Source organism: Syzygium oleosum, unplaced genomic scaffold (genome assembly GCF_021117445.2).
Source record: "Syzygium oleosum isolate NSW1041296 unplaced genomic scaffold, Sole_v2.1 Sole_v2.57, whole genome shotgun sequence".
Taxonomy (NCBI): Eukaryota; Viridiplantae; Streptophyta; class Magnoliopsida; order Myrtales; family Myrtaceae; genus Syzygium; species Syzygium oleosum.
Window position 1 is genome coordinate 1,151,688 of NW_026607541.1, and position 72,089 is coordinate 1,223,776.

General features: G+C 39.6%; 4 protein-coding genes and 1 pseudogene across 5 annotated transcripts; 4 read left to right on the forward strand and 1 right to left on the reverse strand.

Moving 5' to 3' along the window:
• Window positions 1-710: 710 nt before the first annotated feature.
• LOC130136994 (cytochrome P450 71AU50-like) lies at window positions 711-2,727 on the forward strand. Its single transcript, XM_056307674.1, has 2 exons — window positions 711-1,637; window positions 1,938-2,727. The coding sequence occupies exons 1-2, from the start codon at window positions 756-758 to the stop codon at window positions 2,556-2,558; spliced, it is 1,503 nt and encodes a 500-aa protein (XP_056163649.1). The 5' UTR covers window positions 711-755; the 3' UTR covers window positions 2,559-2,727.
• Window positions 2,728-19,854: 17,127 nt separating this feature from the next.
• Window positions 19,855-36,755, forward strand: LOC115682023 (cytochrome P450 71AU50-like). 2 transcript variants are annotated; one of them, XM_056307644.1, is made up of 3 exons: window positions 19,855-20,790; window positions 21,823-22,449; window positions 36,732-36,755. In XM_056307644.1, the coding sequence occupies exons 1-2, from the start codon at window positions 19,909-19,911 to the stop codon at window positions 22,441-22,443; spliced, it is 1,503 nt and encodes a 500-aa protein (XP_056163619.1). In that variant the 5' UTR covers window positions 19,855-19,908; the 3' UTR covers window positions 22,444-22,449; window positions 36,732-36,755. The 2 variants fall into 2 exon arrangements, with proteins under 2 accessions (XP_056163619.1, XP_030462012.1); XM_030606152.2 differs by lacking the exon at window positions 36,732-36,755 and having other exon boundaries at window positions 21,823-22,623.
• On the forward strand, window positions 27,820-30,546 carry LOC115682022 (cytochrome P450 71AU50-like). Its single transcript, XM_030606151.2, has 2 exons — window positions 27,820-28,722; window positions 29,771-30,546. The coding sequence occupies exons 1-2, from the start codon at window positions 27,844-27,846 to the stop codon at window positions 30,389-30,391; spliced, it is 1,500 nt and encodes a 499-aa protein (XP_030462011.2). The 5' UTR covers window positions 27,820-27,843; the 3' UTR covers window positions 30,392-30,546.
• Window positions 35,330-39,112, forward strand: LOC115669561 (cytochrome P450 71AU50-like; annotated as a pseudogene).
• A 15,991-nt stretch (window positions 39,113-55,103) lies between these two features.
• Window positions 55,104-55,882, reverse strand: LOC130136989 (nuclear transcription factor Y subunit B-3-like). The gene has a single exon (XM_056307660.1). It carries the CDS (start codon window positions 55,821-55,823, stop codon window positions 55,245-55,247), a length of 579 nt encoding a protein of 192 aa, XP_056163635.1. The 5' UTR covers window positions 55,824-55,882; the 3' UTR covers window positions 55,104-55,244.
• Between the last annotated feature and the right edge of the window lie 16,207 nt (window positions 55,883-72,089).

Below are 72,089 nucleotides of genomic sequence, written 5' to 3' on the forward strand. Positions count from 1 at the left end.
CTTTTTTTTACTTCCCTGTTTCTCTTCCAAAATCAAGTTTCGGACACAAATTTTTGCAAAAATGTGCCCGGGAACAAAAAGTTTACCAAACGCATTTCTGTTCCCAAACTATTTCTGGGAACAAAAGAACAGAAATTTTCACTGTTTGGCACGTTACCAAACGGCCCTAAATAAAATATCTAGGGTTGGCTAAGTAATCCATTGCTGAGTTTGAATGCGATAAAATGGGTCCCGTGTTTAAATCATTTTTTACCGATTAAGATGAATATTCATTTCCAGATGCATTCGGAGTGGGAGGTTTGCACGCGTTTTAGGAGATTAAACGCATTTATTTTAGTTATGTAAATTGTAAGTTTCCTAAAAACTATAAACGTAAAACGAAAAGAAATTCCCAACCTCGAAGACTCACTTCCTTGTGTTTCTTCCCCCATTTCAAAATCACTAGCTTCTTCCATCTTTCACGTCTCTCTCGTTTCAGAAAATAAAACATTAAATGCGCTTATTTTAATCATTTGATTGACAAAATCAATCCTCGTCGTGAGAAAAGATGTTATTTTATGGTATTGAAATATTCTTCACTATTATTTAATTAATATATACTGTATGATATTTCTTCTGATTCAAGATGAAGGGCCCACTAAAAAACAATGGGTAACAAATTTTGCACATCTCCCTGTCACATCTTCATCTATATATGCAATGAAATTATCCCCACCCCCATCTTCGCTCCTCTCCCTTTCAAATAACCTCCTCCAATGGCTTGGATATGGATAACACTCACCCTCGCATTGATTGCTCATCTCTTATTGCGAGCTTTGCTATGGAAAACACAGAGCAAGAAGAGATTGCCTCCTGGTCCAAGAGGGTTCCCGATTCTTGGAAACCTCCATCTGTTAGGACAAAACCCTCACCATGATCTTCACAAATTAGCTCAAAAATATGGACCCCTCATGCACTTGCGCCTTGGGCTCGTGCCCGTGATCGTTGTCTCGTCACCCCAAGTGGCCGAGCAATTCCTCAAGACCCATGATCTTGTTTTTGCGAGCCGGCCACCTCATGAGGCCTCGAAGTACATCTCTTACGAGCAAAGGAGCTTGGCGTTCGCGCCGTATGGCCCGTATTGGAGGAATATCAGAAAAATGTGCACTTTGGAGCTCCTTAGCAATGCAAAAATCAATTCCTTCAAGTCCATGAGAAGAGAGGAGGTTGGTTTGCTTGTGAATTTTCTCAAAGACGCGTCTCAAGACTGCACGACCATCGACTTGAGCGCGAATATCTCGTCGCTAAGCGCCGATATGAGTTGTCGGATGGTCTTCGGGAAGAAGTACATGGACAGGGAGTTTGACGAGAGAGGGTTCAAGGCCGTTATTCAAGAAGGGATGGTGTTGGGCGCTACACTGAACATCGGTGACTATGTTCCTTATTTAGCATCATTTGATCTCCAGGGGTTGACGAAACGCATGAAAGCCGTGAGCAAAGTGTTCGATGCCTTCTTTGAGAAGATTATTGACGAGCACGTGAAGTCTAAGAAAGACGAAGGAGAGAGCAAAGATTTTGTGGATGTCATGTTGGGTTTCATGGGATTGAACGAGGGAGAGTACCATATCGACAGGCCCCATATCAAAGCCATAATTCTGGTAATTAATCAATTTTTTTAGCTAGATTAATAATCTCTGTGACCTTATTACTGTTCAATTATCTAAGCATACGTCGGAGTGGAAAATTTATTGGAACAAGGATCCCGCTAGTTGAGGATCTCAGATTAGTAGTTAGGTATCAAATTTGATTCAAAAGATAATCCATAAATTATTAGCAGAGATTTTAGTATATGGACCATCATACTCGAACATATGAAAAGATCTGTAATTTCACATCAATGACCAACTCTATTGTAAATATGCTTGATAAGTGCAATATCGATATGTTTCTCCATGCAGGACATGTTGTCGGGTTCGATGGACACTTCAGCGACAGCAATAGAGTGGGCAATGGCCGAACTTATAAAGCATCCTAGTTCAATGAAAAAGCTCCAAGAAGAACTAGAGAAAGTCGTGGGACTGAATAGAGCAGTGGAGGAATCAGATGTAGAGGGCTTGGACTACTTAGACATGGTCATCAAGGAGACCTTAAGGCTTCACCCGGTGGCTCCACTTTTGCTTCCCCACGAGGCGACCGAGGACTGCATAGTGAACGGCTTCCACATACCCTACAAGTCGAGGGTCATTGTGAATGTGTGGTCCATCGGAAGGGACCCAAAAGTGTGGACCACTCACAATCCAGAAGAGTTTGTGCCTGAAAGATTCTTAGGGTCGAGCGTGGACGTTAAGGGGCGTGATTTTCAGCTCCTGCCATTTGGGGCAGGCCGCCGAGGGTGCCCTGGGATGCAACTCGGGTTGACCGTGGTGCGGTTCGTGCTTGCGCAACTCGTACACTGCTTTGACTGGGACCTTCCTAGCGGCATGTTGCCGAGTGAGCTTGACATGACCGAGGAGTTCGGGCTCACTACTCCTAGAGCCAAGCATATGGTGGTCACACCTAAGTACCGTTTGAGTGAGTAAAAGAGAGTTAACTTTTTAATGGATGATTCAGTTCCCCAAAATAAGTCTTGTGGTGTTAGTTTTAATACCAAATGGATGGCATACTGATTTGTAATGCAGTGTTAGCTTGATTTTCAAGGTCTTATTTTCCTCTGAATGAAATTTGAATAAAGCATTGTGTTGTGTTTGATGTCTCTGAAGAACCAATTTGAATCGAATGTTGAAAGGAAGCAAAAAGGTCAAGATGTTCGGGGGTCCGGAGGACCATTAGTAGATGCCCATGTATGAGACATCCGGGGGAAGGCTGTGACCAACAGGTTGGGCTTCCGGCCACTGCATGAGAACGCCTCTTCACTAGGGGTGTGGGGCGTGCAACGAAAATCACCCGGACCGGACTGGACCGGACCGGCCGATTTTAGGCAGTTCCAGGGAGCGCCGATCCGGTTTCATAAAATTGGAACCGATGATTTTTGGTCTAGTTCCCGATTTCACGGGAAACCGTACCAAAACTTTTTATGGAACCAATGATTTTCGATCCATTTCCCGATTTTCGATCCATTTCCCGAGTCCACAAGAAACCATACCAATAATTTTTTAAAATTTTAATTTTAATTTTCAAAAATTTCAAAAATAATCATTTGAACTTTTAATTATTAAGAATTTTCTCAATGTTGTTATGATGCAAACATTCAGCCAAAAGACGGACAAAAAACTGATTCGGCGCATGGCTTGGCTTTTATGCACAACCCCTCTTACAGTCACTATGTGCCCGTTCGATGTGGGACTATGAATAAAAGCCAAGCCATGCGCCTGCAATGGATGCCTTTCTCGGCCTTTTGGCTAAGATGAGGGGTAGAAATTGTGTTTTTGTTTTTGGTCGAAGAAATTGTTAAGTGTGACATGCTTACACAATTTTTAAAGCTTTTGTGGGTAAAGAGCAAAGGCTTGATTTTGAAGGAGGGAAAACATTCAAATGAAATGTGACTTGGTTCTTCAAATTCGGTGCATCACCATAATCTTTCACTGGTTCCATTGGATTGCCTAGGAACCAGACCGATTGGTCTGGTCTGATCCCATGATCTGTCAGTCCGATTCTCGATTCAAGAAATGGGAACTGGTCCTATGGGTTCGGTTCCTCGGATTGGATCGGGAACCGATTACCTCTACTCTTTCACTATTGTAGGGTGCTGAGCGCCTGACTTGCATGGCTGGACCTTGGACCTGGCTATGCTGGCATCGCTGTCTTTCCATGTTTCGCATCTTAAACTTATTATTAACCTGATTTATACTATCACCAAAAGAGCTGTACATGGAAACAATTATATACATAAGCAAGAAATCTTTTCTATTTTTCAAGAAAGTAATAAGAGAAGGATATCAAAAAGTTTCTAAGGCCTAAGAGTCTTGTGGAGTGTAGGAGACAGTCCCTTTGAAATGCCGCGAAAAAGGCCGTTTGTTGTGAGATGGCATATCTATCTCAGTTAACCATTGGTTTATACCATAGTCCCCTCATGAAATCAAAGCCAGCTTCATCTAAATTGCGCTAAGATTATACCTCTATGTTTTGTAATGTGTTAGTACTAAGAGGAAGATCAAATTCCATCATGATCGAACCTATAGAAAATACTACACATGTATGTGTTGATGCCCCTATAACCTTAGACTCCCCAATTCCGTTCATAAATATAATTCCTAAAGGACCGATTACCTTTATGAGGTTTCTTACCCCAACGAAGATAAAAAGATCTCCACTACTCAATTCCCACTTGTAAATCCATATTCTGACTTGGCTTAGCTTGCTTCTTTTTCTCCCATCAAGTTTACCAGTAAACTCATCCAACAAACTCCTAAGTAATAAAAATAAATGCTAAAGAAAATGAGATGGAATTAATAATAGACTTTTGATTTGTTTTTGGCAATTATATTCTAAATCTGACATGCGATTCCTATTTCATGATATGCAAGAAAAAGATGTTTAACACATGAAGGTACATGGGGTAATTCGGGAATTAATTCACTTTATAACTTAAAACCGAGCATGGACCCCATCGAATAAACCATGATTGGCCATCCACCGAAACTCTCAGCATGCAAATCCGCGACTGACGGCCGATCACAATTTACTTCACAGGCTAGAGAGTAATCACAGAACCTAATCGAGGTCTTGTTCACCCCGTACCATGCTTGGGTTTGATATCGCACTAATATTTTAAATCTGAAACTAAATGATGCGTGTGTAGTGTGGGCGATGCATCTTGAGTGGAGAGGGATAGATTACGATCACCACCAAAAAATAAATTTGTTCTGTGTGTCTTCAGTAATTTTTTTATGTCTGTTCAATGATGACTATCATACCCGTGGTGGTACTCACGTGTCTGAAAGTATCTCGGGTACCTCGTTATTTAAAAAGAACGAGGTCAACAATTAATTTACCAGCATTATGGATTTGATATGGGGCCTGCCAATATGGTACTGGCCATCAACTTGACTTCTTGTTGCCCACGTTCATGCTGTTCTTTAGCAGCCATAATCGACTTCTCTTTGACGACTTGTTCAACCTACGATCGTTTTCTTGCTCTCCATGCAAGTCTTCAACTTGCAGCCACCGCCATTCTCAACAATTCTAGACAATCTTTAACAAATTTTATTTTGACGTCAATTTGGACTCTTCAACTTTTAACTTGTTCTTCAAGATTTTCCAATCTTAATTCTTTGAATTGTCTTCTTCGATCTTAGACAGTAGCTGGAGATAGGGCGATCAATTCCCGATCCGATCCGGTCCCACTTAGGAACCGGGAATCGAACTAGGAAGACTAACTCCCCGTTTCTGGAATTGGGAACTGAACCACCCGATCCAGACCAACCGGTCCAGTCTGATTTACAGGCAGTCCAACGGAACCTGTTGAGAAGCAAAGGCATCTGATCAAACGGCATTAAAGAGCGTTTCAAAGGGTCCTTGGCTTTTTTGAGTTTTGACTCACTGCTTTGACTCGATCAGAGGGCAACGAACAGCTCGATCCTTCCCTGAATAAAATAGAAAAGAGAAAATTATCCTTTAATGCAGTAAGGAGTCAACTCCTGTAAAAAAAAAAATCTTCCTGTCTGTGAAAAGCATATCATCACATGCATTGATGATAGTCTGACGGGGAAATAGCACATAATTTTTATTGGTTCTAGTAATAATTTCGAGTTGGCTTTGCTCAATAATTATGTATGTTTAAATGGTCTGGTCAGGGCGGTTCGTTCGATCTGATTCCCACTCTAGAATCGGGAAATCGGACAAGCACTCTTGAGAACTGCCTAGAACCGGCCGGTCCAGGCAATTCTTGTTGCACACCCCTTGCTTGAGAAGGGTGGATAATTCATGAAAATGGATCACAATTTCCAAATGGAACTAAGAATTGGGAATCCCACATGCATTGATGATAGTCTGACGGGGAAATAGCACATAATTTTTATTGGTTCTAGTAATAATTTCGAGTTGGCTTTGCTCAATAATTATGTATGTTTAAATGGTCTGGTCAGGGCGGTTCGTTCGATCTGATTCCCACTCTAGAATCGGGAAATCGGACAAGCACTCTTGAGAACTGCCTAGAACCGGCCGGTCCAGGCAATTCTTGTTGCACACCCCTTGCTTGAGAAGGGTGGATAATTCATGAAAATGGATCACAATTTCCAAATGGAACTAAGAATTGGGAATCCTCTTGGACCAGGTGGCAATTTCTTCTTTGTGCTCTGTTAATTTCTTCCATAGCAAAGTTCCACGAAGAGATGGATGAGCAAAGCGATGAGGAGTATTATCCATGTCCAAGCCATCGGAGGTGGTTCTTCAGCAAGTGGAGTGGAAGAGGGGCGACGGATTTTTCGTTCGATATGTAGATAAAGATGCGAGCAGAAGATTGACCTGTGGCTAAAGATGGACATAATTTATTGCTACCTAAGGACAAAAATTATTGATATGTAGGGTTGGCCCATTTCCGTAATTGTCAACCTTATCTTGTCACTATCACTTATTTTGGTCGAAATTATCACTAAGATAAGATATTATATAGCAATTGGCCTAATACCCAAAAAAAATCTCAAATTTTAGTTTTTGTCTCAATTTTATCTTTTGTTTCATAAAAAACCTCTAACTTTAGGTCATATTCTAATTCTACCCTAAACTTTTTTTTTTGTCCCATAAAAACCCTCAACTTTAGGTCCAGTCCCAATTCTACCATAAATTTTTTTGTCTTATAAAAAACCTCAACTTTAGATCCAGTAACAATTTTACCCTAAACTTTTTTTTATCTCATAATAAAATCTCAACTTTAGGTCCAATTTCAATTTCACTTTAATTTTTTATCTCATAAAAGATCACAAACTTTTATTTGAGTCTCAAATTCGCTCTCCATTAACCCTCTAGCAAAATCGTCCTTAGGGATTTTGCGCTCATCGATCTCTCGTGCTTGGGAATATTCCATCTCTAGCAGTCGGAGAGCACTTGGGAAGCTCCAACAACTTGTGCTTGAGAGTTTTCCATCTCTTGATTGTTAATGAGAAATTTTGGACGGAGGGTTAATGGGGGTAGATTTAGTAAAAGTTTATGATTTTTTATGAGATTGTAAAAATTTTAGGGTAAAATTGGATTGGACAGTAAAATTGGGACAAAACCTAAAGTTTGGAGTTTTTCATAGGACAAAAAAAAGTTTAAGATAAAATTTGGACATGACCTAAAGTTGAAGGTTTTTTATGGGACAAAAAAAAGTTTATGGTAGAATTGTAACTGTACCTAAAGTTGGAAGTTTTTTACGAGACAAAAGGTAAAACTGGGACAAAAGTTAAAGTTGGAGATTTTTTAGGGTATTAGGTTTATTGAAAGCTATCGTAGTAATTTTTGTATTTCTCACTTTCTCTAATTCCCCATTATCTCCTTTACTTTCCTTTTATTTTCACCAACTACCCATGCATTCCCGTACTTTCTTGTATATATGTGTGTAAATGTATTTTTTTGTGCGATAATTTATTTATTATTGTAGTTTATATTAACAAATAATCACTTAAACAACGTGATTATTAGTTTTATCTTTTAGATTGGGAAATAGCTATAATTTTGACGTTGTATGTTTAAAAAATACCACTCATATTTGAGTGAGGGAAACGATGACAACACATAACTGTACAGTCTTAACTAAGGTAGCGAATGATAACCATTCTGTTCCAGAATGAGTTCTTGAAACAGAAATAGATTTTTCTATTTCTGGTTCCAGGATGAGTTTCTGAGAAAAGAAACCCGTTTGATAACGACCAAAAATTTCTATTTCTGGAACAGAAACCCGTTTGATAACAGCACAAAATTTCTATTTCCTGAAACAAAAACCCGTTTGATAAACAACACAAAATTCTATTTCCAGGAACAAAAATCCATTTTTTTAGAAATGGAATAAAAATAATTAGAAAATCCAAAAAATTCCTAAAAATCTCAAAAAATTTTAAAAAAATCCAAAAAAAATTGAAAAATTCTAGAAAAATTCATCACAATTTCCAAAAAATAAAAAAATTCAGATTTTTGGAAAATAGGAAATTTGTTGAATTTTTTCAAAAAAAATCAAAAAAATCAAAAATTTCAAAACTTCATAGAATGGCTTAAAATACCTGTGGCCACCCACTTTTAGTGAAATTTAAATTTTTTAAGGTGCCCAAAAAAATTCAAAAACTCAAAAATTTCAAAACTTCACAGAATAGCTTAGAATACCTGTGGCCACCCACTTTGAGTGAAATTTTAATTTTTTGAGGTGAAAAAAAAAGCAAAAAATCAAAAATTTCAAAACTTCACAGAATGACTTAGAATATCTTTGGCCACCCATTTTGAGTGAAATTTTAATTTTTTTAGGTGCCAAAAAAAAAATCAAAACATAAAAAAATCAAAAATTTTAAAACTTCACAGAATGACTTAGAATGCCTCTAGCCACCCACTTTGAGTGAAATTTAATTTTTTTAGGTGCCCAAATGGTATTTTTGATTTTTTTGATTTTTTAATTTTTTTTTCAGCACCTAAAGAAAATTAAATTTCAATCAAAGTGGATGGCCACATATATTCTAAGCCATTATGTGAAGTTTTGAAAATTTTGATTTTTTGCTTTTTTTTTCTTTTTTTCTGCACCTAAAAAAGATAAAATTTCATTCAAAGTTGGCGGCCACAGGTATTCTAAGCCATTCTGTGAAGTTTTGAAATTTTTGCTTTTTTGCTTATTTTTATTTTTTTTCGGCACCTAAAAAAATTAAATTTCGCTCAAAGTGGGTGACCACAGGTATTCTAAGCAATTCTGTGAATTTTTAAAATTTTTTATTATTTTATTTTTTTCGGCACCTAAAAAAATTTAAATTTTGCTCAAAGTGGATGACCACAGGTATTCTAAGCTATTCTGTGAAGTTTTAAAATTTTTACTTTTTTTTATTTTTTAGGCAACTAAAAAAAAATAAAATTTCGCTCAAAGTGGGTGGCCACAGGTATTTTAAGCCATTCTGTGAAGTTTTGAAATTTTTTCTTTTTTGCTTATTTTTATTTTTTTTGGCATCTAAAAAAAGTTAAATTTTGCTCAAAGTGGGTGGCCACAGGTATTCTAATCCATTCTGTGAAGTTTTGAATTTTTTTTATTTTTTTCGGCACCTAAAAAAATTTAAATTTCGCTCATAGTGAATGGCCACAGGTATTCTAAGCCATTTTGTGAAGTTCTGAAATTTTTTATTTTTTGCTTTTTTAATTTTTTTCGGCACCTAAAAAAATTAAATTTCGCTCAAATTGGGTGGCCACAGGTATTCTAAGACATTCTGTGAAGTTTTTAAATTTTAGATTTTTTGATTATTTTTTATTTTTTTTGGCATCTAAAAAAAATTAAATTTCGCTCAAAGTGGGTGACCATAGGTATTTTAAGCCATTTTGTGAAATTTTGAAATTTTTGATTTTTTAAATTTTTTTCGGCACCTAAAAAAATTTAAATTTCGCTCAAAGTGGGTAGCCACAGATTCTAAACCATTCTGTGAAGTTTTGAAATTTTTGATTTTTTGCTTTTTTTTCCCACCTCAAAGATCGTGACTTCCAGATGAACATGTGTTTTGAAGAAAGAGTTCTCTCAGAAATGATTCTCATTTTTGGTCTAGAAATAGAAAACCTACTTTTTTTTGTTCTGATTTCTGGTTCAGAATCGGTTCTGGAACAAAAAGTTGTTCCAGAAATAGAAAAATGGAATTGCGTTACCAAACGGGTTTCTGGTCCAAAGCTATTTCTGGGAACAGAAAATCAGTTCTGGACAGAACCAGAATGGTTATTAAGCGCTACCTAAAACTAATTTTCTTAACATATTAGTTAAATATTAAGTGTTTGCAAATGAAATTGAATAATACAATAATTACTAATAATGGTCAAATAAAAATATTTCTTAAATTTAGCAGTTTCTTATTTTGTAACAGAGTTTTGGTGTAGTAATTAGAAAAAAAAAGTTTGCATGTAAAGATTGGGATAGAATATGAAGATGGAAGGGAGAGAAAAAAACAAGGCCGACCAAGCCTAATTTAGCCACTAGAAATGGTCGCAAAGCTTTGGTCGCTAATGACTAAACTTCTACTGTCATCTGAGAAAGTAGAGAAAAAAGTAATTTGATGGATCAAATCAAAGGGATTTTTTGGATAACAAAGAAAGGTTGGTAAGTCAAAAAATTGCTACTTTATATTTTTCACATCTTTAATTAGTTGGGGGCGTTTTCGTTTCCCATCTCATTTTGATTCCAACTATACAGTTTCATATTTCATTTTTAACCGCAGGGGAGGATTTCGCTTGTGATGTTTCAAATTTCAATCTCAAATATGAAAAAAAATGTTCAAATTGAGTGTCGATACATTTTCGTACTCGATTAGCATATTCAATCAGGTACATTCATCATTTTTCTTTTTGATGGATAGGTAAACTCAAATTGCAATTATATAGGTTGGTACAAACCCAATGTGTTTGTCCTTAGTCGGTTGTGCAACCAAACATTTAGCCGCGTGAGCAGGGCACTCTGCCGCGACGCTCATCCACTTCTGATTGCATTCACCTCAAGACCAATTATTCCCCATCTTCATCGCCTGCGCTCTAGCAACAATACCTAGTAATCTAATGATCATAGTGCAATTTCTATTTTTATTCTTTTCACTACATGACATGCTCGAATCTTTCCGCTCTACGAATCTCACCACGGATACACACAAGTCGCCATGTCCATGTGTTTATCCGCTCGACCACTTTTTTGGGGTTTATGTGATTTGGGATCTACCTATTACTAAGATAAATGAGAAGTTTGCTATATAATGTTCTGAATTTTGTTAACGAGTGCCCCATTAAGTGCCTTGTGGCATTTGTTAATCAACTAATTGGAGAAACTTTACAGTTTTCAATACACCGATTATTCTCATGTTATGTACAATCAATGCCTTCGGAAGCGCATTTATAAAACTTAAGTATGCTTAATCGGTGCCATGAGGGCACTCAATAACAAAACCCTTATGTGTTTTTGGTACTCCATTGATATGAGAAAAGAATTATAAATTCCATGTGTACATTGTCTCATCGTTAAGTGATGATAATTTAAGCAATGGCTCTTCCTTTTCCCCCACTTCTTAAGTTTGTCAATGATGCTGTTAGAATCAATGAAGGATTTTCTAACCGCTTGAAGCTTAGCATTTACCAAGGTCAATCAAATCTTAATCTGGAAGTTGATCAATTCCTCCTAGAAAAAGCATATGGCATCTATTAACTCTTTCAAAAGAGCATGCAGCACCATTAAATTTGGGTCCGACGTTGGTTCATTCTGTTAAAAATGACCAGACACGAGTCATCAAAGCTCTCTCCATGCATGGGACATAAGCTGTCTTTAGGCCAGGGACGATGCTCCGCGGAAGCTACGAGGATTTATGGTGAATGTGATCATTTATGGTGAATGCTTGGTACACAATTAATCGTTTGGAATGCTTTTTTAAGAGTCTGGAACTACTCTTATCCTCAAAGGGTTACTTATAGTTCTGGCATTACTCTCAATGGTAAGCTGGCACATGTGATTAGAGGCTCAGATTGTAATTAGCCTTCAGCTGGATATGATCCCTCCTGAAGTATAGAACGTTGATAAGCAGAGAGAGACCGTATGCACATAAAGAGTATATAAATTCCGTAGACAAGCGATGTGAGCTAATTTATCGTCCCCTCTGACGTGCAAGCTGGATTTGGAATGACACGTAGAATTTGATAAACGTAGGGTTGCACACTCGAAATAAACTGGAGAAAGATTTGTCTCCAATACCATGTTAAAATGTCCAACCCAAAAACTTAAACTAATTGGTAGAATTAGAATGTCCAATTAAAAAACTTAAACTAATAGGTGGAGGGATACACATACACATATATAGAACGGGAAAATTCTTCAAAAAGTCATAAAACTATTACATTTTTACCAATTTAGTCCTAAACCTTTAAATTTTGCTAATTGAGTCTTAAACATTTTCACATTTTACCAATTGAGTCTATCGGCAAATTTTGGTCGGAAATCGTTGACGTAGATGCTAGTCGTCCTACATGGCACGATCGGCGCTAACGTGGACAATTTTAATAATATTTTAATATTTTATCGATTTTTTTCTATTTTTTTCTCCTTTTTTTTTTCCATTCTTCTTCCTTTTGCCGATGGTCGGCCACCAGCCCCATAGGCGATGGCCAGGTGGGCTGGCCTAGCCTAGGCAAGGCAAGCGTCGACGAGGGCTCTCGTCGCCAGATTGGCCACCAATCCACTCTTGATCGCAACCTCCATCGCATGACACTGCCTCGCTGCCACCATCAAACCCCCTCTCGGCCAACTCAACACTTCTCCTCCATGCTCGTCAAGCTTGTGGCCCACAGGATCTCGACGAGCTTGACAGCCATGGCTAAGCCTTCAGATCTTGGTGACCTTTGCAACTCAACCTCCAAGCAACTTTTCGTCAAGCCTTCGAAAAAGCTGAGTCGCCCTAGGCTAGGGCAGCCTCACCCAGGCTAGATCTAATGAGGCCGACCCTTGCCCAGGCTAGGGCGGCCTTGCCAGATTTGGTAATGAGAGCCCTTGTCAACTCTAGCCCTTGCCTAGGGGAGGCCAACCCACTTGGCCATCGCCTATGGCCGGCCACTGGTAAAAGAAAGAAGAGGAAAATAAAAGAAAGAAAAATGTGAAAAGAGAAAAAAAAATCGGAAAAGATTATAAAAATTCGAAAAAAATATTAAAATATTATTAAAATTTATCTACGTCAACGCCGGCCGTCCTACGTCCGCATCAGCGATTTCCAACCAAAATTAGCCGGATGGACTCAATTGACAAAATATGAAGAGGTTTTTTATTCAATTAGCAAAAGTGAAAGGTTTAGGACTGAATTGGCAAAAGTGCAATAAGTTTAAGATTTTTTGGACAATTTTCCCTTATAGAACATATTAGTGGAGGGCCACAGAAGTGATGTGTAGTACTTTAACATAGCTAATCCATGATTTTAGAGTTTGGAACACAATTGGAAACTTACCTAGGAGGGGAATAAAAAAAAAAGGCAGCTAGTGCCCCCAAATTTTAGTAAAATTAGAATAGTTCTTGAGATAAAACATTGTCCGATGACCGGTCGAATTCCAAAGTAGTTTGGAGTTATCAGGAAATCGGCAGATTCCTTAATCAAATCAATGAAGCACCAGATTTAAATAAAACCGAATTAATTTTGGATGGGTCCTTTAATAAAGGGAGAAGAAGAGATAACGACGGCGGTCTATTTCTTTCGAAGACAAGCTATAAAAAACACGATAGGCCGGTTAGAAGCGGTCCCATTTTTCCTCTCAAGCTTTTTGACAGAAATAAGTCATCAAAGTTTCCAATGGAAACCACCGGAGTTTGCTCCGGTAGACACCATTTCTACTTAGAAGATGGGAGGTGGGGAGTTCGATTCCCCACCTTCTCATAAGGACTAGAGGTGGGGATATTTAGCTTCAGATGTGGATTTCGACTACCACGCTCTATTAAGAAGTAAGGTAAAAGTCTGAAAATGAATTGAGAGTTAGAGTATAACAAACCCAAAAAGGAAAAAAGTCTCCAATGGAGAAGTGGGAGCCAATAGAGAAAAAAGCCACAATCAATGTCAAAGAAATTATCTCTATTCGGCCCCACTTAAAGGAGTTTTATAGGACTCATAATCTATGTACAAGTTTGATTTATACCGCACTCTCACTTAATACACATTACACGTCCTTTTAATTTCATGTTAAGTAAAATTGACTATTTATTATATGCAACAATTGACGCAGCGTTCAGCGAATAATTCAAGCAAAACCTTGCTTAGAGAGAAAAATCTCGAAATTCAATATTGATGATAATAATATTCTCCCTTCAAAACAAACCCTAAACACCCTTTTATAGGGGTTAAACCTAATTACAATAGGAAACCTAATCATAATAGGAAAGTTACCTAATCTGAATTGGAAACCTAATCATAATAGGAAAGTTACCTAATCTGAATTGGAAACCTAATCATAATAGGAAATCTAATCATAATAGGAAAGTTAATAAGCATCAAATAGCAAAATTACAAAAACGACCCTTAAAATTAACTCATAAAAAATATGAAAATAATAGAAAAAAAAATCATCTAATCGCATCACTGTTTCGCTTTCCGTTTGGACTTCTGTTTGTCCAATCGGTCCAGAAACGCACCACTAATAAATTCTGCATCATTCTCCTCCACTTGAAAAGAACTCGTCCTCGAGTTAAAATCAGGATCTGGATATAACGGCTCTGTGGACTCATGAAACGATGACAAATTAGCAACATTAAAAGTGTTAGATATGCCCATGCTATGTGGAAGGTCTATAACATAAGCATTATTGTTGATCTTCTTGCTGACAGCGTAAGGTCCATACTTCTTTGGCTGTAATTTACTGTAAAATCCAGCTGGTAATCGCACTTTACGAAGAAAAATCATGACTTGATCACCTACCGCAAACACCTGCTTTCGCCTGTGCTTATATGCTCCAGCTTTATACTTCTAATTAGTTTCCTCTAGCTTCTGTTTGACTTTATGATGCACTTCCACAATCTGTTTAGCCATATGATCCGCTGCTACACTTTTATCCGCTTGCTTAGGCAACTGTACCAAATCCAGAGTATGCTGAGGCGCCTTTGTATAAACAATAAAAAAAGATGACCTGCCAATAAAACTATGAACTACATTATTATAAGCAACCTCTGCTTGTGATAAAGCAACATCCCATTGCTTCAGCTTATCGCTACAAATACTTCGAATCAAGTTTCCTAGAGTTCTATTAACCACCTCTGTTTGCCCATCAGTCTGCGGGTGAGCTGTGCTACTGAAATTCAAAGATGAATCAAACAACTTCCACAAAGTCCGCCAAAAATGCCCTAGAAATTTGCTATCCCTATCTGAGGTAATAGACTTGGGCACACCATGCAAACGAACCACTTCCTTAAAGAATAATCTGGCCACACTTACTGCATCAGAAGTCTTCCTACAAGGAATGAAGTGCGCCATCTTGGAAAATCTGTCAACCACAACGAAAACAGAAATCCACGCCTCTTTGTGTCCGTGGTAAACCAAGCACAAAATCCATGGACAGATCTTCCCATATATTGTTAGGAACAGGTAAAGGCATATACAGACCTGTATTCTTAGATTGACCCTTAGCAGTCTGGCAAACATAACACTTTTGTACGTACCTACTGACATCTCTACGCAATTGGCGCTAGTAAAATCGCTCCCGGACTGCAGCAATAGTTTTATCACGACCCAGATATGCAGTTAATCCACCATTATGTAAATCGCGAATTACCTTCTCTCGTAATGATGTCCGAGGAAGGCAAAGCTGATTGCCACGCATCAGATAACCATCCTGCACATAAAATTCTTGTACAGGTTGACCAGCAGCACATGACTCCCAAATTTGTCCAAAGTCATCATCATCTGCATAACAGTCTTTCAGCTACTTGAACCCTAGAATTTCCTGGCTCAATGTAATCAACAAGCCAGCTCTCCCACTCAATGCATATGCTACAACATTATGCACACCTGACTTATGCTGTAATCTAAAAGGAAATTTTTGCAAAAATTGACACCATCGTGCATGCATATCTTTGCTAATCCTCTTCTGACTATTCAGATACTTCAAAGCTTCATGATCAGAATAAATGACAAATTCTTTCTCAATTAAATAATGCTCCCAGGTCTTCAAAGCCCTTACAACATAATAGAATTCTTTATCATAAGTGCTCCACTTCTGCCTTGCGTCGCTAAGCTTCTCACTAAAATAGCAAATTGGTTTGCGCTCTTGAGATAAAACAGCTCTTATACCCACTCCACTAGCATCACAGTCCACTTTAAACAGTTTATCAAAATCAGGTAAAGCAATAACAGGTGCAGTACATAACTTCTCCTTCAAAATAGCAAAACTATTCTCAGCTTCCTCTCCCCATAGAAATTTGCCTTTCTTCATATATTCAGTAATTGGGGCTGCGATAGTACTAAAATTCTTAATAAATCGCCGATAAAAAGTAGCAAACCCATGAAAACTCCTAACGTCAGAAACTGTTTTAGGAGTCGGCCACTCTCTGATTGCTCTTACCTTCGCCTCATTTACCTCTATTCCTTCAGCAGTAATAATAAACCCCAAGAATAACAGTTTATTAGTTAAAAAACTGCACTTCTTAAGATTAATATACAGCTTATTAATCTGTAAGGCTGCCAACACCTCCCTTAAATGCATCAGATGATCCTCCTTAGTCATACTATAAATCAGGATATCATCAAAATAAACTACAACAAATTTGCCAATAAAAGATTTCAGAACCTGATTCATAAGCCTCATGAAAGTGCTTGGAGCATTGGAAAGTTTGAAAGGCATCACCAACCATTCGTACAACCCCTCATTTATTTTGAAAGCTGTCTTCCACTCATCTCCAGGCCAAATCTCAATCTGATGGTATCCATTCTTCAAATCCAGCTTCGAGAACCACTTAGCACAGTGCAACCTATCCAGCATGTCATCCAATCTCGGAATTGGAAACTTGTAACCCACGGTTATTTTATTAATGGCCATGCTATCTACACACATCCGCCAACTCCCATCTTTCTTAGGAGTCAACAAGGCCGGAACAGCACATGGGCTCATGCTATTCTGAATGTGTCCCTTTCGCAACAACTCCTCCACCTTCTCTTTTAGAATCTCGCTCTCTTTTGGACTCATCCTGTAGTGCGGTAAATTTAGTAGACTAGCACCAGGAATTAAGTCTATATGGTGCCGAATATCACGCATAGGCGGCAACCCATCTGAAATCTCTTCAGGCATCAGTTCGCTAAATTCCTTCAATAAAGGCCTGACTGCTTCAGGCTACTCCTCCACTTGTAATTCAGCCTCAGTCTCAATTGTTTGTTTCACGACCAGCACGTGAATCTGTCGAGTCTCCTTAACCTCAGCTTCAAATTTCCTCGTAAGGGTAAGGAAATTATTTTCAGCAGCTTGTTTTCCTTTGTTCTTCAGTGGCAGTAACATATACTTCACTCCATCCTTCACAAGGTTATACTGATTGCTTCTTCCCGAATGCTGAGCATCTACATCAAATTGCCACGGCCTCCCAAATAATACATGACATACATCCATGTCTACTACATCACAATATAGCTCATCATGATACTTACCAATGGAGAATGGAATTTTACATCGCTCAGTTACCTGAATGCTTTTCGCTCCAGATTTAATCCATCCTAACGTATAGGGATTAGGATGCTTCTCCACGGGTATCCCCAGCTTCTTCACTGCCTCCTTCCCAATGATATTCTCCATACTTCCACTATTAATAACCACAGCAAAGATCTTTCCCAGAATGGTGCACCTGGTTCGGAATAACTGATGGCGATGCGAATCATCTTCCTGTTTTGGGGCCAACATCATCCTACGCACCACACAGTTTACTTGCTCCTCTTCTTCATCTTCAAAATCATCGTCCTCACCATCCGGCGCACAGCAATATCCATCTTCCTCCTCTTCTCTCGCTGCTACGTTTACGGTCTTTCTCTGAGGGCATTCATTAGAACGGTGCCCAGGCTGATTACACCTGTAACACTTTATAGCGGATGGTTTAGTATAAGGGTTAGGGTTCGCAGTTTTCTGTGCTTGCGTTCCCTTATCCCTCGGCTCGTTCATAGGGCGCTTTTCTACCACCTTATCTTCCTGATTTCGCCCTGCGTTAAAGCGATTATTGAAACTGCTCTTTTCTACCGAACTGCTCGAACTGCTACCCCGATAATTTTCGTAGCCTCTTATTCCCCTATCTTGTTGCATCAATTCTGCCTTCATCGCCATATTCTTAGCTTCAGTTAAATTTCGCAGAAACTGCACTCCAATTTTATCTCGAATGAAGGGTTTCAAACCATCAAGATATCTAACCACCTGCTGTCCCTCCATCTCTGATAAATTATTCCGCTCCGCCAATCTCATAAATCCGGCCGTATACTCATGCACAATCCGATTGCCCTGCTGGCAATGTTGGTACTGCTGGAACATAATCTGCTCATAGTCGGGTGAAAGGAATTCTTGCTTCAGCAGCCTCCTCATCCTAGTCCAAGTTCGAACTCTCTCTTTCCCCTCTCGTTCTCTCCTATTCTGTAATCTCTCCCACCATGCAGACGCACCCCCCTTTAATCTACAGGCTACTAATCGCACCATTTTCTCACCAGCGGTCTCCATATAATCGAAAAATCTATCTATATCAGCAAGCCAATCTAGAAATTCTTCTATACCCAGACTACCATTAAAATAAGGGATATCGACTTTCAATTTAAAGTCGTTACCTTCACGATCGTCATAGCGTCGTCGTCCATCTCTCCTATCATGCCTTCTCTGAAGTCCTCCCTGACGATTTCTGCCACCATAATCAGCACGTTCCTCATCAAAATTTTCAGTTTCTTCTTCTTCCAAACTCTTTGAAAACAGAGGGTTATTCTGCCTGCGGACAGGAACAGGCCTATCAACAGGATCACCGCGAGCAAGATCTGCACTGGGCCTTCTGTCGTTCCGCCGATTCCGGTTCACATCAATGCCGAGACCTTCGAATCGTTCTTTTAACTCATCAAATCGTTCTTCGAAACGACGAAAACTTTGATCGAATCGTTGATCCAAGCGTTCCATTAAACGCTGCTCCAAACGTTGCAGCGCGTCATCCCCAAGGTTGGGGCTCCAGTCTCTTAAGCATCGTCACGATGACCACCGCCAGTCGCCATAGGCTCTGATACCACCTGACGCAGCGTTCAGCGAATAATTCAAGCAAAGCCTTGCTTAGAGAAAAAAATCACGAAATTCAATATTGATGATAATAATGTTCTCCCTTCAAACAAACCCTAAACACCCTTTTATAGGGGTTAAACCTAATTACAATAGGAAACCTAATCATAATAGGAAAGTTACCTAATCTGAATTGGAAACCTAATCATAATAGGAAATCTAATCATAATAGGAAAGTTAATAAGCATCAAATAGCAAAATTACAAAAAACGACCCTTAAAATTAACTCATAAAAAAATACGAAAATAATAGAAAAAAAAACCATCTAATCGCATCACCGTCTCGCTTTCCGTTTGGACTTCTGTTTGTCCAATCGGTCCAGAAACGCACTACTAATAAATTCCGCATCAACAATCATGTGATAGACTGAAATCTTTTCGGTTTTTCGAGAAAGTTATGAAAGAAAAACATAAAAAGTCAACATGGAAACTGATTTCATAAAAGTTAGTTTCCCTTCATGTCTAATGTAATCTTAAGGACCAACGTCTGCCACTCTTCGGATGAATATTCATTTCATTATGCATGCGGACGGGAGGTTTGTATGCGTTCCAGGGGATTAAACACAATTATTTTAGTCATATACCGCTGAAAGTTTCCTAAAATTTATAAACATAAAATGAAAAGAAACTCCCAACCTCGAAGACTCCATCACTTCCTCGTGTTTCATCGCCCATTTCGCAATCACCAGCCTCTTCCATCCTTCATGTCACTCTGGTTCTAGAAAACATGACAAATCTCGATTATTTTAATCATTTGATTGACACAATCAATGCGCATAGGGAGAAAAGATGTTCTTTTTACGATATCGAAATATCTTCACCATTTCTTAATTAATATGTAGTGTATAATATTTCTTGTGATTCTATATGAAGGGCCCACTAAAAAACAATGAACAATAAATTTCGCCCATTTTTATGCTAGAAACCCCCATCTACCTGTCATATCTTTATCTATATATGCAATGAAATCATCTCCATCTTCACCACCACTTCCTTCCAAATAGCCACCTCAATGGCCTGGATATGGATAACACTTGCCTTTGCATTGATTGCTCATTTCGTATTGCGAGCTTTGCTATGGAAAACACGGAGCAAGAAGAGATTACCTCCTGGTCCAAGAGGGTTTCCGATTCTTGGAAACCTCCCTTGGTTAGGACAAAACCCTCACCATGATCTTCACAAGTTAGCTCAAAATTATGGACCCCTCATGTACTTGCGCCTCGGGTTCGTGCCCACGATCGTCATCTCATCACCCGAAGTGGCCGAGCAATTCCTCAAGACCCATGATCTTGTCTTCGCGAGCAGGCCGCCTAATGAGGCCTCAAAGCACATCTCTTATGAGCAAAGGAGCTTGGCATTTGCACCGTACGGTCCGTATTGGAGGAACATCAGAAAGATGTGCACTTTGGAGCTCCTTAGCAATGCAAAAGTCAATTCGTTCAAGTCCATGAGAAGAGAGGAGGTCGGCTTGTTTGTGAGTTTTCTCAAAGATGCGTCTCACAACCACACGGCCATCGACTTGAGCGCGAAGATCTCGTCACTAAGTGCCGATATGAGTTGTCGGATGGTCTTCGGGAAGAAGTATATGGACAAGGAGTTTGACGAGAGAGGGTTCAAGGCCGTGATTCAAGAAGGGATGGTGTTGGCCGCGATACCAAACATCGGTGACTATGTTCCTTATTTAGCATCATTTGATCTTCAGGGGTTGACGAAGCGCATGAAAGCCGTGAGCAAAGTGTTTGATGCCTTCTTTGAGAAGATTATTGACGAGCACTTGAAGTCTAAGAAAGAGGAAGGAGAGAGCAAAGATTTTGTTGATGTCATGTTGGGTTTCATGGGATCGAACGAGGGAGAGTACCATATCGACCGGCCCCATATCAAAGCCGTAATTCTGGTAATTAATCAATTTTTTTATAGCTAGATTAAAAATAATCTCTGTAACCTTAACTACTGTTCAATTATCTAAGCATACATCGGAGTGGAAAATTTATTAGAACAAGGATCTCGCCAGTTAGGGTTCCGAGATTAGTAGTTAGGGATCAAAATTGATTCAAAAGACAATTTGATAGATTATAAGTAGAAATTTTAGTATATGGACCATCGTATTCAAACATCAAAAAAGATCTGTCATTTCGCTTTATAAATCAATTTTTAGGCGAATTTTAATATTTCAACTTGTATATCCTTGTAAATTCTTTATTAAGCATGTGAATTGGTTTCCTCCTCTCATTTGCAAGTTTTAATGGCATTTTTTTAGCAATGGTTACGACAGATAGTCTTGTTAGCTTCTTCATATATTGCTGTGAACGGACGGTGTTCAAGAATCTTGTAAGTCGCTGTCTTGTCTACCTACCGATCAACCAAGTGCGTCATATACGAGAAGTAGAAGTTAAGGATCACGACGGAGAGAAATTATTGACTCTTCCTAAAAAAAACATGTACTCGTCTCTTTCAAGCACCAGAGTCGGAGCGGTTAATAATGTTTTGTCAACTATGAAACAGTGAGTACTAGAGAGAACAAAGTCTGTTCAATATTAAGTGATTCATGGTCTATATTTCCATATGGGTTTCAATAAGTTGATTCATGTATGAAAGGAATAGCTAGTTGAGACAATAATTTCCATTATCCAACATCAAATATGAAAAATAAAAAAGTTGTTTATCTTTTTAATTATCTTAAGCATTATTCTTACTGGAAATCATACTTAGGACCTCATAAGTAGTTTCTTGATAGTTTCAATTGACACATTGATTTTGTTACAAAGGTGCTCTAAATATGCTTGTTAAGTAGCTAATTTTAGAAAGTTTATGTTTTCAATGCACTAATTTTTCTTGTAACATCCATGACTTAGTCTATTATAAATGTGCTTGATAAGTGCAATCATGATACTCGTGAATATGAATCTCTATGTGTTTCTCCAAGCAGGACATGTTGTCGGGTTCGATGGACACTTCAGCGACAGCAATAGAGTGGGCAATCGCCGAACTTATAAAACATCCTAATGCAATGAGAAAGCTCCAAGATGAACTAGAGAGAGCAGTGGGACTGAATAGAGCAGTGGAGGAATCAGATGTAGAGGGCTTGGACTACTTAGACATGGTCATCAAGGAGACCATGAGACTTCACCCGGTGGCTCCACTTTTGCTTCCCCATGAGGCAACCGAGGACTGCACAGTGAACGGCTTCCACATACCACGCAAGTCAAGGGTCATCGTGAATGTGTGGTCCATCGGAAGGGACCCGAAAGTGTGGACCACTCACGACCCGAAAGAGTTCGTGCCTAAAAGGTTCTTAGGGTCGAGCGTGGACGTTAAGGGTCGTGATTTTCAGCTCTTGCCGTTTGGGGCGGGCCGTCGAGGGTGCCCCGGGATGCAGCTTGGCTTGACCGTGGTGCGGTTTGTGCTTGCTCAGCTCGTACACTGCTTTGACTGGGACCTTCCTGGCGGCATGTTACCAAGCGAGCTTGACATGACCGAGGAGTTCGGGCTCACTACTCCTAGAGCCAAGCATCTGGTGGTTACACCTAGGTACCGTTTGCACGAGTAAAAGAGAGTTAACTTATCAATGAATGATTGAGTTCCCAAAAATAAGTATGATGTTATCAGGAAGTCTCGTGGTGTTAGTTTTAATACCTAATGGATTGCCTATTGATTTGTAATGTAGTATTGGCTTGATTTTCCAAGTCTCATTTTCCTCTGAATGAAATTCAAATAAAGGATTTTGAGACGTGGAGACTTGAGGCTTTTTAATTTCTTCACTATAGTTTAGAGCATTGTGTTGTGTTTGATGTCTCTGAGGTTCCGCCAACTCTGAGAAAGAACCAATTTGATACGAAGGTCGAATTGAAGCAAAAAGGTCAAGATGTTCGGGGGCCTGGCCACCAGGTTGGATTTCCGGTACGAGACATCCAGGGGGAAGGCTGAATAGGGTTCGACGCCCTAGCCACCAAGTAGGGCTTCCGGCCACAATATGAGAAAGCCTCTTCACTACTACAGGGTGCCGAGCACCTGACCTGTGTTGAGAAAACCTCCTAAGTTATTTTGACAAAACATTTCATAAGTTTTTATTGAATCTGACTTAAACAATTTGAGGTGATATTCATTGAAATACAATGTTTAGATTTTGAGTATCTTATTCATGGTTCAAAGTATTCGCGGACATCATCAATATATGTCAAGAATATTCTTAAAGCAATATGAAGAATCAGTCAAAGGCAGCGCTTGATATTATTGAGGCTTTTTATGATATTCAGACTTTACATATCCGGACTTAAGAAAGAACTCAGAATCAGACTTCGAGATTCCAGACTTTGTCAAACTCAACGATATATAGACAATACAACAGCTAGTGATCTAGCTTGGATTTCTTTATTGGAAATTACTGATCTTTGATTTTTTGAGATTGTTTTGCAACGATCAAAATCAAAGCAAAACATTAGAAATGGGTTGTATTCAATCACAACATGATACTCTTTCTATACGAAGAACTCCGCTTATGGAAACTCCGATTTGATTGTGTTGGCAACTGAATCATCTGAGAGACTTTGATTGCATTATCCAACAACTACCGAATCTTCATTAAGCATTCTTATCCAATAGAATCATTGGAGAATGAACCTCTGAAGACTGTCCAATGGCTAGATTGGAAGTGGAGGAGCATAAAAGGAGATCCTAGTGCTAAAGAAAGATGCGATATTTTGAATCTAAAATCCTAAAGTATTGAGAGCTTCAATCATACACACTTGTCTTTCTTAAGCTGGAACTTTGTAATCGCTAAAGAAGTTTTAAAGAGGAGTCACTCTGATTCTGTAAAAGGGAGTGACTCTGAGATACTAATTAAGAGTTGACATCCTCATCTGTAACCTCTGATTGATTCATTAGTGAAATCCAGCCAACAAGCTGTCTACGTCGAGAGTGAGCATAGGCTTACTATAAACCAAACCACTATATATTTGTGTGTAAATTCTCTTATCTCTAAACTCTTATCGTTTATCTTTGCATATCGATATTCTGCATCTGATTGTTGTTCAGACTGTTATCTCACTTGAAATTGACAGTACCTATTTTGATTGTTTCAATTCCGCTTTAATTAATTTAAAATTGGTCATAATCACCTATTCACCCCCCTTTAGGTGATCCTTATTAACCACCTCAACCTGCATGGCTGGACCTTAGACATGGCTAGGCGAGCAGATGAATGGCATTGCGATCTTTCCATGTTTCGCATCTTAAACTTGTTATTAACTTGTTTTCCACTATTACACAAAATATGTACACCATTAGTAAGAAATATTTTTTGTTTTTCAAGAAAGTAATAGGAGAAGAATATCATAAAGCTTCTAAGCCTAAGAGTCCAATGATTTGCTACTAACTTTATATCTACTATTAACTCTAGTTGATTGACATTATTATTTTGGGTTAATACCACAAAAAACCCCAAACCGGTACACATGTGACAATTTTACTCCAAACTAATTTTTTGACCGCAAAAAACCCCAAATTGGTACACCTATGATAAATTTACCCTCAGTTTGTTTCCGTTAAATTTTACTTTCAAATTACTTTGTTAAATGACACACGACAGTTGTTTGATTTGCCAATTTTATGTTTTACCCTCTATTTGTCACAAGTGTACCAATTTGTGATTTTTTATGGTATAAATCTAATTTAACGGAAATTAACGGAGGGTAAATTTGTCACAAACACCAGTTTGGGGTTTTTAGTGGTCAAAATATTAGTTTGGGGCAAATTTGTCATAAGTGTACCAGTTTGAGGTTTTTTGTAGTCAGAAAAATAGTTTGGGGTAAAATTGTCATAAGTATACCAGTTTAAGGTTTTTCATGGTATTAACCCTATTATTTTTAACCCAAGCTAAGAAATGTGACTTCAAACTACTCTTCAATATAGAATAAATGTAGAAGACAAGAGATTAAATACCTTTTCCCTTCCTTTGGGCGTGTAACTCCATCTTCTTCACAGCTTGAAGTTCAAAAGTTTTTCTATTCCACTCTCTTTCAACACAATCAAAGTCCAAACTCACTTTCAATCTAGTGTCTTACAAGGTATATTCATAGACTTTCCTTTCTTTTTATCAAATTAGCTCTGTTGTTTTCTGAAGAATGATACTTGTTAAATCTGATATTTATTTTGATTTTAAGGTGATTAAAGGTTTGCTTTGTTAAAGATTTCACTCGAGGTAAGTGAAAACTCTATGGACTAAGCTAGAATGATCTACTTATTACTCTTGAACTTGGTTGATTGATTATTTGCTTAGTTTATGTTTTACTCTATGTGTGATTTGTCAAGAAAACTTCCTAATATATTTTGAAGATCGACAAAACCTTCCATAGTATTTATTGAGTTTGACGAAAGTATTTTCAGGTGACGAAGAAACGATATTCAGACTCTAGTTATTGTTATCTGAAAATTATGTCTGAAGTTTCTCATTTTCTTTGTGGAGATAAAAAACTATTATGGATATCATTAGAGCAACATGAAGACATCACCAAAACTTGGACATGAATATTGCCAAGACATTTGGCATCTTTAGACTCTATGCGAAGTTCATTCATACTCAGGAAGTATTCAGACTCAAACAATATCGTCTGATCTAGAAGTATAATCAAACTTAGAATACAAATTATATATTGCAATGGCTAGTGATCTTGCTCGGATTTTTACCATAGAATATGATGATTGATCTTCAATCTAAAAGATTGTTTTGCAACAAACTTACTCAAAACAAAACATCTTTGATTGATCGACAATCTTCCTTTAGATGGGATATTCTTTCCAAATGAAGAACGCTACTTACGGAAACCCATCTTTGGTTGTATTGGCGACTGAATCAATGGGAGATTATGATTTTGTCACTTAACGGCTACTCAATCTTCTTGTAGCATTCGTATCCAACAAATTGATTGGAGAATGATCCTCTGAAGACTGTACAATGGTTAGATTGGAAGTGGAGGAGTATATAAGAAGATTCAAATACTGAAGATAATGAATGAGATCGTGAATCTAAAATTCCAAAGTCCAAGAGAGCTTCTACCTTACACACTTGTCTTAGTGAGCTTCAAAAGTGTAATCTTTAATAGGTGTAGAAAAAGTGACTCTGAGATAGTGAGACGAGTAATTCTATTAAAGTTCACAAAAGACAATTTTAAAGTATGTAAAGCTCTTTCGAAATTTGGAATTATAAACTCTTGATCAATCTTCTATGAATTAAGAAACTTTATAACTAGGACTAAATAAATTTAATTGATATAAGATGCATTGAAACTTGATAAGACTCTCCAAATTTGTGCACCAGCCTAGAAAGTCAGATAGCCACCTTAGAAAATGAACAAACAACAAAGGAATTTGATCATAACAACCTCTAGTTTCTAGATAGTCAATTGGAAGCCAAGTCTTGTAAATCGACAACTATACCGTGTAATTGGTAACTTCATCCTTGAACCCACATAATTAAATTGCAGTCAAAATTGGCTTTTTCTTGCACGAATGGCAATTGAGTTGGTTCAATCAACGGAATATGAGTTGAGCTTGAGAGCTGATGAATAGAGCCCGATGCTCCCGCATCAGTGTGTATATGTAAAAGAAAGATTACTAAATCTATTCATAGAAATTTATTTTCCTTCACCTCAATCCATGAATTCAACTTGCACACTAAAATAAATTTAATTTCCTTTATCTTTTTTTACTTCTTTCCCGTCTCTATATTGTCTTTTGTTTCCATAGCCGCATATAAATGAATCTGTATGATTGTATTTATTGTTATGTATTTTCAGATTTATATTAGCATTGTTAAATAAAATACATGTGGGCCGGTTAAGTGAACCATCTCTAGGTTCGAAACGATAGAGTGGATCTCGTGTTCAAATAATAGTTTTATCTCTAGGGTTAATACCACGAAAAAACCTAAATTAGTACATTTGTGACAAATTTACCCCAAACTAATTTTTTTACTACGAAAAACCCCAAACCAGTATACCTGTGATAAATTTATCCCAAACTGGTACATCTGTGAATACCATGAAAAATCAAAAATTGGTACACTTGTAACAAACGGAGGGTAAAACCCCAAACTGGTACACCCGTCAATTGTCACGTGTCATACAACTCAGAAATTTGATAGTAAAATTTAACGAAAACTAACTTGGGGTAAAATTGTCACAGATGTACCAATTTGAGTTTTTTGTGTTCAAAAAATTAGTTTGGGATAAATTTATTATAGGTGTACCAGTTTAGGGTTTTTCGTGGTATTAATCCTTATTTATATAGTGTAACCTTAAGGTTATGCCAATCACCCCTTGGGTAATATTTATTACCTCATACATGTGAATTGGGAGGTTTACATACATTCGAGCATATATCTTTTTTTATCTCACTCATCTCTTCTATGTACATGTGTATGCGGTACTTATAAAGATCGAATCCCGGACTTGGTACTCTCCAGTCCTAAAGCCCAATCGCTTTACCAACAAGATCGCATGTCTGTTCGCTCATATGAGCAAATTAAACAAATATATTTTAATCGCATATCGCTAAAAGTTTCCCAAAATCCATAACCATAAAAAAAAAAATCCCCTACCCATCACTTCCTTGTGTTTTTTTTTTTTCCCCATTTCGCAATGACTGGCTTTTTCCATCCTTCACGTCATTCTCGTTTGAGAAAAAAACTTTGAAAGCGCTTATCTCAATCATATGATTGACAAATTCAATCCGCGTCGTGAGAATAGATGTTTTCTTTTTTCACTATTTCTTAATTAATCTGTAGTCTTCTGAATTCTAGATGAACGGGTCCACAAAAAACAAAGAGTAATAAATTTCACACATTTGAAGCTAGAAACAGCCATCTCCCTGTCATATCTTTTATATATATATGCACCGAAATGATCCCCACCTATCATCTTCACCCCCCACTTCCTTCGAAATAACCAACTCAATGGCTTGGATCTGGATAACACTCGCCTTCGCTTTGATTGCTCATCTCTTATTGCGAGCTTTGCTGTGGACACAAAGCAACAAGAGATTGCCTCCTGGTCCAAGAGGATTTCCGATTCTTGGAAACCTCCATTTGTTAGGAAAAAACCCTCACCATAATCTCCACAAACTAGCTAAAAAATATGGACCCCTCATGCACTTGCGCCTTGGGTCCGTGCCCACGATGGTCGTCTCATCACCTGAAGTGGCTGAGCAATTCCTCAAAACCCATGATCTTGTTTTTGCGAGCCGGCCGTCGATTGAGGCCGCAAAACACATCTCTTACGAGCAAAGGAACTTGACGTTCGCGCCGTACGGCCCATATTGGAGGAACATCCGAAAGATGTGCACTTTGGAGCTCCTCAGCAATGCCAAAATCAACTCCTTCAAGTCCATGAGAAAAGAGGAGGTCGGCTTATTTGTGAATTTTCTCAAAGATGCATCTCATAACCGCACGGCCATCGACTTGAGCGCCAAGATCTCATCGCTAAGCGCCGACATGAGTTGCCGGATGGTGTTTGGGAAGAAGTATATGGACAAGGAGTTTGATGAGAGAGGGTTCAAGGCCGTGATTCAAGAAGGGTTGGTGTTGGCCGCCACGCCGAACATCGGTGAGTATATTCCTTATTTGGCACCATTTGATCTTCAGGGGTTGACGAAGCGCATGAAAGCTGTGAGTAGAGTATTCGATGCTTTCTTCGAGAAGATTATTGACGAGCACATGGAGTGCAAGAAAGAGGAAGGAGAGACCAAAGATTTTGTTGATGTCATGTTGGGTATCATGGGATTGAACGAGGGAGAGTATCATATCGACAGGCCCCATATCAAAGCCATAATTCTGGTAATTAATCAATTTTTTGTCTCTAGATTAACAAATAATGCCCGTAAACTTAATTATTGCTCAATTATCTAAGTGTACGTTGGAGTGGAAAATTGATTAGACCAAGGATCTCGCTAGTTGAGGTTCTCAGATGAGCATAGTTAGGGTTCAAAATTGATTTAGAAGACAGTTCCATAATTCATAAGCGGATATTTGAGCGTATGGATCCCCATATAGAAACATCGAACAAAATCTGTGATTGCACTTTGTAAATTGATTTTGTAGACTAATTTTAATATTTCTACTATTATATCCTGGTAGAATTTGTCTGTATTTGATTAAGCATGTTGAATCGATGCCGTCCTCCCATCCTCTCTTCTATCAAAGATTTGCCAGTTTTAATGGCAATTCTTAAGCAATATCATTTTGTCTATAAATATGGTTACAGCAGATAGTCTTGTTAGCTTCTTCATATATTGATGTGAACGGACGGTGTTCAGGAATTTTGTAAGTCTCTCTGGGTTATCTATCTACCGATCAACCAAGTGCGTCATATACGAGAAGTAGAAGTTAAGGATCACGACTGAGAGAAATTATTGTCTCTTTCTTCAAGTGCATGTGCTTGTTGTCTCTTTCGAGCACCGAAGGTTGAGCGGTTAACATTGTTTTGTAAACTACGACACAGTGAGAGCTAGAGACAACGATATATTCATGGTCCATATTTCAAATAGGGTTTAAATAAGTTAATCCATGTATGAAAGGATTAGCTAGCCATACCAAATATTTCATGAAGAAAAATAGTTCTTTATCTTTTTATGAAGTATTATTCTTACTAGAGATCATACTTAGGGGAAATCTCATAAGTAGTTTCTCCTATGGAGTCAATTAACATGTTAATTTTGTTAAAAAGGTGCTCCATACGCTTGTTGAGTAATTAATGATATAAAGTTTGTATTTTTACTGCATGGATTTTTCTCGTAACATGCATAACTTTCTCTATTGTAAATATGCTTGATAAGTACAATTGATATACTCGTTCGTATGAATGTCGATATGTTTCTCCGTGAAGGACATGTTGGTGGCTTCAATGGACACTTCAGCAACAACAATAGAGTGGGCAATGGCCGAACTTATCAAACATCCTAGTGCAATGAAAAAGCTCCAAGAAGAACTAGAGAAAGCCGTGGGACTGAATAGAGCAGTGGAGGAATCAGACACAGATGGCTTGGATTATTTAGACATGGTCATCAAGGAGGCCATGAGGCTCCACCCGGTGGCTCCGCTTTTGCTTCCCCACGAGTCGACCGAGGACTGCACGGTGAGCGGCTTCCACATACCCTACAAGTCGAGGGTCATCGTGAATGTGTGGTCCATCGGAAGGGACCCGAAAGTGTGGGGTACTCATGACCCGGAAGAGTTTGTGCCTGAAAGATTCTTAAGGTCGAGCATGGATGTTAAGGGGCGTGACTTTCAGCTCCTGCCATTCGGAGCGGGCCGCCGAGGGTGCCCTGGGATGCAGCTCGGCTTGACCGTGGTGCGGTTCATAATTACTCAGCTCGTGCACTGCTTTGACTGGGAGCTTCCTGGTGGCATGTCACCGAGTGAGCTAGACATGACCGAGGAGTTCGGGCTCACTACTCCTAAAGCCAAGCATCTGGTGGTCACGCCTAGGTACCGTTTGAGTGAGTAAAAGATAGTTGACTTTTCAATGGACGATTTAGTTTCCAAAAATAAATATGATCTTATCAGGAAGTTTCATGGTGTTAGTTTTTATACCAAATGGATTGCCTACTAATTTGTAATTTGTAATGAAATTCAATAAAGATTTTTGAGTCGTGTGGAGACTAGAGACTTCTTAATTGCTTCACTATAGTTTAGAGCATTGTGCTGTGTTTGATGTCTATGAGATTCAGCTAAATCGGAGAAGGAGCCAATTTGAATCGAAGGTCGAATTGAAGCAAAAACGTCAAAATAGGTATATGTACATTTATGGGGTTCCGGGGGATCATTCCTAGATGCCTATGTACAAAACATCTGGGCACAAGGTGGTATGGGATTCGTGCCTTGGCCTCTATTGGGTTATGATTCATACACTCCATCAATGGGAAGGCACAGGGGTCCCACTCGAGAAATCTTATGTCTCGATTTCTCTTTCTCGCATATACTCTCTATATCATTGTGTTTGTGCATTTAATCCTAACAGCCAGCAGGTTGCCAGTTGGGCTTTCGGCCACTGCAAGAGAAAGCCTCTTGATTTTTGCAGTGTGTCGAGCCCCTGAGCTGCATGGCCAGGCCGTGAACCTGCCAAGGCAAGCATATGCGTGAGGTCCCGGTCTTTTCCTTTTTGCGTCTTAAACTCATTCTCAATCTATTTCCAATTATTACACAAAAGAGCCATCATAGAAACATTTATGCTGGAGACCCTCTACATGACAAAGAGCTCGAGCAATCGTTTGTTTCTCAAATGAAGTATCTAGGCGTTCCGGATGGTGAAAAGTAAGTCTATCAGAGCCTACCTAGACAAGTTTAGAGAATTATAATCAAATTCACTCAGTTCTACACAAAGACAAATATAGAGAATTGAATGTAGCACGTGGTTCTTTAAAAGTCATATCTTTTTTCTAATGCATTTTTGCTGTCTGTTCATATTTTGCCTTCGTACTTTCAAAGGGAAATCCACAACGGGCGAATTCGTCATGCACCACGTCACGAAATCAACAGTCTGACCAAAAACAAATAGAAGTCAACAGGATCTTGGGATTAATAAAAAATAATAATAATAAGAGACCAAAGTTTGAGTGTAGGTTCAACATAAGCCTCCATGTTTGTCCAGGGCACACCAAACCGCACAAACGTGTGAGACTTTGCTGAGCAAATTTGACTTTGCCACGGATGTTATAGGCCAGGAAAACTCAAATCCTCCTCCATTCTGATAGAATCATATAAACAAATATCGACATCGTGTGAAAAGGTCTGATAAAAGCTGTGTTTTTTGTCCTTTTTCAACGATTTTGTCCACGCAACCCCATTCTTGATCTATTTACTTTTCTCGAATTGGTTTCATACCAAAGATGTTACCACTCATCTTGTCTTTCTAGCTGGCTTTTTATTTATTTATTTAGTATTACTTCTCTTTTCAGATAAATTATTTGTCATAAAGTTGATCTTATGCTAAAGGGCAGCCGACAAAGATTTTGGTTAGCTTGTTTTCCTAGAAAATCACAATCCTGGTGGTGCCTAAAAGTCCTAACCGAGCATTACATAACGTCATATTACTCGAAAATCAACCAGCTATACACACATATATAATATCTCCAAAAATTTTATGTCACACCCTAAATCCTAGAGGAATAGGGCTAATGATAAGACCGTCATTCTCTTCAAAGTCAAAACACATATCGGAGTTTCTATAATCTAACAAAACATATGAATACATCTCCAACGCAAACCTAAAATTCAACCACCAAAAGTTTCTCATTATCAGCGGTCTCGTCTAAGTAAAGGGCCTGAAAAAAATTTGGATCATTTCTCTACGTGTGTGTGCCATCCTTGCTTAGGGGCCATCTAATTCTCTGTATCGGATGTCTCCGAGAGAAATACAGTTTCGTTCTGCATTCTGATATATGTAACTCTACAAATTCCAAATTACTCAAGATTTACAAAAAAGTATAAGGGGGTTGTTGATATATAATGCGGAAACAACAGGATTTTACAAATTAAGTCAATACGAAAATACCAGAGAAATAAACGAGAAACGATAAAGGACACCAGATATTTATGTGGTTCGGTTCGAATATCGGTACCTATATCCATGGGGAAAGCCAATAATAAATAATCCACTATAATTGGAAAATCAGAGTTACAATTCGCTTATATGCTCGAGTGTTTTCTACACCTAAATTTAAGCCCAAACATAAAATATTTATGAATAAATAACCTAATTAGACGAAATAAATTCACTGCATAAATCACCGCGTGTTCAAGCCCAAAACGCTCATGTACGGCTCGGAACAAGAACGGGCCTCGCGACTTTCTTTTCTTTTCTTCTTTGCGCGGCTCGTCATCAGCACTGTGCGGCTTCGTGCGGCTCTCGAATTGTGCGGCGGCTTAAAACCACAGAAAAGAAATCTTCTTTCCTTTTATGCGAGTGTCACAGGAAGCAACACCTAGCCCCTTTATTTTCTTTCCTTTTATTACCCCTGGGCTCACAAGCTTTTCTCTGCAGCTTTCAAGGTGTCACAGGATTAACTCCTTTTGTTGACCCCCCAACTACAGGACAAAGATGTCCACTGTACGTCCGAGAGATGATCTTTTGTGGGCAATAATAAATCTTGAATATTATCTCCAGGGTACAGATCTTCACGGCCAAATACGAAAACTTATCCAAGCGAGAGTCACGTTCCGTAAACGATTTAAACTCGAGTCATAATTTAACAGGGGTCAGTCTCATTGCAAAGACATATCGAATAGCATGGATGCAAGAAATACTTTGGTAGCGAACAATATTCCAATAATTAATATATACATTTTATATGTTTCTCAAAGTCGACCCCAAAGCCGAAATGTAAATATGCACATCCCGGTGCTACTTCTAAGTGACAATTCAAATTGACGGATCGGAGTCACAATATAAATTTTCGATAAATGTTTCTAAGCAAAATAATCCCTACCTATCAAAACATAATTTTGCAGAAAAAAAGAAAAAAAATTAACTTACAAGTCTCTTCCTAGTATAGGCTCACTACACTAACATGAGGAATATCCGGCCTAATGCAAATCATAGCATACATAATATAACCAAGAACACTAGCATAGGGAACACAAGACATTTATTCCCTCTCATCATTTGCTTGTGGTGTAAGTTCAGCTGAAACCTTACTATGCGCACAGCTAGCAGGATACTTACTATTTTCTCATTCGGCATGCTAAAGCACCTCAGCACTGTACATAAGCAATTATCCTATGGTAGCTGAAGCGCCCTTGGATACCTATTCCTCTAGATCTTTATGCTCTATTTCCCGTACCGAAGTCTTTAGTCTTGAGCTCACCACTCAATTGTCTCTTCACCATCAATATATCATCAACATATAATAGTAAATAAATGCAACTACCACCTTCTAGCTTCCTATAAATCCTGCAGTTATCATGTGCATTCTTACTAAAATGGTGACCAGTTATACAAGAGTCAACCCATTTATACCATTACTTAGGAGATTGCTTAAGGCTATAGAGGGATCGTTTGAGCAAGCATGCCTTGTCTTCATGGTCTAAAGCAATAAAACCCACCGTTTGTTGAATGTATGTATGCTCTTCTAGCTCACTCTATAAAAAAGCCGTTTTGATATCTAGTTGTTTCAACTCCAAGATGTTTGCCACAACCAAACCTGATAGCACCCTCATCAAGCTATGTATCACTACAGGTGAGAATATCTTATAATAGTCACTACCCTCGTGTGAACCCCTTCGCTACCAAGAGTGCATTCTAGCAATTTTGACATGGTTTTTGTTTTCCTTTTCACTAGGGAGAAGTCTAAAGGGGATCCTTTTGAACCGTGAGTGAAGGCTGCGATTGCCAACGAGAGGTCAAGGTCTAGAACCTCGAGATTGATCGCATTAAATCGCCTCAAGAAAACCCATACAGTCTCATGCTCCTGTTGTTGGGCCTTCATTAAGAATGCCATGGCCTTACGGCTCGCCTTTTTGTTCATAAAATGGTTCATAAATATTACGCCAATTGCAAGATGGAGGAATCAAGGCCCATGATCTTCTTTTCACAAGCCAGCTGCCTCATGAGGCCCCAAAGCACATCTCTTATGAGCAAAGGAACCTATCGATCATGCCTTACGACCCACATTAGAGGAACATCTGAAATATGTGCAATTTGGAGCTCTTTAGCAATTCCAAAATCAACTCCTTCAAGTCCATGAGAAGAGAGGAGGTGGGCTTGATTGCCAAAATTTCTTAAAGAAGCTTATCACGACCACATGGCCATCGACTTGAGCGGGAAGATTTCGTCGCTAATCACTGACATGAGTTGCCGGATGGTGATAGGGAAGAAATACATGGACAAGGAGTTCAACGAGAGAGGGTTCAAGGCCGTGAAGTGATGGTGTTGGCCGCGACTTCGAACATCGGTGATTTATGTTCCTTATCAGCTTGAGTTTGAGGAGAGATGTTAGAGATAATCAGGGATTTCTACAGGATATTTTATTATGTTAGAGATAATTATGATGTTTATGTTGATTATCCATAACTCTCAAGATCACACGTATATTGTACGTATATTACACGTATATTGCACGTATATCGCCATTTGATTGTGCATGTCTTGATTAAGATATTATCTTAGAATAGTTATCTAATAAAACCTATTTTGATGTATTCTTCATTAATATATATTTATATTTATATTTATTTCAAATAAAAAAAATTCTAAACTCTATTTTCCTCATTTTTCTTATCTATTCTTATTCTTGATGTATAGACCTACAAAAGTACTATCATAGAGCAACAAATTGTGTCAATTTTGGCCAGAAACATCCACTCCCTCTAATATCTTAAACTTTATATCCAACTCAATTATCTCCACCAACGTCTTCGTACCATCTCCTTCCAAATAACCACCTCTATGGCTTGAACATGGATAACACTCACATTCGCTTTAATTGCTTATCTCTTATTACAAGCTTTGCGGTGGAAACATAGAGCAAAAAGAAACCGCAAGAGGATTTTTGATTCGTGGAAACTTCCCTTTGTTGGGAAATAACCCTCACCATGATCTTTAAAAATTAACTAAAACTTTTAAACCCATCATCTACTTGCGCCTCGGGTTTGCGCCCGCAATCGTCGTCTCATCGCCTGAAGTGGCCAAGCAATTATTCAAGGCCCACGATCTTGATTTCACGAGCTGGCTACCTCATGAGGCCTCAAAGCACATCTCTTATGAGCAAAGGAACTTGTCATTCGAGCCGTATGGCCTATATTGGAGGAACATCCAAAAGCCGTACACTTTGGTGCTCATAGCAATTCCAAAATCAACTCCTTCAAGTCCATGAGAAGAGAGGAGGTTGGCTTGTTTGTGAATTTTCTCAAAGACACGTCTCATGATCGCAGGGCCATTAACTTGAGGGGGAAGATCTCATCGCTAATCGCCAACGTGAGTTGCCGGATGGTGTTAGGGAAGAAATACATGGACAAGGAGTTTGACGAGATAGGGTTCAAAGCCGTGTTTCAAGAAGTGATGGTGTTAGCTGCGACGCCGAACATCGGTGACTATGTTCCTTATCAGCTTGAGTTTTAGGAAAGATGTTAGAGATAATTAGGGATTTCCATAGGATATTTTTTTATGTTAGAGATAATTATGATTTTTATGTTGATTATCCGTGTCTCTCAAGATTGCACATATATTGCACGTATATTACACGTATATCGCCATTTGATTGTGAATATTTTGATTGAGATATTATCTTAGAATAGTTATCAAATAAAGCCTATTCTGATGTAGAACTAGAGAAAGCCGTTGGATTGAATAGACCAGTGGAGGAATCAGACACAGATGGCTCGGACTACTTAGACATGTAGATCAAGGAGACCATGAGGCTTCACCAGGTGGCTCTGCTTTTGCTTCCCCACAAGTCAACCGAGGACTGCACAGTGAGCGGCTTCCACATACCCTACAAGTCGAGGGTCATCATGAATCTGTGGTCCATCGGAAGGGACCCGAAAGTGTGGACCACTTAGGACCTAGAAGAGTTCGTGCCTGAAAGATTCTTAGGGTCGAGAGTGGATGTTAAGGGGCGTGACTTTCAGCTCCTACCGTTCGGGGCGGGCCGTCGAGGGTGCCCTGGGATGCAACTCGGCTTGACCGTGGTGCTGTTCATAGTTGCTTAGCTCATGCATTGCTTTGACCGGGAGCTTCCTGGCGGCATGTCGCCGAGCGAGCTTGACATGATCGAGGAGTTCGAGCTTACTACTTCTAAAGCCAAGCATCTGGTGGTCACGCCTAGGTACCGTTTGATTGAGTGAGAGAGTGTTGACTTTTCAATAGATGATTTAGTTCCCAAAAATAAATCTGATCTTATTATGAAGTTTCGTGGTGTTAGTTTTTACACCAAATGGATTGCCTACTAATTTGTAATTTGTAATGAAATTCAATAAAGGATTTTGAGTCATGCGGAGACTAGAGACTTCTTAGTTACTTCATTATAGTTTAGAGTATCGTGTTGTGTTAGATGTCTCGGAGATTTAGCCAAATATAAGAAAGAACCAATTTGAATCGAAGGTCGAATTGAAGCAAAAACATCAACATAGGTATATGTCAACATGAGTTGTCAGATGGTGTTACGGAAGCAATACCTAGACATGGAGTTCGATGGGATAGGATTCAAGGCCGTGTTTCAAGGAGTGAGAGAGTTAGCCGCTATGCCGAACATCGGAGACTATATTCCTTATCAACTTGAGTTTGAGGAGAGATGTTAGGGATTTCTATAGGATATTTTCTTATGTTAGATATAATTATGATATTTATGTTGATTATCCGTGTCTCTCAAAATTGCACGTATATTACACGTTTATTGCATGTATATTATACGTATATTGCACCTATATCATCATTTGATTGCGCATATCTTGATTGAGATTATCTTAGAATAGTTATATAATAAAGCCTATTCTGATGTAGAACTAGAGAAAGCCATGGGATTGAATAGACCAGTGGAGGAATCAGACACACATGGCTTGGACTACTTAGACATGGTCATCAAGGAGGCCATGAGGCTTTAACGGTGGCTCCGCTTTTGCTTCCCCACGAGTCGACCGAGGACTGCACGGTGAGCGGCTTCCACATACCCTACAAGTCGAGGGTCATCGTAAATATGTGGGCCATCGGAAGGGACCTGAAAGTGTGGACTACTCAGGATCCGGAAGAGTTCGTGCCTAAAAGATTCTTAGGGTCGAGAGTGGACATTAAGGGGTGTGACTTTCAGCTCCTGTCGTTCGGCGCAAGCCGTCGAGGGTGCCCCGGCATGCAACTCAGCTTGACCGTGGTGTGGTTCGTGGTTAGTCAGCTCATGCACTGCTTTAACTAGGAGCTTGATTCATGGTTGCTCAGCTCGTGCACTACTTTGACTGGGAGCTTCCTGGCGGCATGTCGCCAAGCGAGCTTGATATGACCGAGGAGTTCGAGTGTTCTACTCCTAAAGCCAAGCATATGGTGGTCACGCCTAGGTACCGTTTGATTGAGTGAAAGAGAGTTGACTTTTCAATAGACAATTTAGTTCCCAAAAATAAATCTGATCTTACAGGAAGTTTCATGGTGTTTGTTTTTACACCAAATGGATTGCCTACTAATTTGTAATTTATAATGAAATTCAATAAAGGATTTTGAGTCATGCGGAGATTAGAGACTTCTTAATTGCTTCACTATAGTTTAGAGCATCATGTTGTGTTTGATGTCTCGGAGATTCAGCCAAATCCGAGAAAGAACCAATTTGAATCGAAGGTCGAATTGAAGCAAAAACGTCAACATAGGTATATGTCAATATGAGTTGCTGGATGGTGTTAGGGAAGAAATACCTGGACATGGAGCTCGACGGGATAGGATTCAAGGCCGTGTTTCAAGAAGTGATGGAGTTAGCCGACATGCCGAACATCGGTGACTATATTCCTTATTAGCTTGAGTTTGAGGAGAGATATTAGGGATTTCTGTAGGATATTTTCTTATGTTAGATATAATTATGATATTTATGTTGATTATCTGTATCTATCAAAATTGCACGTATATTGCACGTATATTACACGTTTATTGCACGTATATCGTCATTTGATTGTGCATATCTTGATTGAGATTATCTTAGAATAGTTATATAATAAAGCCTATTCTGATGTAGAACTAGAGAAAGCCGTGGGATTAAGTAGACCATTGGAGGAATCAGACACAAATGGCTTGGACTACTTAGACATAGTCATCAAGGAGGCCATGAGGCTTCACCCGGTGGCTCCGCTTTTGCTTCCCCACGAGTCGACCGAGGACTGCACGGTGAGCGGCTTCCACATACCCTACAAGTCGAGGGTCATCGTAAATATGTGGGCCATCGGAAGGGACCTGAAAGTGTGGACCACTCAAGATCCGGAAGAGTTCGTGCCTAAAAGATTCTTAGGGTCGAGAGTGGACATTTAGGGGCGTGACTTTCAGCTCTTGCCGTTCAGCGCAAGCCGTCGAGGGTGCCCCGACATGCAACTCGGCTTGACTATGGTATGGTTCGTGGTTGCTTAGCTCGTGCACTGCTTTGACTGGGAGCTTCTTCCTGGCGGCATGTTGCCGAGCGAGCTTGACATGACCGAGGAGTTCGGGCTTACTACTCTTGAAGCCAAGCATCCGGTGGTCACGCCTAGGTACCGTTTGCTTGAATGAAAGAGAATTGACTTTTCAATGGACGATTTAGTTCCCAAAAATAAATATGATCTTATTAGGAAGTTTAGTGGTGTTAGTTTTTACACCAAATGGATTGCCTACTAATTTGTAATGAAATTCATTAAAGGATTTTGAGTCCTGCGGAGATTAGAGACTTCTCAATTGCTTCACTATAGTTTAGAGCATCGCGTTGTGTTTGATGTCGAGATTCAGCCAAATCCGAGAAAGAACCAATTTGAATCGAAGGTCGAATTGAAGCAAAAACGTCAACATAGGTATATGTCAACATGAGTTGCCGGATGGTGTTAGGGAAGAAATACTTGGACATGGAGGAGTTCGATGGGATAGGATTCAAGGCCGTGTTTCAAGAAGTGATGGAGTTGGCCGCCATGCCAAACATCGGTGACTATGTTCCTTATTAGCTTGAGTTTGAGGAGAAATGTTAGGGATTTCTATAGAATGTTTTCTTATGTTAGAAATAATTATGATATTTATGTTGATTTTCCGTGTTTCTCAAAATTGCACGTATATTACACGTTTATTGCACGTACATCGGCATTTGATTGTGCATATCTTGATTGAAATTATCTTAGAATAGTTATATAATAAAGTCTATTATGATGTATTCTTCATTAATATATATTTATATTTTATTTATATCAAATAATGCAAAAATTCCTCAATTCTATTTTTCCCATTTTTCTTATCTATTCTGATTCTTGATGTAAAGGCCTACTAAAAAACTATCACAGAGCAACAAATTTTGCCAATTTTGGCCAGAAACATCCACTCTCTCTATTATCTTAAACTACATATCCAACTCAACTATCTCTACCAACCTCTTCATTCCATTTCCTTACAAATAACCATCTCAATAGCTTAGATATGGATAATACTCACCTTCACTTTGATTGTCCATCTCTTATCACATGCCTTGCAATGGAAAACACAAAGCAAGAAAAAACCGCCTCCTGGTCCAAGAGGATTTCCGACTCATGGAACCTCCCTTTGTTAGGAAAAAACCCTCACCATGATCTTCAAAAATTAGCTAAAACTTTTAAACTCATCATGTACTTGCGCCTCGGGTTTGTGCCCGCAATTGTCGTCTCATCGCCTAAAGTGGCCAAGCAATTCCTCAAGGCCCATGATCTTTGATTTCGCGAGCTGGCTGCCTCATAAGGCCTCAAAGCACATCTCTTATGAGCAAAGGAACTTGTCGTTCGTTGCGTATGGTCCATACTAGAGGAATATCCGAAAGACGTACACTTTGGTGCTGCTTAGCAATTCCAAAATCAGCTCCTTTAAGTCCATGAGAAGAGAGGAGGTTGGCTTGTTTGTAAATTTTCTCAAACACGCGTCTCACGACCGCATGGCCATTAACTTGAACTAGAAGATCTCATCGCTAATCGCCAACTTGAGTTGCCAAATGGTGTTAAGGAAGAAATACATGGACAAAGAGTTCGACACGATAGGGTTCAAGGCGTGTTTCAAGAAGTGCTGGTGTTAGCCACGATGCCAAACATCGATGATTATATTCCTTATCAACTTGAGTTTGAGGAGAGATGTTAGAGACAATTAGGGATTTCTATAGGATATTTTCTTATGTTAGAGATAATTATGATATTTATGTTGATTATTATGTCTCTCAAGATTGTACGTATATTGCACGTATATTGGCATTTGATTGTGCATATCTTGATTGAGATATTATTTTAGAATAATTATATAAGAAAACCTATTCTAATGTATTCTTCATTAATATATATTTATATTTATATTTATATCAAATAACACAAAAATTCCTCAATTCTATTTTCCGCATTTTTCTTATCTGTTCTGATTCTTGATGTAGAAACCTACTAAAAAACTATCACAAAGTAACAAATTTTGCCAATTTTGGTTAGAAACATCCACTCCCTCTTATATCTTAAACTATATATCCAACTCAATTATCTCCACCAACCTCTTCATACCATTACCTTCCAAATAACCACCTCGATGGCTTGGATATGGATAACGCTCACCTTCAGTTTAATTGCTCATCTCCTATTACAAGCTTTGCAGTGGAAAACACAGAGTAAGAAGAAACCGCCTACTGATCTAAGAGGATTTTCGATTCGTGGAAACCTCCTTTTGTTGGGAAATAACTCTCACCATGATCTTCAAATTAACTAAAACTTTTAAACCCATCATGTACTTGCGTCTCGGGTTTGTGCCCGTGATCGTCGTCTCATTGCCTGAAGTGGCCAAGCAATTCCTCAAGGCCCACAATCTTGATTTTGTGAGCTGGTTGCCTCATGAGGCCTCAAAGTACATCTCTTATGAACAAAAAAACTTGTCGTTCGTGCCATATGGCCCATATTGGAAGAACATCCGAAAGACGTACACTTTGATGCTCCTTAGCAATTCCAAAATCAACTCCTTCAAGTCCTCAAGAAGAGAGGAGGTCAGCTTGTTTGCGTCTCGCGACCGCATGGCCATCGACTTCAGCGGAAAGATCTCGTCGCTATCATGAGTTGTCGGATGGTGTTAGGGAAAAAATACATGGACAAGGAGTTCGACAAAACAGGGTTCAAGGCTGTGTTTTAAGAAGTGATGGTGTTGGCTGCAACACCTATACCTTTCAAACGGATGAGTCGGGTCGGGTTTGGGTCGGCTCATAAATGGTTCTATCCCTATTAACACATTAATCCGTTTATGACCCATTTATTCGTAATGTAAATTTCTTAGCACATACCCAGTCATACCCGACCCGAATCATATTGCTAAAACACTTCCATTTTTAACTCAATCTATGAAAACTTGTTTCTTATGATTTTTTTAAAATTATATTGCTAAAACACTTCCATGTAATACAAATTAGTGTACAAAATTTATATTTTTTTTAAAATTGAGGCTTCATTTGTTTCGCAAAAAATGTGACATTTCTAGAAAATGTTTTCCAGGATGCCATTTTCCAAGAAAATGATAATTTTTCCGGTGTTGGACTGAAATCTGAAAACAACCGGCAATGGCCTTACCTAGGGCCTTGGTGGCCCCACCGGCCTAGGGCAAAGCAGCCCTCACCCAGTCCGGACGAGGCCTTCATGGCCGGCGAGGATTGCCGGTGACCCTCGCTGGCATAGAAAAAAAAAAGGAAAAGAAAAATAAAAAATTAAAATTATTAAAAAAATCCACATGGGAATGAAAAATTAAGTAAAAAATCTACGTAGGACGATTTGCTGAAAATGACATTTAAATGATCAATCTTAGTCCGATATGGCACTTAAGTGACAAAAAAAAAAGTTATGACACTCAAGTGAGTATCATACGAAAATTGGCAAAAGTACACCACAAGTGCCATAACTTGTGTACGGCGATCACTTTGGTGCCATAACTTTTTTTCGGATCACTTTGGTGCCAAGTCGGAGCAAAAGAAATCACTTAAGTGCCAATTTGGCCGGAAATCCGACGTGGCATTTTTTATTAATTTTTTACGCCGACATGGCTCGCCGGAGGCTGAGTCAGCGTGTACAGTCAGCATTTTTAATTTTAAATATTTTTTTTCCTTTTTTTTTTCTTCTTTCCTTTTTCTTTTCTTTTCTTTTTTTTCTTTTCTCCCCTCGCAGGCCGGTTGCCGGTGGCCAGCCGGCCACCGGCGAAGCCCGGGAAGGGTTGGGCGAGGGCGACCTTGCCCATGGCCGGCGAGGGGCGGCCGACCCTCGCCGGCGACAGGCGAGGCTGGCCCACGCCGGCCCAAGCGACGCCGTCCCTCGCCGGCCCGGGCGAGGGCTGCCTCGCCCGGCGCCGGCGAGGTCTCCCTCGCCGGATACGGCGAGGGCGACCCTCGCCGGCGTCGGGTGAAGAAAGCCCTCACTGGGCGGGCGGGTCGCCACGCCCGACTCAAGCGAGGGCGACCCTCGCCCGCCCGGGCGAGGCTTCCCTCGCCCGGACGCGGCGAGGGTCGCCTCGCCTGGATCTCGGCGAGGCGACCCTCGCCGGCGTCGGGCGAGGTCGCCCACGCCCGACTGCTCAGCGGGGCAACCCTCGCTCGCGTCGGGCGAGGGAAGCCCTTGCCCGGGCGGGCGAGGGTCGCCCTCATCCGAGTCGGGCGTGGGCGACCCGCCGCAGATCCGGCGAGGGCGACCTCGCCCGCCAGGCGAGGGCTTTACCTCGTCGGCGTCGGGCGAGGGCAGCCCTCGCCTGGGCAGGTCTCGTCTGTCGCCGGCGAGGTCGGCCGCCCCTCACCGGCCATGGGCAAGGCCGCCCTCGCCCAGCCCTTCCCGGGCTTCGCCGGTGGCTGGCCGGCCACCGGCGAGGGGAGAAAAGAAAAAAAAGAAAAGAAAAGAAAAATGAAAGAAGAAAAAAAAAAGGAAAAAAAATATTTAAAATTAAAAATGCTGACTGTACACGCTGAAAAAAATTATTTAAAAAAAAATGCTGACTGTAACGCTGACTTAGCCTCCGGCGAGCCACGTCGGCGTCAAAAATTAATAAAAAATGCCACGTCGGATTTCCGGCCAAATTGGCACTAAAGTGATCTCTTTTGCTCCGACTTGGCACCAAAGTGATCCGAAAAAAAGTTATGGTACCAAAGTAATCGCCGTACACAAGTTATGGCACTCGTAATGTACTTTTGCCTACGAAAATTATGGCACTCCTGTTGTTTTTATCCCATGGTAAAGCAGTATGAAAGGTCACATGATAAGAACAGCTACAATCAAGCACTCAATCATCACCTGTTGAACTCATGGTGACTGCTAACACATCATTGGCATCATTGGAACTATTATTTACTAGAATAACAACATTACCAATGCCAACAAACTTCACCTCAACTCTTTTACCCTTGTACTTCGGCCAATTTCTCTAATAGTACCATACCTCATCGTGGTAATAATATTGGTGGTTCCGAACTTGGACCTTGATTTCGAACAGATCTTCCATCCCCTCGCTTTAGATCCTCTGCTTTTGTCTCTACCCCAAAATACCAAACTTTGCATCGTATCTTGCGCTAAATTATCTTCTTGGACCTTGTAACTTTTTTTGCTACTTCATAGAAAACATTGTGGACTTTACCTCTTCTAATATAACCGTAGTGCGACCCAATAATAGTGGATTAGGAAAGTGCTCAAAAGAATTTGGTAGAGACACCAACAACATCATGCATCATTTCCCATCAAGCAAAGCCTCATTGATGTTCATCAAGTCCGGTATGAGTTCGTTAAACTCGTCTAAATAAGCTCTTATAGATGTGCCTTTAACCACCATGAATTTGAAGCATCCTTTTAAGTATATATAAATGATTATTCAAACTCTTCATTAGATAAATGACTCACGTTTTGCCCACAACATTGTGGTATTCCTCTCTTCAACCACTTCAATCAACTCTTCATTCGAAAGATTCAATTGGATTATACTTTTACCTTCTCCATCAACTCGACCTTATCGATCTCTTTCATAGTTTCTAGCAGTTTATCCTTACCCTCTAACACTTTCGCTGCATATTGATACTCCGCTGTCGCGGCCTTTTCGAAGGTAAACCACAAAGGGAAAGCTAATGGATTGCTAAACTTACATTTAGCGTGGACTCTCCCAACCCATATAAATCGCAACTTTAATTTATTCAGGAGTCGCCACTAATCTATTATGAGCAATTATAAACAAAATAAGATGTAGCAAAACATCTTACTTTGTGAACCAGAGATTTCATGTATACAGGACTTGATTACGCTAAATAAATCTAGCACCCTTTCGGTACCTTTGCTCTTTTTAAAAAAAAAAATTCACAAGAAGCCTTTGTCGATTTTAATTTCACAATATGTAATAGGTGATCATGTGGATGCACAAGCAATAATTTAATAATCAACAAATTAAAGCAATAAATAAATTGTTAGAAAGGGAAAAAGAACCTCGATGTGTTTAGCAAAGAAAAGGCGAAGCATTATTATCATAAAATGTGATAAAGGTCCTGCAAGGTATTAAGTAGGAAGCAAACAATAATGCATGCAACAATAATAATCCAAGTATGCTTGTGCAATGTTAACTAATTCTTTTTGGGTTTCTTCATTTTAATGAATGCAATTTTAATGTAAGTTATGTCTATGTGAATTCTAACTTAACATGCATGAACTATTAGACTAATGACATGAGATTGGATTATTTAAATGTAATCTAGATATGACCCAAAATATGCAACATTCACGAATATTTGTTAAAAACGCAAAGTCTTATGAAAGCGCAGACTATATGATGGAGACGCATAATCAGCAAATAACTTCAAGAATTATTACTACGCATCAATGCTAATGGAAATTATGCTATATCATTCAATAGTCATCAATATCTATCAAAGATACACAATTATCAAATTATGATGCAAAGAAAATATTATTGATTAATCCTAGATACAAATTATTATATGACTTCTAATGTACCTAAGATATGCAATTTCTAATTAGGAAACATGCATGAATGCAATCTAAACTCAATGCAATAATTTTATTTTTTTTGTATTTTTATAATAGGAATGTTTCCTAAAGTAATGACATGTAATATGTAAGCCCAAAATTGGAAACAAAGGTAGTCGGGGGTCCTATCATAGGTCTTAAAGATCAATTTACATGCACGACTCAAAAGAGGAAATTTTCTATTTAGGATACACCTAAAATCTCATATCAAATCATAGTTAGAATCGAAATATTCATAATTTGAGCAATTGAATATTGAAATTGAGAATCATTTTAGGGAAATTACCTAAATTGAGACCCCAACTTCGAACGGCAACTGGCTAAGAGATATCCACGGCAGCAACCAGCAAGAGGCGACGAATAGCAATGTCAGGGACTGTGGACAGCACAAGGGGTCACTAGATTTTTTATGCTCAATTCCTTTGGTGAAGTTGAAGAACTAGGTGTCATAGAGGTCTCCTTAAAATTTCATGGCATTCCGACTTTAAATGTCACGCCCCGTTCCCTCGGGAACGCCACCATCCCTCCTTGGTCGTTTAGTTGCGACATCCCCGGACGCGTCGCCGACCCTTTTTTTTTTATCTTTCATTAAACACACACAGAAACGTGTAAACTCCCGGACATATAATAAGGGGATAGTGAGGAAAACAAATATATTTCATTCACCTCTTAATTGTCAATAACACATTGGTATTTCACAAAATACAATTTTGCTACGCGTTCCTTTTTCCGATTATGACATCAAAAGGGATTGAGGGTTATCCTAGCTCCTTTATATACGAGGACGACCTCAAAAAATGTTTCTCCTCAAAACAGCCGATTCCCCTGGAACACCAGTCCCTTCCACTTCTCGGTCTATGGTAACCCGAAGCGGACCAAACGCGTACTCATATCGAAGGACCTGAAAAGTGGTTAACAACGACGGGTGAGATTTAACTCAACAAGTAAGCTCCTTAAATCTCGTTTAGGAGAATACGTTGCCTTTGGATCGCCCTAAACGTGTTGCTCTAGCATCGATGGCAGATCAATAGCAAAGCCCTTACTTTGCCTTAACTATTAACAAGAAGCAATTCTCTCAGTCTCTACTAACTATCATAACTCTGCAATAGCTCCAACGAGCATATGACAAGATCACATGATTGTATATATCAGAGGCATATCATAGTGCATAAGCAAGCACAATATCAATTTAATAATCCAGACACATATAATTATCACTTTCAGGCACAATGCATTCATCCATGCACGTTGAACTCATAATAGTCCGAATTATTAAACGACCACTCAGGACCACAACCAAACCCCCGCCAGTGTCTTCCGGCATAACTGGGCATCATCCCGCTCCGTTGGGCACGACAACGTCTGGAATCCCCACCCAGACAGCGTTCCATAAGGAGCATCGGTCTAGCCTCAATCGCAACACGGCATCATCTAAAACCCCCGCCTAGATGGCATTCAAATCCCCGCCGAGCATCGTCTAGAACCCCCGCCTAGATGAAACTTTTATGTGACAATGCACACATAGCAATCACTCAATGCTAATTCTTATCTTTGGGAATTAGCCAATGCAAAGTGTTTATGACATACACTTCTTTACGTATAAAGATATCATGAAATGCACTCATTTTCAAACACCATTAGCATTGTCCATTCAATTTCCCTTTTAAACATAAGCATGTTCAAGGTTGCCATTTAATCAAGGCATTATACAATATGAACTCATCATTTTTCTCATGGCAATTTAAACCTTAATACATGGTAATCTATCACTATATAAGACAAGTGAGCAAGATGAGTTATTACCATTTTCTATGATAAGTCATCACCATTAAACATGATAAGCTATCACAACTATTCTTGGTAAGCTATCACATGCAATTGATAAGTTGTCACCATGAACTTGATAAGTTATCACTAAACACATGATAAGCTATCAACTTAATTTAAGGTAAGCTATCGCTTAAATCATGATAAGCTATCAGTCAATTCGTGATAAGCTATTGATCAATTCATGATAAGCTATCGACTTACTCTTGATAAGTTATCGACCAATTCACTATAAGCTATCGACTTACTCTTGAAAAGTTATCAACCAATTCACGATAAACTATCGACCAATTCTTGATAAGTTATCACTTTAGCATGATAAGTTATCATTAAAGCATGAGATAAGCTATCACCTAAGCTTGATAAGCAATCAATTACACTAGATAGGTTATCACATAATAATCAAAATAAGCTATCATTAACTAGATAAACTATCCTCTAATCCACCTAATTAACTCTAAACCTAAACTATTAGCAACCTAATGCCCTAATCAAGCTTTAGAGAGTAAACTTACTCTTAAACCAAAGAAAACCAAGGGGTGGCTCCGCAAGGGCGGCGAGATGGCATGGCGGATGGCGTGCAGCGTTCCGGCGATGGACGACGGCGCGGGTGGCTCACTGCAGCGGACAACTCACGGTGGTGGTGGCGTGAGGGTGTCATGGTGAGGGCCGAACAACAAGAAAGAGAGAGGGAGAGCGGCGGATGAGAGGCTAGAGAGAGAGAGACCAAAGAGAGCAAACTTAGAGGAAAATGAGGAATAAGGGAAGAGAGAGAAAGTGTCTTGCAAGACACCCAAAAAATGGATGGCTCTCCTTTCTCCTTGCTTCACAAGCCAAGATGGATGGCCAAGATTAACTCTTGCTCACCAAGTTTGAATGAAAGGCCAAGATTAACTCTTGCAAAACAAGTTTCACAAATATCCAAGGGTAAAAATGGAATTAAGGAAAGATGAGAGGGGCATTTTGGTCAATTCCCTCCCTTATGTGGCCGGCCAAAACTTGAGGAACAAGTGGACAATTTTGCCCTTTTTCAACTCAAAGAGATTCTAGAAGACCTAGTCTTTTTGCTTAAAGACACTATTCCTCTCTAAGAGGCTTTAAATGGGCTTAAACTTGGGCCAAGCCCATTCCTCCTTGGGCTGAAATCCTCCTTGGGGCCCGTCATTGGGCTTAGTTCCTTGCGGGCTTCTCGTCTTAGGCTTTTCTTGCACAAATTCTCAAAACTTCTTAATTTATGCCCAAAAGGGTAAAATTGTAATTTCCCTTCCATTGGGCCCTTGTGGCCGACTATATAGTCCATGAGGCCCATTGGGTCCTTAGAAATTCGTGGGCCCCCTTGGGGGCCCCAATTTCCGACCCGAATTTCACTTTTCCAAAGTTTCTCGATTTACCGATAAATAGGCAATTCCCAGAATTTATCCAATAATTGTCTCTTAATCTTCTAGAGTCCAATACCCTCATCTAGATTAGAATTCGTAGTTAAAATCACTCAAATGCGTCTTTCGCATAATTAGAACTATGGGCAGCTCTTAGGGATTTCGTGCGTTTAACCCATAGTTGATTACAAATCAATCTATGTTTAAGCCTTTTCAAATCATGGATAACCCTCAGTTGTCATGTAATCGAGAGGGGTCAATTGCCCATTTCGGAATATACGATCATTAGGGATTGGTCTAGTATCGTTCGGAATCAATACAGTAATCGTGCAGAATCACCCGCAATCCGATTATACACTATTGCCGAATCGAGCTATAACCATTCCTGGATCGGCTTGAAATGGTTTATGAGGATCCCTCAATGATCCTAATGATCGAATTGTCAATTTATGATTGAGTTCTTTGATCGTGCGCATCGAAGTCCTAAATTGCCTTTCCCGAAGCTTGGAATATTCTTCAATTATTCTTGAATCGATTCAGAGTCTAATTCTACTAGTTGCGCATTGATGAATTAACCATTCATTACACCCTGAATAGGGTCAGATTTGAGGATGTCACATTAAACAAACGCATACTCATCGTTTTTGCACAACCGTGCGTTGGACTCTTTAGCAGTTTGGCCAGTCCAATTTTCTCAATACTCTCCACAAAATTTAAGTTCGATTCAATGGTTAACAAATACATACTTATCGATTTCGTAAAACTGCGCAATAGAATTTTTCTAGGGGCCGTGGGAGAGAGAGAGCTCGTGTGTATATGTTTCTCCTTTTTACTCTATTTGTCCCTTTTCTTTTCTATTGTGTATTGCCAACGCCCTTTGTGAACAACTTTCTTAATTTCAAGAGAACATTGTGCTTATATAGGCAAAATTAGGGCTTTTCTTGATATATCCCTTTCCTAAATTGAAACAAAGAAATTGTATGATATATTAAGATAGCAAAATAAAATATCTCTTTCATTCCCTATCCAGTGACCGAAATTTTGAGCTCAATGTGCTTTATTGTTTTTCAATTTAATTAACGAACACAACATTTCCTAATTTGACTTCCATAGTGTGAATCGCATATGTGAAATTTCGGCTACAATGGGCTTGGCCGAGTTTTGTATTCTCTTAGGCTTAGTCAAGATAATCTTATTAAGCCTAGAGCATCATTATTTAACTCAGTCCAATTATAATGCAGTTTATGTGGGCTTATAATTCTAAATGACAATGCTCCTAATATGTAGATGTAATTTAACAATAATTATGTTTGGGGTCAGGCTTGATTCCTAATTTTCTATGTAACCAATGAAGTTGCCAAAACTTAGGTGTCAACATTCACAACCCAAAGTTGTTCCTCCCGTTATACTTTTCAAATTCTACTTCACTCCAAACACAATTGCAACAACAAAATTTTTAGACGATGATCAGATAAGCAAAAGTACCAAATCAAGACCAGAAAAAACCTTATCCTTAACTCTAATACCAGTTGCTGAGAAAATAGTACAGATACTGAAGGATCTTGCTATTGAAGTCTAATGCCAGAAGAAAAAATTAACAAAGAAATCAACAAAGAACGATAAGTGCATCAGAGATTTACGTAATTCGACCGGAGTGTCAGTACCTATTCAATGGGGATAGTCGATCACCAAGAAATCCACTATCAATCCAAAAAATACAGAATTTACAATCACGGGCTTCTCATCCCTAGTTTACACTCAAAGCATAACACTTCTCTTGTTTGCTTTAACGTGTTATAAGTAAGTAGAATTCCATCTCTTACATATAAAGCATTTATATCCAAAATAGGAAACCCATTTTAGATAAATCTACTCATATTAGGAAACCAACTTGGATTTCATTTCCTTTACGGGTGCAAATTCGAGTCATATTGTAAAGGGAAAAAGTCACAAAAAATCTCAAACTATGATTACTATGACACATTTTTTCTGAACTTTTTTTACATAAAAAACCCCTAAATTATGCCCACTGGGATATTTTACCCTAAACTTTTTCTTATGACCTGAAAAACTTCAAACTTGTACCTATGTGACACATTTACCCTCCATCAAGGTTTCATTAGATGATTTTTCAGCCAAAATAGCGTCATTTTTATTTCACTTAAGCCACGTGAGCGCCATGTCAACATTGTTTACTTTCTGACATACATATAAGTAGATTTTTAAAGGTTCTCATTGACGGAACTTTGACAGAGTGTAAATATGTCACACAAGTACAAGTTTAGGATTTTCAATCTCACGGAAAAAAGTTGAGAGCAAAGATGTCACAGTGAGTATAATTTAGGGTTTTTGATGGCTTTTGCCCTATTTTAAAAGTATTGAACCTCTTTCATTTATTTTAGCTGCCCGTATTTTTCAATCTATTTAGTAATTTCCTCTTCTTTGTTGGACTATTCTCTCTTCCATCATCTGGCCCCTAGGAACCTAGCTGCATCGTGCCCTTTCTGCGTGGCCTGTATTGTCATTTTTCTTTTTTTGTCCTCTTTATCATTCTGATGTAGTAGCATCTGCCAGTTTCTCAATAATCCAGCCTCTCAAACATTTTTCCATACTATATTGGAATTCGGTGGACGCATATCCTTGTTCAAGAACCGAACAACGTCTATCAATTCAGTGACCATGCTAGTGCTCCATGCTAGTGCCAACGATTTGCTATTTGATAATTCTCGAATCTTATTTACGTTTTCCTAGTTCGGCGCTCCAGTCAACTTAATAGTTAAATACCATCATGTGATATAAAGTTCGCAATTTCTTCTTGTTCGAATGCAAGTATCCAAAGAGATACTTTTCTGATAACTCCAATCGTCGTTGCCATTTGTAGTACATTCTTACTCTTTTTTTTATCAATTTTTTGGCTTAAAGAATTTTTTAGTACGCGTTGACCATTATACAAACAGCCGTACTGTGTCTTTTATTTGTTTCCGGGAACAATGCCAGCCAAAAGCTCAATTATTAATAGTCTAGACAACGACAACATCTAATCGTGTCTTAGCTTCCTTATTCATTGTTGAAGATTGGAACAGCTTAGAATTGGAATAGAGGACGTCCGAACAGAGCGAAATTGGTTCGGAGTGCGCAATTCGGATGTCCTAAATCATTTGGGGACATCCGCAATAAAGCACCGAACGTTGTAGGCTAGCTAGGGTCCAACTCACACATTTGGATGTCTAGAGACTAGATTGGACGTTCGGCCGCGACTGGATGTGACGTCCCACCATATTGTTGCAGCTGGGAATTCTAGCATTTTGATTTCTCGACCGGACGTCCGATCCAGTAAATTTTGGCCGAGAAGATTACAAATATCTGGCCACGCGGGACCGAATTAAAGGACAATTTTTTACCTATTTCGTTGGTTGCATCAAGTCTAACTTTAAGAGAATTGTGAGAGAAACTAAGTGAGATTTTCTTGAATTCTTATTGTTGGGCTGTTTTGGGTGTATCAAAGTCAGGAAATATTTGTGAGCGAGTATGATCGAGCGATTATAATCATCCCTTTGCTCATTATACCGGAACCATTCACCGATCTCTTCCCGTGGAGTAGGCACACGGCCGCATCGCATAAATCCATCACGTCAGATTTACTTTTCTACATTTATCATTCACTTGAATCGTTTTGATTTTGTCTCCACTTCCGATTCTGCGCAATATCAATAATGTTGTTTTTCTGATGGAACTTGTGACAATGTTAATGTACATAACTCTCGTGCTCGATGCTGACTAATGAAGTTGATGTTCCCACTCACGAGGCAGTTCGATCTCTGCTAGTTCACCTACCCAAAGATGTTTTCTTTGTTTAGACATGACTAATTGAGTTTGGCCGACCAACAATAAGTCCATACTGGTGACGACGTGAGCAAGCAAGCGGTTCGGTCACGCTGCCCCGTGAATTGAGCAAGTCAACGAGTATAAAGAGACTCGTTCTTACGTACATACCAGATAGCAATGAAAAAGAGATAAAAACCTAATAAATTATTGGAGAATGTATGTATGTTATGTATGTATGTATGTATGTCAAGTTAGGAGACAGAAACTAGTAGACCTAACTTAAGGGTCAGTTGAGACTGTTGATTTAGTCATTAAGATAATGAGTATAGTTTAGGAGGCTCGTTCTAGTAATCAATAAGTGATCTTGAGTTGTTGGCCAACATCGTCCATCATGGCACTGTCCAGATCCGGCGCATGCCGCCTCGATTCAATGGGTGAAATAAGAAAGGAGATGTCCATGTTCAGCTGAAGGAGTTATGGGATGTGATGAAACTCAATGCTGTCAAACAAACGGCTCACGAGGATTTGGTGCTGGTAATAAAGAAGAAGTTTTTCATCTTGAGTTTGCCAATCCCCTTTAACTTGGTGTATGATCAAGCCCGAATCCCCGAATACTATGGTCTTCAATCTTTATGCTCAAGGTCGCCCTTAATCCTAAGATACGAGCTTCATAATTAACCAATTTGCTTGAACATTTGAATCTTAGCTTGGTAACTTTGAGATATTGTGTCCCTATTTCAGATACCGGTACCGCACCAAATTCTGCTCCTTTAGCATTTGAGGCTTCAAAATGGTACTTAAAAAAGGTCGGATACCATCTGCTGTCATCTTCTTTCGTATCAAATAGTATTCCCTCATCTGGAATTTTTATTTACTGGTGAATCCTCGTTCAGAGATTGATCAACAATTTTATTTGCATTAATTCAATCACTAAAACCTCACCTTCTGACTGACATAAAATATATCATAAATTCTTACCGAACAGAATCATCCGCCGTTTAGCCAATCTGTCACCCGTTCACATTCCTCGCTCTCCATGAAGTAACAAACTTTTACCTTAAACAAAAAGAAAGGAATATGGCAAAGAGTTTGAAATTCCAATAAGAAAAGTACGTGGGACTCGGAAATAGACATTTCAGGTTCAAAATGCTAACAGAACAATTTGAACTTCATAAAGAAAAGTTCTGGTAAAACTGATGCCGCAAATAAAATTTTCAGATTCGAATCTGAATTCTGTTCATTCTTTGGAACGATTACTTCTGACCGTTGGCCTGACAAAATTAATGTTATATAGTTGAGGTAGGAGAAGTGCACTCCAGTTTGTCGTGCTCAATACATTTCTAAGTCAATAATTTAAGCGTTTATTATTATTATTATTATTATTATTATTTAGGCAGATAAAAGTATGCTCTCAATGTGCAAAATCAGTGATCCCAGAGTCAATTGTATTTTTCCATTTTGTTCACATAATTAACTTTGGTAACCGAAGCATGAAACTTCATGTTAACATAATACGTGATATATTGATGCGCCACGTATGGGCAATATATATATCGAAGTAACCTTCTATAGAAGAAGGCGCATAGCTTCCTTTATAACAGCTTGTGATATTTTCTCCAGATACGAAAGTAACTTTTATAAAAAGAGGTGCATAGGTTCCTTCATAACATCTTTTTTGCTCTCTCGGATAGCTGTCATTTTCATTAGCACAGAATGAATTAAATTACTTTTATTCCATAACATATCAAAAGTGCAATAGACACCTAAAGTTTTTAAAAAGTGTAATCAACACAAAAAAAAATTACAAAATTGATGTTTGTAAGTCATGCATTAGCTATGTCCAATTTATTTGACGGAAAATGCCGACTTTTTTTATTACTTTCTCTTTCCTACGTGGCCATTATGTTAATGAAGAGTGGAACAATTACCAAAACGACACCGTTTATCTCCTAATTTTAAGGTTAAAAATAAAAAAAAAAGGTCTAAAAAGATAAAGAAAAACACACTCTACCGGAGGGGGCTTAAAGGGCGATGCTGCCCCAACCCAACCCAACCCAACCCCCAATATGTACTCTGCTTTAATTTTTGTGTTTTTTATCATTTTTCCTTTTCCTTAATTTTTTTATCTCTTTTGTTTAGTTTTTCATATTTTTGTTTGATGTAGAGCCTAGTTGGCACCACATCGGCACCATGTGTATTAAGAGAACAAAAAAATAACATGTCAGCATTTTTCATTAGGCATATTGGACAAACCTAATAAAATGACTTAATTGCACCAGTTTGATAAGTTTTAGGAATTGATTGTACTTTTTAATAGTTTTAGAATGAAATCGCACATCTTCGGAAAATGTTAGGGATTCAGGTGCACTTAATCGCACGTCACGGCAACATGTACTACATGCATTACTCTTCCGTTTTGTAGACACCCCGAATGATGCCTGAATTTTAACAAAATATAGCTGTGGCGAAGTTTAGATTTTTGAGAAAAAAAAACTGGAGAACTTAAGTAGGTACTATAGGAAATTTGCGATATATTTCCATTAGTATGAGTAGATTGAACAAAAATAAGCTTACTACTTCAACATAACATACCATCTAACAAATCGGTGGTTATATTTCCCACTTGAAATTAATTAAGTAAGCTCTAAAATTTCTCTACCACCCCACCCCATTATGAATTTGAGGAGCCATAACTTTATTTCCACTCCCATCCCCATTCTCACCGATCATCATCCGATTCACGTTGAACCCTCCCCCAACAGCGACCAACCCATAAAAGCTCTGAAAATCCCCCACGCCGTTGACCCTGTGCTCTGCCCCAGATGGCGCCGGCGGGTCCTCGTGCCCCCTCCCCGTGCCGGCGGCGCTGCCCTTGTCGCCCTCAGCCTCGTGATACCGGTTGAGGTACACCTTGAGGGGGGCAACGTAGTTCTCGAAGCCGAGGGTGGTCATGGCCCAGAGGAGGTCGTCACCGTTGATGGTCTTGCGCTTCTCGCGCTGGCACTTGTCAGAGGCCTCGCCGGTGACAAAGCTGATGAACTCGGAGACGCACTCCTGGACGGTCTCCTTGGCCTCCTTGGAGATCTTGGCGTTCGCAGGGAGGGACCGCTTCATGATCCGGCTCACGTTGGCGATCGGCAGGAACCGGTCCTGCTCCTTCGGGTTGTAGCCGTCCGACACGTTGCCCGATAAGGGGCTCCCGACAGGGCTTGTCTGGCTTCTCTTCCCGGTCATAGTATGCGAGAGAGAGAGAGAGAGAGAGAGAGAGAGAGAGAGAGATTTCGCAATGGAAGTGTGTTTGTTTATGAGTTTTGAGAATCTGAAGAGAGTTTGGTTTTATAGGGATAGGGGGGGATAAAGGTGTGAAAGATACCTCAAAAAAAAAAAAGAGAGGGAAAAAAGTGCAAGTTCGGCTTGATGTGGACACATAAGGAAAGGAACAAGCACTTAGTTGATTTTAGGACCATGCATGTGAATAAAGGTGATGGTTTTTGAAAAGCGCTTACTATATATTTGTTGATTTTTCGGGTCCTTTCAGAATTTCAAGGGTCAGATATATTTTACATAGCGAATTTTCTTATCATTCTCGATTTTCTTTACATGGATTTTCTTGTATTTGGCTACATATATAAACTTTTTAATTCCTCCACTTTTCCTTCCAACGGTAAAGTGTTGGGGTACTATTGTAGACCACAAATATGCGTCGATAAGGAGAGGTCAAACCGATTAGATTATAGAAGATGTTGGGTTACAAAAGTGATGTAGTCAATTGAGACGGGATTGATTTCGGTAATTATTCTCCTCTTCTGGACTTATCCATTTGGGCGTTGCTTTCCTTGATCGTACTTGATTTTGAGCCTGAGTAAACTTAATAGGAGGGAAAAGAGTATTTTTTGTTTGGTGAGGTGAAAGGAATCAATATGGATATGTTTGGGGGCTTGTCATAGTTTCGGGGAAGCAAAACCATGTGTACCTCCGGCACAAATCTTTGAACAATCTCCAAAAGCAGTGGCATAAGTGATTTGATTCCTTTGTGCTCCTAGATGGCTACTATAGGAGTGAATATAACAGTCATGTAATATCGTATAGAATGTTGAAAGATGGGTCGTGCATCGATCGATCTGCTAGTTAACGTGAATTGCTGCACATTATATTAAACAAAAATAGGGTTAATTCCAAAAAAAAGCACCAACTTTAGGTAGAGGGACAATTCTTGCCCGAACTTTTTTTTGTCCTGTAAAAAAGCACCAACTTTAGGTCAAGAGATAATTATGGCCCAAACTTTTTTTTGTCCTGTAAAAAAGCATCAACTTTAGGTCGAGTGACAATTCTGGCCCCAATTTTTTTTTGTCTCGTAAAAAAGCACCAACTTTCACTTAAATCCCAAATCTGGCCTCCCATTGACTTTCTATTTGAAGTCACCCTTGTTTGAGAAAAAAGTTTATATGGTGGTGAGCTTGGCGAATCTCATCCATGACGTCTATCGACGGGTGGTGGTCTACAGTTATAGATTACGACAAAACAACGAAGTCTGGCCAAAGAGATTCAATCTGGAGATATTTTTTATTTGCTGGTGAAGTGAAGGAGACGAACAGTTTCATTGTTATTCTTCAAGCCGTGGCTCAGATAATAAGACAATGAATAATACTTTAAATTCAGTCAGCAAGTCAGTGGATTTATTGTTAAGGTGGAACAGTCAAGTTCGATAATCAATGGTTTTAAGTTAATGAGGGCCAAATTTGGGATTTAAGTGAAAGTTGATTTTTTTTACGAGACAAAAAAAAGTTGGGGCCAGAGTTATCACTCGACCTAAAGTTGGTGCTTTTTTACGGGACAAAAAAAAGTTCGGGCCAGAATTGTCCATTGACCTAAAGTTGGTGCTTTTTTTTTTAATTAACCCAACAAAAATAGGATGAACGGAGGAAGTAATGCGATTCGATCGATGTGACAAATTTCAGAATTTCAATAGAAAAACATTTCATAGTACAAAGTACATGACAAATCGGTGTGAAACCCTACTTTACATTATATACCAAAACTTTACTCAATCTCTCATAAGGAAACATAATAAAAAAAACTAAAGCAGTCTATTTAGTGGCACTAGTGCGATTAGGGTTCATATCCTTTTGAAAAAACAAAACCCTAAAAGCTTGCCCAACATGTGAAAGAAAATGTAGTCAGTCCACTTCGGCCTAGGTAAGCCTGCCACGCTAAAAACCTCCGTTGTGGGATTAAACAAATCGATTATTTCCTCACTATCAATAGGGTCGAGATTTTACTATAATTGGCTCATGTCATTAAATTCAATCCACACATAACATGGACGATATAGTGACCTTTTTTTATTTATTGTTTTAGTGGTAAGGTAATGTCCAGGCCAATATTCATGCATCTCGACTGATCCATCTTTGGGATATCTTTAAGAGCAAACTTTCCTATATCAGTTTGGTACATTCAGTATTTTTCTCTTGATTTTCTGACAAGACTTTAATCCAAGACCATAAAGAGAGGAACAAAGTCGCTTGTCATTTAAGCTAACACCTTGTTGGTGGATGAAATTGACCGCGCTTATACGAATTAGAAGTTGAACGCGCAACTCAATTGTAAATTTGACTAATTTCATGGGACGAGATATTAGACTGGGTTCTCTTCAATGTAGTTCGAAACCTATAATTATTTCAATGAAGTGCACATTCTTTTTTCTCTTTCTTACTCTAAATTTGACAACTCAAGTTTCGATTAATTACCCACTAGTTACGTAATCCGAACTTTGTCAATAGTTTAAACTGATGAGTAATAATCTTCTTCGACATATGCTAATGCTTATTTTCCCTTCTCTACTATACCCTCGTATGTACTATTTTATATACTTGTGTTCGTATGTAGGTATGTATACAAAGTGATGCAAGTAGCTGCTGCTTTTGCACATCAAAACAGCTTCACCTAAAGCTCATAGAGTATCTCTTGCATTGTCATTAATTGTCTCCAATGTCTAAGGCTACTTAGGAAGAATTTGTCTATTCTTGCCGTCCAAGTCGTGCCGAAGATGCTAGTGGGAGTTCTGCCCAATTGACACACAATTTTCGCATAAATGGAGGGCAAAAGTACTTATTATCTTTGTACATGATGGAGTAGATTCCTTTTAATGTCGTTAGCTTTATATGTCCACTTGATATAATCATTGTTGGCTTAACCTAGCTATTACTTATTAGACTTATTTTAGATATTGCAGCTTCTTAATTAGAGCTTCATTTCTCCCGCAATTAATATTTTAGAAGTTTATAAATCCGGAAATTATATTTATGTGTCCAACTTAGAGCAGGCAAAAGCATATGATAATCACAATATATTTTCCAATTATGTTAGCTGGGTTGACCCTAGAAACTTCAGTATATCAACATCTAGGGCTTTGTCAATCAAAGATTGCAATTAACATTACCAAAATTATCCCAAATTGTACTGACCCAGCAAGTCATATGCACGATGGAGACAATTAATTTCGATTTGTTTAGGATGGAGATGTGATAGAATAACTGAAGGTAGCGGGTTTAAAGCCATTTGTCAACACCATTTTGAACGGTATTAATTTTTTTTCATTTTCTTTTGTTTATTTGATTAATATGACAATTTGGTTTGGAAAATTCTATAGTTCGAAAACAAATCCGGGTGTACAGCTAGACAGAGAGAAAGGGGAGACGGTGAGATTTTTTCTTATTTTCTTTTAAGAAGTGATCGGGTATGAAGTCGCATCCGCGACGGCAAGACTATTTAGCAAAAACAATTATATTAAAAGTACAGAAATTAAACTTCTAGAATCAATAACTATGAATTAATTATTGTTTTGATTGCGAGAGCCGACTTTAAGCAGGTAAATCATGAACCTATGTGTACGTTATTTAGAATTAAACGATCAGCTAAACATCGTTTTTAGATAGTACCGAATTAAGCATTTTTAGTAAAGCAGATCTTTGTTGGATAAAAGTTGGAAGTCCACGAAAATATACAATGTTCAAGAGTGATATGCACACATGAATAATTTGACTTCATTGTAATGATTGATGTAGTAGATAAAATCAATTCGACGGCAAAATCTTGAAAATAAGGTTGAGGTCAAGTGGAAGTATCGTCACGGAAAGCACATAGATGATTTTCATATATCGTACATGGACCCATCCGATCTAGTCTATTCGGTTTGGTTCGTACCGGATCGGGTTAAAATAAAATTGCTATTTGGGTCGACACCCTATTCGCCTAGAAGCTAATAGGGTATTCATGTATGATAGGCTGATGATAACAACGTGGCCTCTAACGCCCTTCGTCGCAAGATAAACCGGAAAATAATGCCATGGGTTGGCAATGTCTAGCACGTGCTGTGAATGAGGATGCGACTAGCAAAACTAGTTACACAAACCGGGGTCATAGATCATGTGCAATCACAGTCATTGATTTCTACGGCGCCCATGTGGGACCCACAGGACAAAGGCTTATCGACTCAACTGTGGATCCAGGTCCAGGCGATTCTAGCCCCGCGTGCACCTAGAGAAAACTGATGTGGAGCACAACAGATGTGACGGAGAGAACCTTTCGGAGGAATACAACAAACACGAAAAGAGTAAAAGCGAAGAATATTAATGTTCCATATCCATAAAGCACCAAGCTTTTCCATCTGCACTTTTCACGTTATATGATACCTTCTGCATCAGTATGCTGTTCGTACTATCAGCTAGACAAAGGAAGATAGATAGTTCGAGAGTGTCCCCAAAACGAATCACGCGGAACTTCTATTGAGGAATGGACATATGTCCATCGTTTTGCACTTGATTACACCAGTAAACATCCCAATCTTCTCTCTAACACACTGACCATCATGACGAGCCAGTCAACAGAATACCTCTTGTGGTTGTGGATGGTCGCAAAGAGAGAGAGAGAGAGCAGCCTTCTCAACAAAGACTCCTCAATAAAGACCAAGCTTGAAATTGACAAATATGAAAAACATGTGATCCTTGTATTATATGATCGCAAGAATAAAGTTATTCTATAGTTTTTCGTGAGATGGTCTTTAGTGTTGGGGTTTAGTTTATACTCCCCATCGACAGGAAGACGCGGGGATCTCACTCATCGATGAGTAGACAAGGGTCCGAGGGGGACGCCTTGGTGGGGGTCAGAGGACAACCCTCTCGGGCCGCCAGACGGCTTTTATAATTTAGATCCGTATTTTATTAATAGTTTTGATTAGAGCCCATGAATAGTTAGTGAGTGGCCTATGGCTTCCTCGGTTCCTAGAGTATATTTGTGCCGCCTATATATAATCTCTTTCTCTTATAATTGAGAATTGTAATAAAGATGTGGGAGATGATAATTATAGTGGAATTCACTGCTAGATGTAACCATAATTTAGGGGTGAACCAAGATAAACCTTGTATCTCGATTTATCTTTCTCGCAGTTACTCTCTATTTCATTATGTTTATACACCTAATACTAACATCTAGTGAATACCCTTCATAACATGCTTTGCTTAGGCTAGAATTTTCTTGAGAATGAAGGCACCATGACAACGGGGTTATTCTAAAGACAAGATCAAGATTTTCCAGTGTTGTCGAAATATGACACTCATATTCACCAAATCAATAATCCAGTGAAAGGTACATTCTATTGAGGATATGCAATTCTAAATAAAAAAATTCATGACTCTCGATACTTGCTTGATCGTGGGGACATTGAACTACAGAAGCAGGTAAAAGTTACTCTATCGAAGCAGCAATTTTAGGCTATTTTTAGTCTAAAAACCAACTTTGTAAATGAAATTTTGAAACCCTAACATTACTTTAAGTAGAAAGATGATGAATCTTTGCTATAATCAGTAACAATGACCAAGTCCAAAGTCCTCATTTTGTCCCCCTCTTGTCCTGTGCACCCAATCAGCTGTAAAATAGGTTGTTCATGTCAGCCTAACGTGAAGTGAATTAGAAAGATGGGGAAAATTATCCAAAAAGTCCTAAACCTATTACACATTTACCGATTCAGTCCTAAACCTTTTAAGTTTACCAATTCAGTCCTAAACATTTTCACTTATTGCCAATTGAGTCCATCCGGCCAATTTTGGCCGACCGGCGCCGGCCGTCTGGCCAACATTGACGTGGTATTTTTTAATATATTTTTTTGCCTTCTTCCCTCTAACCGGTCCGGCAACTGGCAACCGGCCAACGGCGCGGACCTCGCCTGTCTCTGGCGAAGCTAGTCCCCGCCGGCCACTGGCGAGGGCGAGGCTCGACCTCGCCTAGCCAAATCGAGGCTGACCTGCGATGGCGCTAGCCGGTCTCACCATCGCTAGGCGAGGTGAAACCCAGTGACGGCGAGGTCGGCCTCACCATGGCTGAGCGAGGCTCAACCTCACCCAGATCTGGCAAGCTCGAGCCTCGACCAACCATGGCGAGACCGACCTTGCCGTCGTTGGGTTTTGCCTCGCCCAACAACGGCGAGGTCGGCCTCAACTAGCCCAGGCAGTGGCGAGCGAGGCTTGCCCTCTGTCGCGACCTAAATTTCTTTCAGGCTAATGGATTATTAAGACTAAGCTTAACTCGGGCCCTCCCAAGCCCTACCAATTCGCAACTTAGGGTTTAAGTTTTTAACATGCAAAAGTTTTCATGCTTGGAGTCGCCACTAATCTATTTATGGTAGGTCGATTAGAAACCTAAATAAAACATAGGGAGATATGTTTTATTCCTACGAACCAGAGATTCTAAGCTCGGGGACTTGGTTACGCTAGATCTAGTCTAACGCCCTTTCGGTACCTTTTCTTTTCAAAAAATGTTTTGGTAGACAGTTTGGATTCATTTTAACTTAGTCACTAACATGTGAGGTGTTCATGCGAGTGCGCAAACCACCAATTTAACACCCATAAAGCATTAAATAAATTGCAAGTTTGGAAGAATTACTTACCTGGAAGCAACGTAAGCATCTGCATTGTTAGCTAGAAAATCACATTGACACCCTAATATGATTTCTAATTAACAAGCAATTCACTCAATTTCTTTTTTTGGATTTTCACTTATTTAAATGAAATCTAGCCTATATACAATGACATGCGAAAATGACATGCGATTAATGCAACGTAGCATGCAAACTATATGTCGTGCGACGACGTGACCTATTTCTAATGACAGGACGAATGATTATTTTTGGTATTTTCTCAATTTAAATTCGGAATAATAAAAATGCCTAAATTAACATGCAAACTATGATGACTTAATCTACCCTAGCATGATTTCTTTTTAGGATTTTTGTTAAAATTCGAAATAATGAATAACCTGAATAATCTATTAAGATTAGAATATTACTTAATTTAAACTAGGAAATAAATCATCTCAAGTCCTAATTTAAATTAAATAACTACTCTATCTTCTAGATATATTTAAGATTCCTAGACATGTGAAAACTCTAATTCAAATCTAATTAATATTTTTTTTGAATTTTCTGTTTATTTGAAAAAGGAAAGCAATTAAATAAACAAGGATAGCAACTACATTCAAAACGTCCACGCGATCCGCCATATTTGTTTCAAACTCGGATTAGGCATACAAATCAAACTATCGGTCATATCTATAGGGTTATAGATATCGACGGAAAGCCGATTATTCAAATTTGGAAAGCGGATAAAAATCATTATCGTATCCAAGTGGTTATGGATAAGATAATAATTTTCCGTATCGCCGCGTATCGAACCTTAGGGATAAGGTCGGATAGTCGTCCATATACGTTGCTAAATTAGGAAGTTTTCCTAATTTTGAATATTTAAAAATATTGCGGATATATCGAACATTATCCTAAGATTTCTAAATATCCACATGATATTCACGAAATATTCAAACACCCATATTAGGAAATTAAATATTCTGAAAATATCGGATAATGTTGAATTACCTAATTTGCAAATAACTTCCAAATTCGAATTGTGGATCGGGATCGGACTCGGACGATGGGCGACGCGGCGTCGTGGATCACGAGCAGCTCGTCAGTGTCGCGGTGAGGGTAGGAGGCAAAGCAATTCGCTGGACAGAGCACCGAAACGCTTGCAGGCTGGACTCGCCGAGGGATGCTCTTGAAGAACACGTTGGTGGCTCTCTCGGTGATGCTTGATCTCTTCGATTTGTCGATGGGTAATTGCCGAGAAGAAGGAAGGACGCCAGGTGGTCTTGAACTTGCGTTGACTTAGACCGCCTAAAAACGATAAATTGCTCCTCCACTTATTTTCTCCTCTTCCGTCACTCTTCCACTTCCTTGTAAAGACCACCTCTTTGACTGATGACGCCCCTTGGATTTGTGCTGTGTATTTACATGCTGGAGGATGCTAACAGGACGCGAGAGAGCGTAGGTCCTGGACTGTTTCGTTGGGTGCTCACCAGACTCGCTGATGTCGTCAAGAACCAAAACTGGGCTGGTCTGGATCAACAAGGAAGCTGTGGGACAGCCAAATACGCTGATGGCTGTGAGGCGCAGCTGCAAGGAGGTCTGGACACAGCAGCGGCAACTCACGGATGTCACTGGATCGGCGTGGTAGTGGACGTCGGGCAGCGGCGGCGGCAAGCACGACGTAGGCACAGGCGATGTCGCGGAACAGCAGCAACAGGGTCCGCGCGGTACGGTCGCGAGGCGACGCAGCTGTGAGGTGAGCGCCACCGACTCTCTCTCTCTCTCTCTCTCTCTCTCTCTCTCTCTCTCTCTCTTACTCTAGCTCACATGTGTCTCTAAAAAATCGTGTTCTGAAAATTGTGAGAGTCCCCCCTTAAAATCCTGACCTAATGATGTATATATAACACTAATCTAGGTCAATTAGATGGGCTCTCTAGTCCTAATGGGCTTAGGCTTGGGCTTAGATTGTAATTTAATTTAAATGGGCTGAATTAATTAAGGATAATGGGCTGAATTAAGCTCAAATTAAAACAACCGAGCCCGTTTGACTTGTAATTCCCGGCCCTTGCATTCCAAGCGAGCCGAGTCCCATTCGATGAAATTTAAGCTCGTTCGTCACCGCCGGTCCGATGCAAAATGCAATTAATCTAAAATGAATTTAAACTATATGTTATGCAACCTAAATATTTTTGTTTAGGGGGTAAAAATTTAATCCCTAATTTTCTATGCAAATTACACTAAATGATACGCCAAAATTTAGGTGTCAACAGCTGCCCCTCTTTGAAGGTGAGCTCGTAGAGGTTGCATTCAAAGACTAAATGATACCTAAATTTCAACCATGTAAATGCAATGAATGTTGTTTTTGTCGGGATTATGAGTCTCATTTTAAAATGCATTAAGAAATGATGTATGCTAATATGAGTGGAAAATATACCTGGAATTACTTACCTAACAGGAGTGAGATATCGCAATTCGAGGCACGACTCGGACTTTGTATGCTGTTTGGCAAATGTCTGGGCTCATTTCCATAGGTATTGCCTAATATACGTTGATGAACTTCGGTGATCTGCAGTTAAGTCAAAACACACGAAGAAAGCTCGACGTATCCAATCATCATCTGGGTTCATGAGAACAGTTCCGATCTTTACCAACTACCTATACATCTCCATAGGTGTTTGCAAAGATTTGGCCGCTTCACTTATACCTGCTCATAAGTGAATTGCGGGGAGAACTTTTGAAGTCAAGAGGATATTCCGACCTTTACATATACCGCTCATATGCAAAGATTTGGCCGCCTCACTTATACCGCTCATAAGCGAGTAGCGGGGAACACTGGGGTTGAAAGAATATTCCGACCTTTACATATACCTGCTCATATGCAAGGATTTGGCCACTTTACCTATACCTGCTCATAGGCGAGTAGCGGGGGAATACCTGAGATTTGGGGAAAATTCCGACCTTTACATATACCTGCTCATATGCAAGGATTTGGCCGCCTCACCTATACCTGCTCATAGGTGAGTAACGAGGGAATCTTCTCGAGATTGTATGAAAATCTGTGATTTGGTGAACAAAGGGGCTAGCCCAAGTGTTCAAGGGTTCCTTGACAAAGTACCTGGATATCATCAGAGGTACCTGAAAAAGCTTGATCAATAGACACCTAAACATCATCAAAGGCATCTAGAGATCACAAAAATGATCAAATGTGGGTCCTGACGATTGCTCGAACAAGTTAGAGACACCTAGATAGTCATAGACATCCTAGGGATAGAGATATACGTACCTGGCGATATCTCCAACTCTGAAGGTGTGTCTCCTGTTAGACACGGATTTAAGTAACATGTAATATGCATTTGCACACTGTCAAGAACACATATACACATGCACTATGATTTTCAACTGATTTTCATGCACGATGGTTTTGTCAAATCGGTATTACAAACTCCGCTGGAGAACAATCATGACAAGACAATCCGAACTTACAAGTGGGTGTCTTGAAAATGCCGAATGATGGACTTCCGATCTAAAAGGGCTTTCTCTCATTCTCATTGAAAAAGGCTGATTTATGAGAATCACTCAATCTCACCTTCATCATGTAGACAAGGGTCCGAGTATTCTCGCAAGCGGTACGACCTTACCAATCTGAGAGGTCTTTGTCAGGACCGTAACATGGGCTTGGTCAATGGCTTAGCAAAAGGGGACTCTTTGAGTCATGGCTATTGAAAGAACAATACTCCGCAATCATCTCCGGGTTTACAAGTCAAGAACCTTGCAAAATGAGATAGAAATGGACTTGCTCGCACTCCTTCGAGTTAAGCTTATAAACACACGAATCTTACGTTAGTTCAAATGCCCTAATCTGAAGAGACTTTACAAGGGACGTAACGTAGGCTAGGCTCATGGGTTGAGAAATGAATAGATCATTAGGCTCAAAATGTGTATAATTGGGGTGAATAAGCTGGTGATCATCTTGGCATTGTCACCGGTCTTTTTGTTCATTCTTGGGAGTTGTCTTTTCAACTAATGCTTCATTGGGCTTGAATTCACCACTTCTTTAAATTTGTAGGACTATGACTATCCCACTGGGGATGATTTTGATACACTTATCTTTCATCCTTGGGCATTGGCCTTGCTTTTACCAGGCACACTGCTCTTTCTTGCCCACTGAACTCTCTTTTTTTTTTACACTTGACATACGCTGTTTACAATGCATATGTTGGCCAACTATACTCTAACTGAATGATTCAACATTAGACTTCCAGGGGTAATTGCCTTCGATTGACATTCTGAATATGCTGCTCGGCGGTGACAACTTTTACCTTGCCCCAATGTGGGGGATGATCACCAACTGGTTTTAAGAAACGAATTTGCAGGCTCAATTGGGCTTAGCAAAGGATAAAGTGTGTATAGGATAGAGAAAGAAATGCTCTTCGTCATCCTAAGGCACTTGAATTTCGTGTGAATTCATCTGAAAAAAGCAACACTCGAAGATTGATGCAAGTGAGAGCAAGAAAATTTCTACTCATTTTTTACCTTATAATGCTGACTTACCTCCAGTTTGCCCCAATGTGGGGTAATTCTTGACAGGGGTAATTTGAAAGAATTTCTCCAAGTGTTTAGGCTCAAAGTGGCAAAACAATGGATAACCTGTATTGTTTAGGATAGAGAAATGAAATGCCTCTTGACGTTTTGGTTGCCGTACCTTTTGCGAGATAACCCTTTACCTTGTAGACATGGAATTTTTTCACTCAACTCATTGGGGATTAGTGCATGGGACTGTGTATAGGATAGGGCTTGCCTTTCATCATCCCGATGTACCTCATTCGACACATTCAAGTCATTCCATATGAGTTATCAGATTGTCTAAATAGATTCCCCTTTGAAGTCAATGATACCGATCAACAAAATAACCATACAGAAATTAAAGCCAATGCACACATTCCATCTTTAAATTGATTGAAACCATTTATTCATCAGTGAAATGTTTGTGACTCAGAGTATAAAACCAAACACTTGAAAACTTTTGCCGCAAAAATGTTAGATCTTATTAGGGATAATACATCTTCACAGCATCAGAATTAACAGGCGTGGAAAACTCACTGCCATCCACTTCTGCAAGAACCAGGGCACCTCCAGGAAGCACCTTTTTTTTTTACCACATATGGGCTAATGTATTTTGGGGCAAATTTACCCCCAGGAACAGGAAAGACTGGCAGTACCTTCCTTAGGACTAGATCATTTACCTCGAAGTGTCTTTGACGCACTTTTTGGTTGAAAGACTTACCTACTCATGCGGCAACTGGATCGGGCGTTTCGTCTCACTCTCAGGGGGATTTGCCCCTCTCTTCACTTCTTTGGGTTCTCTAGAATCACTCAGGTTGATGGCGATAGTTTGGTCTACGTCAGGACTTTGGGTCTTTCATGATGCTCTAGATCGCGCTGAAGGTCCGAGGAATCTTCGAGTTCGTTGGTGTCATCGAGATCAGGCTCGGCGACACATAATTCATCAGATTGGACCGTTCCCATACCCTCACATGTCACAAGATTACCCCTGAAACATAAAGTAGGGGGTTCAGAAGGACAAACAGGGTTAAACAGTGTATTTTTTTTTTAAAATTTTCTCTTTTTTGATTTTTTTCTCTTTTTTTTTTGGTGAATTTTTTTCGAAATTCTTTTCAAAAAGGTTTTAACACGAGGAAGCATGAAGAAGCCCAAGCCTCAGAATTGTCCTTGGACTGTATTTTTCTTTTATCGGTTGGATATCATCACCGGGCTGGTTTGATGTACCTCAACATGCCCTCAAAAATGAAAATAATTTGTAATTTCATTGATTATCACCAAATAAATTACATTTATTGAATGGAAATTGCAACAATGAGTCCTAGAAATGAAAAATCCTAAAAAGCAGCTCCCGAGACGGGGCAAGTCCTAGAAAACAGTAAAAATTCCCGCGCAGGAGGAGTGTGCGAAAAAAGTAAAGGTGTTACTCTTGCGGGCCAGTGCCCATTCCCTCCAACGGTCCTTCCTCGATGGCTCCAATAAAGAAATCATCAAACAGGGCAGTGATTCCATCCATTGCGTCATCAGGATCTTCTGTCATTAGAGGTGTTGGATCATCCATACCTCCCCATCCATCCGGGACAATGTCACAGGGGTTAACATAGAAGCTCGGGGGCGCCGAGTATTTCACATAAAAATCGAACTTGCCGCTCGGTTGCCCCAAAGTGTCGATCACCTCTTTCTCTTCATGCATCATTCTTGCAGGGCCCGGAAATGTGGTGCGGATATGTGGAAGCAACCTACCATGCCCAAGCTCTCCATTGTTGTGGGTAATTCCATTCGGCTCTTCTTCGGATCGCTGTCTATTATATCCATCTCCTCGACCTCGACCTCGGCCGCGTCCACGTTCATGTCCACGTCCCCTATTATTTGGCCCGCTTAACCCCTGGTATCCCAACCCAGTAGTGTGGGGCCTTCGAGAGACTTCCACCGGTTGGCGGATACCTTGACCATTCCTACCAAGACCTTCACCCGGAATAAAGCCATGGGACACCATTACTCTTCCAACCATGACTGCAGCATTTGACACCTCAGGAATGGGCGGTGATGATCCTCTCGATGCATGTATGGTTGATACGAGCTCGAGCGACTGATAGCTTGATTCTATTTTGCAATCCGGCTCAACATAGGGGATAGCCGTTGCGTGGTAGATTGGGTGCTCCTCTTCACCGTGGACTGTGACTAATTTTCTCTCCACAACGAACTTCACCCTCTGATGTAGACTGGATGGCACAGCTCCCGCAGTATGAATCCATGGACGACCCAACAGAAAATTAAATGCAGTGGGAATGTCCATAACTTGAAATAGGATGTTGAACATCGTTGGTCCTATCTGTATGTCAAGGTGGATTTCTCCCATTACTTCTTTCTTCGTTCCATCAAAGGCTCGCACAGAGGTCTTTGCAGAATTTATCCTAGAAGGGTCTATCTTGAGGCGGTGTAAAGTCGCCAAAGGACAGATATTCAAGGCTGATCCGTTATCAATGAGTACCCGGGCTACATGCGAGGCCTTATATTTGACAGAAATGTAAAGTGCCTTGGTATGCCCCCTCCCTTCCAGAGGAAACTCTTCATCTGAAAAGGCTATGAGGTCCTTGAGGAGTATAGAACCGACAAATTCCTTCAATTTATCATGATCGATCGTTTCTGGCACGTGGACTTCACTTAACACCTTCATTAGGGCCTTCTGATGCTTGACAGATGTCTGGAGTAGTTCAAGGAGAGAGATTTGCGCGGGCATCTTGCACAATTGTTCAACTATGTTGTATTCGCTAGCCTTAATCACAGCTAGAAACTCTTTGGCTTCTTCATCAGTAACAGGTTTTGCAGGTTGGGCATTAGCTTGGCTATAGGTACGCCCAGATCTGGTAACCAAGTCGACATCGAGGCTGTAAGACCAAGGGACCGCCTTATTATCACTGTACTCATGTGGTTGAGGTATCTCGATCACTATCCCTTCATCAGCTGTAGGCGTGCTTACTACGATCTCTTCATCATCGGATGCATCTTTGAGCGGAGGCATGTCTTCAAGCAAAGGGTCGAACTTGTCCTTCCCGATGTTCAATGTAGCAAACTCTTCTTCCCAATTAATAACCACTTCAGAAATAGTAGAAACAATGCCAGTGTGGTCAGCATAAACAATCATCCCAGCTTCCACCATCCTTGAGATTCTTTCTCTCATGACAGCCAGGGGAAGGGTCTCGTTACTCGGGTAATAACTGGCTTTCACCAACTCGCCATAGACGTCCGTAGTATACACCTTGACGTTCTTAATTCGACCAGCATCGAAGCTAAAAATGGCATTCACATTGCCCGCGTGATCGGGGAGTGGGTTATTCTGAACATTCGGCTTAGCGGGTTGGAATGAGAAAGCCCTCGTGTCCAGGAGGTTCTGGATTCGGTGCTTGAGGACATAGCAATCATCGGTTGAGTGTCCCAGCTCACCCATGTGATAATCACATTTCTTTGACGGGTCGAAGTTATAGAACCGCTTAGGATTGGGCCGCTTTGGCTCAGTAGTAAGCAAGCCTTTCTTCTGAAGTACTGCCAATACTTGAGACAACGACTCGGGGAGGGAGGTGAATTGCCTCTTGTTCTTCCTCCTTTGAAAAAGTTAACGACCCGAGTTTTGTTGCTGAGCTTCCGCTACTTAGATTGCTGGGGCGGAGTTAGTATTCCGCCGGCTCGGTTGGTTATAAGCCACATTCACTTCAGCTGCCGGTTCTTTCTCTTTTCTCGCACCAAATCTTCTGGTCGAGGAGGACGGCTCGACAAACCATCCATCTTTCAGCCCTATCTCAATCTGTTCGCCTATGGGGATGAGTTGGTTGAAGTTGTCAGCCGGAATGGCAACCATCCAATTACGGTATTCGAACGGGAGAGTTTTCACAAACATCCTCTTCAACTCACTATCTATGGGTTCAGGGACAACCTGAGCAGCTAAATTCCTCCATCTGATAGCATAGTCTTTGAAGGACTCAGTCTTTTTCATCTGAGCACGTTCGAGATCATCACGGGTAGGAATGATGTCCGTTATGAATCTGTACTGCTTTAAGAATGCTTCACTGGCTTCTTTCCAAGTTTTGAGGCCATTTATCTTCTTCATGAGATACCAGTTCAAAGCAGGACCCGTCAAACTTGCTTGAAAGTAGGGGTGATCGGTTCCAGGGTGGGTTGGGTCCGGACCTAGAACCTGTAACCAACCCTGTTATAACCGGTTCCCAATTTTTGGAACCTGAAACCAACCCTGTTTTTCCTAGACCCTGTTTTGGAACCAATCCTGTTTTTTCGGTTCGGTTTCAGGGTCTACCCGAGAACCTATTTTTTTTTTGTTCCTTTTTTCGGTTTCATTATTTTCTAGCAAAATAATATAGGTAGCAATGAAACAATTTAAAATAAAAAATGAATAATAAAACCACTATCCGCCAAAAGTAACAATCCCTAAAATGAGCAATTGAAATTACAATCCATCAAAATCAACAATCCAAAAGCACTATGTGGCAAGACATAGTCCAATCGCATAAATCTTTAAGAGTCACATTTCCAGGGAATTTATTTAACATGTTTAGCTCTTTATTTTGCGCCATGATGAGATAACTTCTCACTTCTGTTTTCGAATGAAATATCTTGAAAGAAAAATCAAGAGACTTAGCGGTAAGGCATACGCTCTCACTAGAAAAATGTCTATATATCTTATCTGAATCACACAATATTTAGATGACTTTAAGGGCCGTGCTGTTTCACTCATAGTTGTGAAACATATTCCAATATTAAACCGGAAATCGGTTCTAAAACCGGTGAAGTAGGGTATATAGGCTTTTTACTTTTTTGTACATTATCTCAAAACCGGTTCTAAAACAGGTTTGGGTTGATTTTTACTTGGAACCGGAAACCAGACCGGTTCTAACCGGTTCCCAAAAAATGGAACCGGTACCCGGACCGGTTCTTGTTAGGACCGGTTCCCGAACCTGTTTTTCGGGTGGGTTGGTCCGGTTTCTGGGTAAACCCGGTCCGGTTGCACACCCCTACTT

What these genes read in the sequence shown, in the direction of transcription:
- LOC115682022 (XM_030606151.2), top strand. Translation starts at nt 27,844, where the DNA reads ATGGCTTGGATCTGGATAACACTCGCCTTCGCTTTGATTGCTCATCTC. An exon ending in ATATCAAAGCCATAATTCTG is followed by an intron (nt 28,723 to 29,770) that starts GTAATTAATCAA and finishes TTCTCCGTGAAG; the next exon opens with GACATGTTGGTGGCTTCAAT.
- LOC130136989 (XM_056307660.1), bottom strand. Translation starts at nt 55,823, where the DNA reads ATGACCGGGAAGAGAAGCCAGACAAGCCCTGTCGGGAGCCCCTTATCG.
- LOC115682023 (XM_056307644.1), top strand. Translation starts at nt 19,909, where the DNA reads ATGGCCTGGATATGGATAACACTTGCCTTTGCATTGATTGCTCATTTC. An exon ending in ATATCAAAGCCGTAATTCTG is followed by an intron (nt 20,791 to 21,822) that starts GTAATTAATCAA and finishes TTCTCCAAGCAG; the next exon opens with GACATGTTGTCGGGTTCGAT.
- LOC130136994 (XM_056307674.1), top strand. Translation starts at nt 756, where the DNA reads ATGGCTTGGATATGGATAACACTCACCCTCGCATTGATTGCTCATCTC. An exon ending in ATATCAAAGCCATAATTCTG is followed by an intron (nt 1,638 to 1,937) that starts GTAATTAATCAA and finishes TTCTCCATGCAG; the next exon opens with GACATGTTGTCGGGTTCGAT.